Below are 72,089 nucleotides of genomic sequence, written 5' to 3' on the forward strand. Positions count from 1 at the left end.
TATCACGTTCACGTATTTTTTTTTAATGGATTCTATATGGGAAGAAAAATGATCACATTTAGATAAGGGGCATCTAAAAAACAAGGGGTAGTTATATTTTTGGGCATGTAATTTGTAATTTTTATTTTATTTTTAATCATGTTAACAGTTAATTTACATTTTTTACTATGGTAAATTAAATATGTTTTTCAAATTTTGTCCTTTAAATTATATATATATATATATATATATATATATATATATATATATATATATATATTTCATTTTTGGCTTTTTTTATCGACAGAAACGATGTAATCCGGTCAAAAAACGAAAAAAAAAATATAAGTTAAATGATCATAAATGAAAATTCAGCATGATAGGATCAAAAATGAAAAAAAAAAAAAAAACTTACCTGACTAAAAATAAAAATTCATCACGAACATAACATAAAATGTAAAAATGTAAATTATAAGACCAAAAATATAATTTTTCTCAAAAAACGATTGCGAAACTCAAAATGATTTACGCAAACCTATCATATATATATATATCAGTCAAGATAAGTGTATATGACTAACTTTATTTCAACAAGAAAATCAATGTGAAGATTAACACGAGGATAAATTCCAACAGCACCCCTACTTCCCAAATTTATATCACAGTGTATTATAGTATTTACATTCAGAATATGTGCTTAATGATACTTTATTTATATGGATGGAATTTAAGTATTGACATTAAATTTGTTCATAAACGCACCTAAGAAGCAACTGGAATGGCTAATACCATCAGAGGGAATTTTTTGTATTTCACGATCCCATTGACTTCACTCATATCCAAGTCCTCACCTCTTTCTCCACTCGGCGATATCATGTCAAATTTATGCACCAATTTCGCCAATGCAAGTTCATATATAGACAAGGCGAAGGAACGACCAGGACATCCTCTTCGACCAACTCCAAATGGCAGCAACTCGAAATCTAACCCTTTGTAGTCGATGTTCGTGTGGAAGAACCTCTCCGGACGAAACTCTTCGGGATGTTCCCACAACGATGGGTCTCGTCCTATGGCCCAATAGTTTATAACAGCTTGTGTACCAGCTGCAATGTCATAGCCCATTATTGTGGTGTCTTTGGTCGACTCACGGGGCACGAGTAATGGCGCTGGACCATGTAGTCTTAGACTTTCTTTGATCACTAATTTTAGATATTGCATTTTTGACAAATCTTTCTCTGTTATCTCTTCTTTAATTCCTGCGACGGTTCTAACTTCATTCTTAAGTATTTTCAGAGTTTTGGGATTTCTCAGGAGCTCTGCTATCGTCCATTCTAAAGCAGTATATGTCGTATCGGTTCCAGCAGCAAACATATCCTGTCAGAAGTGAGAAATTATAGATTGAGAAAATGGATCGAGCCCAAACCAAAAATCTGAAATATGAGTTAAGAAATCGATCGTACCAAAATGATAGCTTTGATTGAAGCATCCTCAATAGGACTAGTATCTTTGTTTTCCCTCTGAAATTGAAGCAAAATATCCACAAAGTCCAACTGATCTTTATTTCCACCAAAAACTCTGTTTTCACTTTCTTGATCCCTGTGCTCTTTGATTACTCCATCCAAGAATTCATCGAACTGTGCAGTCACTTTGTCCAACTTAGCATGTAGACCGCTGATGTGATCAATCCAAGAAAGCCAAGGAATGTAATCACCAATACAAAGAGTACCCAACAACTTCCCCACCTCCTCCAGTGACTTCTTGAAATTATATCCTTCTCCCTCTTTATCATACTTCTTCCCGAACGCAGCCCTACAAATCACACCATTTGTGAGCGATGCCAACAGATCACTCAAGTTTACTGGGCACGACGAACATCCTAGTCGCCTAATGGTGTCGATCATAATCGATGTTTCCTCTTCCCTTACACGTTTAAAGGATTGAACCCTTTTATTAGAAAGAAGCTGAAGCACGCATATGCTTCTCATCTGCCTCCAGTACTCCCCATAAGGAGAAAAAGCCACGTCCTTGCTCCCGTATGCTATCTTATTCGTTATGCTTGATTTCGGCCTGTTTGAGAAGGCTAAGTCATTGTTCTTTAATATCTCGTGAGCTGCATCAAATGAAGAGGCGACGAGCACCGGAACTTTGCCGAAATGGAGCAGCATGAGTGGACCATAGCGCTGGGACAAAGAACATAAGGAGCGATAGGGGAACGCATCGAGCTGGTGTAGGTTGCCAATTATTGGAATCTTTCTCGGAGATGGTGGCAAATTTTTTCTAGGTTTCAAAGCTTTGTTGCACCGCCATTTGTAGACATAGATGAGGGAGAGAATGAATAGAAAAAGAGAAATGAATAAACCTGAGAGAGATGCCATTTTCTATCGTTCAAGTTTGTTAGTTGCACATCAAATATACAAAGAATTACCATCTTTTTATTTGTCAGCATTCTGAACTTCAAACTTCACTGTTCGAAAAAATCGATTAAAAAAATGTTTTCATTTTGTTGGGTTTAAAAACTTTAACAATCTTGATTTCGATGAAAACAAATTTTTTAATTATATTTATAATATATTTACTCAAGTGTAAAGTTACTAACTCAAGATGGAAGCTGAAACTCAAATTTAACTAAACTGAAACTATGGTAAGTTATAGTTTCTCGATGATATATCACATCTCGGTGATGTAAATGAACAACCTCAAAACGAATGAATATAAAATGCAATTTGGGACAAGTTGTATTTCACGTCAGTTCGACTAAATAAGAAGTTATCCAGGAAAACATCAGTTTGGCTGATCAGCAAAGATCAATTGGACATGGGTAGTTACAGTATTTGGTCAGTTTGATTAGCTCAATTATTCAAATGAAATGATTCAATATGCGTTACGAAACTAAGACGGTGATCTATAAATTATCTTAACAAATCAAAGTCTGCATCGAAGTTTAATATGTTGATAAATTACAATGAAACTACTAGTTCTGCATAGGCTGATATCAGTTTGGTTCGGTCTAGGTGACAAGCCAAACTGAATTATCGGTTTAGCTGACGAGCTAACTGGAAGCGGACCTCAAAACCAGTTAGGCTCGGGAAAAATGGTCAGCAAGGCGGAAATGATTGTTTCAAAGTCATAAACTTTCCAAACAGTCATATAAGTGTGTCTAACGCATATATCATTCTTGGGAACCTATAAATACAATATCTTGAATAAAAAATACAAGTTTTGAAGGGTTTTAAAGTATAGGAAACCTACATGAAAAAAATAGCTAGAATAAGAGCAAACAAAAATGTGATTATACATTTGATTTATACATATATCGTAAAAATCTTCACCCACAATTACTCACACATATATATGAGTGTTGAGTTTCAAAGTTTTATATGAGCGTGTCTTCACAGAAAGACATTAAATTTAGTTTTGGCATAAGAGACGTTAAACATTATGCGAATTGTGAGGTTACGGCTTACAATCGAGAGTGTACTAGAAGTTTCAATTAAGTAAGAGATAAATATTAAGTTGAAATGGGTTCTTACAAGGAGTTGTATAAATCAAAGTCTTCTAGTGAATCATTTCCAAAGAGAATAAATGGTGACGTAGAAGTTATTAATCTCTGAATATAAATTTTGTCTATTTATTTATCGCATTTACTTATTATTGCTAATATTTTTAAGATGCATTATTGAATCATTTTATATGTATATCAAATACCAAATATTGCATACCAAATGTTTGATAAAAAAATTCAACAAAAATATTTTTACACATTCAACTTGTATATATTTTAAATATTTTTCCAAAATATTTATTCGGTTTATACGAAGGATTATTTTGAGTGTCTTTCACTTGGTTTGAAAATCAAACTTGATTTAATTAATCTGTTTTCAATATTTCAAAAATCGAGCTATTGTAGCTTAATGATTGTCCATCAATCGATCATATCAAGTGGTATAAGAGCCGATTGTTTTTTAAAGAGTATTTAAAACTGATTTTGAACTTTAAAATTCGAAATTTCATATATTTATAACATATACATATATATTTGAATTTTCGGACAGCTTGTAACAATCATGTTAATGGGGCAATCATTACAGTTTTAAGGGATATATTGATTTTAAATTTTGAGGGGAGGAAAAATTTTGTTTAAATTGTTTTGAAAATAAGCGTTTTTGATTCATACAGAAAGATGGAAAAATATGTTAGTTAAAATCATTGTATATCTATGTTTTGTTATCATAAAAAAATGAGAAGATTGTTGGGTTTACAAATTCTAATATCTTAATTTTGATAATAACAAACTTTTTATTGTATTTCTTACATATTTACTCAAGTGTGAAGTTGCTAACTCAAAATGCAAGATGAAACTCGAATTTAAATAAACAAAAAATCTGACGAGCTGCAATTTTTTTATAATATCGCATAGATCGGTTACGCAAATGACCACCTGTCAAAACAACTAACAGAAAATGAAATTTGGGAGAAGTTTTATTTCACATCATTGAAGCATTTTATGCATATCCCAAATACTAAAATATTATATACTAAATGTTTGATAAAATGATTCAACCAAAAATATTTTTACATATTTAACTTGCATGAATTTTAAACGTTTTACCATAATATTTATTCGGTTTCCACAAAAGATTATTTAGAGTGTCTTCCATTTGGATTGAAAACCAAACTCGATTTAATTCCTCGGTGTTCAATATTTCAAGCACCGAATTATTATAGCTCAATGACTATCTCTCGGTCGATCCTATGACATTTATTTAGAACATGGGAATGAAAAATCAAACGTGATTGTGATTCCACTTACTTGGCACACATTGTTGATAATAATAATAACAAGAAAGCATTTAAATAATTCTTACACAGCGTAAAATTTCATTTTTCTCTATAATTTTTTTATTCTGATCTCAAATTATTGTATGTCATGTTTGGATTGATGAATTTGATTTAGAGAAGGATATTTGATTTGGAGGAATGCTTTCAAATGACGTGTATTTTGTATTTGAAATTCATCATAATAAATTACAAATTAATGCTTAACTTGATTCAGAGTTGATTTGAATTTCACTTGAATATGTCCGTCTAAACAAGTAAGTAATTTCAAATTCATTAATCCAAATGCAATCTTATGGATCCAATTAAGTAATATGTAAAATCTTAAATTTTATGTTTTGAACTAACTAATAATTAAAATAAATACTTGGTTAAGTAAAAGCAAATCCTAAATTAAAGAGAAGCAAAATGTATTGCAAGTAGTTTAAAAACCATTTTCTATAATAACCTAAGGCATGTTTTTATCTTCTAAGATATAATATTTCACTTGAAACTAACTTGAATGCTTAATATCATTTGAATATCATTTAGTTTTTTTAAAAAAATAAATAAATTTACGTTCTGATTTAATTAGAGTACTTTTTCTATGGTTTTGTCTGAATATAAAAATATATATTTTTATCTAAAAAAATATTTTTAGGGAACAGTACAAATATACACAAGTATTATAATTTAGAGTTTTCGAAGCCTGCAAAGCTGGAGTAATAAAGGTGAAAAGCTTGAGTTTGAAATTTAAATTATAATTTAAATTATTATTCGGTTTAAAAAAAGAAATTTAAATTATTATTGTATTTTAAAAAAAGAAAATAAATCAGAAGTCAACTTGAGTGATCATTCCGGGCCGAGTTTGGCTATTTGTATTTTCACAATATATAATATCATATCATGGATGTCATGGGCTGTTTTAAATTATATAATGTAATTTTCAGACTGTTTGCTTTCGAATTTTAATAATATGTATATTGTGGTAAAGTCGTCAGGAATTATCAACTAATTTCATATTTTATTAAAAGTCGAAAGTAAACGGTGTGAAAATTACCATACAACTATTCGTACATAAGCGATTGCCAATTTAAATATATAATCAACTCTACAACTATACATACATCAATAATCGGAAATAATATAATGTCTCATGTTTTTCTTAAAATTCATAAATTCTGATGATATCAAAATTTTATCTCAAGTTCGATATGGAGAGCGTTTCTTAAATCTTCGTAGTTGAGTGGATCGAGTTGGTGCTCTAGGCTCGACACAGACAAAAATAGTGTTAGGGGTACCGAGAGTTCTCCGACACGACCCTTCCAATGCTTAAATCAGTCTGGAGAACAAACTTAAGAGTGAGATATATTAATGATAAGTTAGCAAAAGAATGTGATTGAATAAAATCGAAGCCAATACCCTGTATTTATAGATGCATGAATAGTTAGTTACTTTATAGGAGTAGGATTCTTGCTAGGATACCCGAGATAGGAAACTTAACCATGACGGCTAGAACTCTTGTCTTATCTTAATGAGATTTGATCGAATCCTGTATCTATCAGGACCTCTTATTTATTGACGAAAATTTCTTCACATTCCCTAACAACGTTAGAGCCCGAGCTTCCCGGTCACTTGAGTGGGCTCAAACTTCTGGTAAAAAGTTCGGACATTTAATAAACAGAGTTGAGGGGTCCGACCTTGTTAGAAATCCACGAGCTCGGACTCTTGAGCTTGGACACCTCACTATATGGTTGGGCTTGATAACCAGGCCCTTGATCAATAATGAGGCCAGGGCTTTACAGGGATAGGGATAATTTTGAGATGAGCTTGGATCTGTCAAGATGTGTCAATTTTACGGGACATCAATAGTACATCCCCGCCTATAATCTAAAAAAAGTATGAAATTTAGACTTAAAAAATCTTGTCGGACTACGAGCCCTTCTCTCTGTGTTATTCGTTTTTGGTTTGTGTTTATTTGATCTCACATGGCATATCAAATGGTGCAGATGTCGGCCAAAGTGAAACATAAATGGACAGCCTAGATCCTCTGACAAGTCGGCTGTCGAGACGACCATATATCTGCCTTAAAAAATCCGAACCCTCGATTTCATGTTGATCGGATTGCTGACATGAAACTCCCCCAATTATAAATAGAAAACTTTCCTCCCCTTATTTTCACTTTTATTTTCTCCAAGTCGTTAATCTATCGAAATTTTGAGAGCTTTCCTGAACAACATTTTGTATGCCCGACCACTTACCATCCGACCATTTCAGTAAGTTTGTTCATTTCGATTAAGTTTCGGTGTAGGGATGTCTTCTCTTGATGAGTCTACCATACAAGAATTGATAGACTGTCTAGATTAATCCATGTCTCAAATAGATGAGCCTAGACCCTCCAAACCCTTAGACGAAGGTAGAGAGGAGAGGGGGGAGGAGCGTTCCGACCCCTATATCCCTGAAACCAGAGCTGAAAAATCAAAGAGACTGAGGAAAATAAAGGCCAGTGAAGTTGAGCTAAGAGAAGAGGACCAACCCTCGTATGAGGTCTTGGCTTCTCACTTAGATCCTGACCTAGAGCCAGCTATTAAAGAGGGGTCGAGCAGGACCTGTAAATATAAAGTACGCATCTCTGGTCGGATGGATAGAGCCCTTCAAACCCCCGAGGGATTCCATACTTTTTATGTAGAACATGTAGAAATGAGCCTTAGATTTCCAGTGCCCAAACTCATCCAAACCACCTGTGATTATTTTCAAATATTTTTGAACCAGCTATGCCCTAATTCCATTAGTTCACTCCTAGCTTTAGATGTTTTATTTAGGTTTTTCAAGGTTCCCACAGAGATCGGGAACTATAAAATTTTATTCAAAATAAGGAGAACCGCTCTGCGCCGTTTTTACTTGTCCATCCACTCGATTAATTTTTTTTGAAAGGAAGACAACTCCTATAAGAGATGACACAACATTTACCTTTTTGTTAAGTCCACCAAGCCATGGCGCTGTAACATGGACTAGGTCATGAACTTTATCCGTCCGAGAGTTTTAAGGACATCAGTTTACACCAGAGGGCTAAACTTTCATACCCCACCAACACAGCTAATATCAACAGCATTACACTTTTTACGGATGTCAGGGATGATGACTTGGACAAAAGACAAGCCAACAAACATTTTTAAGAACTCCAGACTTTGAATTCAGAGTCTATAAATATAGAAGGAGTTCTGTTTAGTAAAGTTCTACGACTTTTAAAAAAATTCAAGCTTTCAAGTACTTGAACTAAAATCATTTAGTTGAGCAAACTTTACAAAGAATTATACCTAGTAATTAAGGATCATTAAATGCTAGGATATTGCAGTACTATAACTCTTTGTATTTGACAACAGTTCGTCTACTATTATTCATTCAGTTGAGGTGCACTAGAAGTTTCAGTTTGGATTTGTTTAAGATCAAACTGAACTAGGATTTTGCAAATTGCTTGTACTACTCAAAGTCTTCTAGTGTGAGTCTTCCCAAAAATAAGAAAGAGTGATGTACGAACTTGAGTTCTCCTAATATCCAGAAACAAACTTGTGTATTTCTCACTTTCAGTTTACCATTCAGTTTACATGGCTAAGCCATTATTTGATTTGTTCTAATATGTCATTTTGGCTTTCTTCCGCACATATTTGTTAGTCAACTTACATTGACAATCGAGAATACACAATTTAGTTGTCAACCCGATTAGATTAATTTTAAAAAGAGAATTTGTGTCAAATGTTTATTTAATTTCTCTTCTAAATAATTCAATCGATCCTATCAACATACAAGCTCTTTCTTTCTCTTTATATCACTTCACATCACTTCTATTCTTTTTTCATTCTCTCTTCTCATCTATTTTTATCACTCTCTCTAATTTTCAAAATATATCTATATATATTTTCTTTTTTTCTTTTTCAGATCTTTAAATTTTTGGCTGACTGTTTTATTTAATATATTTTTTTATTTTAATATCATAGAAAATTCTGAATTATAGAATTAATTTTGTGATTTTTAATTTATATCTTATACTAATGAATGTAATATTCAATCATAATAAAAGATGATCCAAAAAAATAACGTCACTTAATTTTTAATAATTGAATAGCCTTGCAACAAGCATGATAAAAAAGTAAAATAAAAATTAAGGTTTTAAGTTAATTTATAAAGAAATTTTATGATATAATCGATAAAATTATTTGTTTCCTTTGTTGTTTAAAAATTACATTTTATTTCTTTATTTTATGAATTCTAATGTGAAATTCTACAAGGTTTAAAATTATAATTAAGCATTTTTTAATAAAATTATTACATTATAAATAATAAAATATAAAATTTTTTGCTCATAGAATTAAAAGTAATAGTAATTTTTTAAATAAATAAAATTTAAAAAAATTATGAACTTTTTGATTATAAATTAATTTTTAAAATTCTTTTTATTATTTTCAATTAATCTGTAAACTATAATATTTTATTAACAAAATATATATCTACATAATGATAAATAATATTATTTTTTATTTTTTTAATTCAAAATTTTAATGGTTATCTCAATTCTTTGTTGAAAATTAAATACAGTGGTCAATTTCTTTTATATTTTTGCTCCTCTTTTCTTTGCGTAAAAAAATCATCTTTATTTTTTTTTTGAAAAAAACTCTCTTTGTTATATTTCTTCACTCGGGTGATTAAGTTTTTCAAATTGGGTCAATTATATATTGTGTCGTTTTTTTACTGAATGTGATTTTTCTTGTCTGTTTGTGTGTTGCAGTTAAGTTTTTTTTAATTGATTTGATTTTTGTCTTTGGGATTCTATAATTTTTTTATTTGGTCTTTGAATGATTTTTACTCAATTCGATCATAATTATTATTTTTTGTTCGTATTTAAATTATATTTGTATTTGTTTTGTTAGATTTGAATTTTGTGACAAAATTCAATTATTTATGTGTCTTTATTTTGATGCTTTTTATTTTGTTTGTATTATACATTATTCACCCTGATTCGTGAGATAATTATTAAAGAATTAATTCATTGATTTTTTTTTGTTAATATATGTTATTTGTTCCTAATTTAATAAATTTACATATCATATTTGATATTTATGATAATTATATGTATTTAATTATCAGCTCGTACATTAATTCGCTTAAGATCTCCAATTTTCCAGAGACGACCCAGCATTCATTGACATTATGTTCCTCCACAGCAAGTGGTAATCAACTCTGATTGGACATGGAGATTATCCATTGTTTGAGCCTACAGCGACAGATAATGTAGATTTTCACATGCAGTTCATCTCTTCCTTCTTTCGATATTTTCAATTCTTTGTTGCGTGTATCTATCTCTCACACACATGTAATTTTTATATTTCTCATTTTATTTTATACGTGTTTGAATTAGATCTAATTTTAAATTGAAATAAGAGAATAGAGAATAGATTTGTGGCCTAAAAAGCAGTTTTTCCAAGTTAAAATTATTGAGATCTTATTTGAGAATCGTAGTGAGTCCAGGGATATTGAATAATTTAACGATCATTTGCATTGAGAAAAATCATATTTAAGGATATTTCATATGATGATATAATTGATGACTTTGTTTTAAAAAATATTATATTGCATTTGAAGTAATATTTGTTGTTAAATAAATTTAAACTAGTTTTTCGATCACATAGTATTTTTTTTTAATTATATTATTGAATTAAATTATTTATTATAGATATATATATTTTTGACTATTTAAATTAACGTGAGAGACCAATATTTTTTGGTTTTGCCTCATTTTTCTCAAGACCAGACCTGATAAATAATGACTATTGGAGATCGATATTGAATTTAGAGGGGGAGTGTGAATAAACTCGTTTCTTTGTTGGTCGTTTTTGCAGAGGGTGTTAGAATTCTGTTAGAGATTATAGCTTATCTTGTTTGAATAAATATTCAGCAGATCACAATAATAAGTGCGGAAACGAACTGATGATATGAGGGTGAAAGCAATAAAACGATAAGCAGTAGACATTGGTTGTTTCTGGAAGTTCAAAGATGAAATCTTCTACGTCTCCCCTTCTTCTTTGTTCAGAAGGTATCACTAAAAGACTTTGGCTATTACTGTCACGCCCCAGGACGGGGGTTGGTTGACACCGACGTTGCTCTCAAATATTCATTCGAAAACAACAAGCCTCAGAAGTACGAAATTCAGAAACCAGTCTTTCATTCATAAATACTGAATATTTCAATGTCTGATACAAGCTCGAATAAGTAATGTTTTACAGCGGAAATGTGAAACAAACCAGACATCACAATGTCTTAAAAACGCAGCGGAAAACAACATAAATAAAACTGAGAATTAACAATCTTCTTCACCAGCCCCAGAACTGGATCTGCTCCTCTTCTTCTAGCCTTTCTTCATCATTCTTATCTGAGATGTTTTGGTGGGTGAGTGATATGGTCGTCACTCAGTAAGCGGGGGCGGGAATAACTCCCAGTTTTCGAAATCATTTTCATACAGAACAATAATACGAAAATATACAGAAATTCTTATTTTCATAACAGAAATCAGTGTTCATTGTTCAGAAATCAGTAATCGGTATTCAGTAATCGGAAATCAGAAGTTTAACAAATAAGCACTGAGCACATTCGTTAATTTCATGGCTAAACTGATATCAGTCACTTATATGTTCTCTCCTCTAAGGGGTGAGGCCAGTAATCAGTAATCAGTAATGTTCATAATATATATTCCTACCATTAGTTCACTAAGTTTCAGTGCTTCAAAATCAGATATCAGAAATCAAGAGTACTTTGCTTTAAATCAGAAATCATCAAACGAGTTTCAAGATATTTATACATAAGCCCACTTACCGTAATTTGCAATAAGGTTTCGGTAGAAATCTGGAATATGCTCGTTCTTGCTACTGGTTTCTACTGCTCGAAAATAAGCACCCTTCCTTAGCTCGAAATTCAAATGGTAATCTCAGATTTGTGTAACACCAATTCAGAGATTTGAGAGTGTTATATATAGGCAAAAATTCTGACTGTCAGCTTCCCATTTAATGGCCATAATCTGCCATTAACAACCTTTATTCCGTGATAAATGCTTCAGTTACAAGTCTAAGCTGAATCAGTAACTGTCTGCTGGAATATCGTTCTTCTGCTGCTGGATTCTGGTCTGCTGCTGGATTCGGGTCTGCTGGATTTGGTCTGCTGGGAAATACCATCTTCTGAAATATGAGTTGCTGCTGGAATTGTTAGCTTCTGCTGAAATTGGCCAGCTGCTGCTACTGCTGAAATTCAGGTTCTCACATCCCTCCCTCCTTATAAGAAGTTTCGTCCTCGAAACTTGGCTAAACATGATTCTCAAAGAGATAAGGATATTGTGCTCGCATCTTTTCTTCCAACTCCCAAGTGGATTCTCTTTCGGTGTGGTTGGACCATTGTACTTTGACGTATGTAATAGTTCGTCGTCTCAGTACTTGGTCTTTGAAATCCACAATTCGAATCGGAATTTCTTCATACTTCAGTTCTTCATTTAAGTTGCTCTCAACCAGAAGTGGTCCAGCTTCCAGAATGTGACTTGGATCAGAAATATATCTCCTCAGCTGCGAAACGTGGAATACATTGTGAATTCTTGACATTTCGGGTGGAAGTGCTAATCTATAAGCAAGTGCTCCCACTTTCTCAAGATTTCAAATGGTCCGACGTATCTAGGATTCAGTTTCCCAGACTTATTGAATCGGATTACACCCTTCATGGGTGACACTTTTACATATGACTTTTCTCCAACTTAAAATTCCACGGGTCGTCTTTTTTGATCAGCCCAGCTTTTTTGTCGATCTTGTGCAGCTTTTAATCTTCCTTGATCAAAGCGACTTTATCCACTGTTTCTTGGATCATTTCGGGTCCAACAATGGCTTTTTCCCCTACCTCATCCCAATACAGTGGTGATCGACATTTTCGTCCATACAAAGCTTCGTATGTTGCCATTCCAATACTACTGTGGTAACTATTATAGTATGCGAATTCGATCAAGGGCAGATGTTCGCTCTAATTACCACTGAAGTCTAGAGCACAAGCTCTCAGCATATCCTCAAGAGTTTGAATTGTTCTCTCTGTTTGGCCATCGGTCTGAGGATGATAGGCCGTACTAAGAGTAACCTTTGTCCCCATAGCTTGTTGAAAGCTCTTCCAAAATCGAGATGTAAACCTAAGGTCTCTGTCTGATAGTATGCTAGGCGGTACTCCATGTAATCGCACGATCTCATTCATGTACAAGGTGGCTAGCTTGTCCAAATTATAATTCATGCGGACAGGTAAGAAATGCGCCGATTTCGTAAGTCTATCTACGATTACCCAGATGTCGTCATGACTTTGTCTCGACTTGGGTAAACCTACTACAAAATCCATAGAAATATGTTCCCATTTCCATTCGGGGATTTTTAATGGTTGAAGGAGTCCACCAGGTCTCTGATGTTCTGCTTTGACTTGTTGGCACACGCGACACTTGGAAACAAATGTCGCAATATCCTTTTTCATTCCATTCCACCAGAAATTTTTCTTCATGTCTCTGTACATCTTGGTACTGCCAGGATGTACTGAAAATTTTGACTTATGTGCTTCAGACATTACTTCTTGTCGAAGGTCATCAATGTCTGGTACGCACAATCATCCTTGCATCCACAATATTCTTTTGTTATCCGTCTCGAATTCTGGTGATTTCCCTTCTTTAGCTTGCTCTTTCAGCTTCACTAAAGCTAAATCTCTATCTTGACTCATTTTGATGGCCTCTCGAAGGCATGTTTGTGCTGAGAGTGACGCTAGGATTACTTTGTTCATATCCTTCCGACTCAAAGCATCGACTACCTTGTTTGCTTTGCCTAGGTGGTAGCTTATCGTCAAGTCGTAGTCCTTCAAGAGTTCAATCCATCGCCTCTGCCTCATGTTTAACTCTTTCTGAGTGAACACGTGCTTGAGGCTTTGGTGATCGGTGAAAATCTCACATTTAACACCATATAAATAGTGTCTCCAAATCTTTAGTGCGAACACCACTGCAGTTAGTTCAAGGTCATGTGTTGGGTAATTTTGTTCATACGGCTTCAATTGTCTTGACGCGTATGCAATCACCCTTCCCTCTTGCATGAGTACACATCCTAAACCTCCTTTAGATGCATCAGTGTAGATGGTAAAGTCTTTGCCTTCAGTTGGCAATACTAATACTGGCGTGGATGTAAGCTTCTTCTTCAAAGTCTCGAAGCTTCTCTCACAATCTTCACTCCATTGAAATCTAGAGTTCTTCTGTGTGAGTTTGGTGAGAGGTATTGCTATTGAAGAGAAACCTTCAACAAATTTTCGGTAATAGCCTTCTAGTCCCAAGAAACTTCGAATTTCGGTCGCATTCTTTGGTCTGGGCCAATATGAGATTGCCTCAACTTTCTTTGGATCCACAGAGACTCCCGCTGCTGATATTATGTGTCCCAAGAATGCGACACTCTCTAGCCAGAATTCGTATTTCTTGAACTTGGCTTATAGTTCCTTTTCTCTCAGCTTCTGGAGGGTGAGACGAAGATGTTCTTTGTGGTCTTCTTCACTTGATGAATATACTAGAATATCGTCGATGAATACTACAACAAACTTGTCTAGAAATGGCTTGAACACTCTGTTCATGAGATCCATGAATACTGCCGGAGCGTTTGTTAACCCGAACGGCATCACTGCGAACTCATAGTGCCCATACCTTGTTCTGAAGGATGTCTTCGGAATATCGTCCGTCTTCACCTTGAGTTGGTGGTAGCCTGACCTTAAGTCGAGCTTGGAAAAGACTGAGGCTCCTTTGAGTTGCTCAAACAAGTCATCTATCCTTGGAAGCGGATACTTGTTTTTGATTGTGATCTTGTTCAGTTCTCTGTAATCAATACACATCCTCATGCTTCCGTCCTTCTTCTTTACAAATAGGACAGGAGCTCCCCACGGAGATGCCCTTGGTCGGATTTGCTTCTTGTCCAACAACTCTTGGAGTTGCTCTTTGAGTTCTTTCAGCTCTGCTGGAGCCATTCGGTATGGTGCTTTTGAGATTGGCGTAGCATTGGGCACTAAGTTAATCTCAAATTCAACTTCGCGATCAGGAAGTTCGCCCGGGAGTTCTTCAGGAAAGACATCCGGGAATTCTTACACTACCGGAATCTCTTCTAGTGTAGGTGCAATTTCTTGTTTTACCTCGCTTAACATGGCTAGGTAAACTTCTTCTCCACTTTTCATGGCTGTCCAAGTTTGAGAAGCAGAAAGGAGAGTCTTTCGTTCTTTGGTCTTGCCATGAAATAAAAGTTTCCCTTGGTGTGGAGTTTGGATGGTTACCGTCTTTCCGTGACAGTCCACTAAAGCATGATTCTTGGCTAACCAATCCATTCCAAGAATTACGTCGAATTCCACCATGTTTAGTTGAATAAGGTTTGCCTTGAAATTCTGATCTTCTATGAGAACAATAATATCCCGATATAGAGTGCGAGTTTCTAAAATTTGATTTGCAGGAGTGGCTACTCTATATGGTTCTTCTAAGTTATCAGGTTTCGCTCCTAATTTCTTGGCAAATCTCTTAGACATGAATGAATGCGTAGCACCACAATCAAATAACACATAAGCATGTATATTATTGATTAGAATGGTACCGGCTACGATATCATTGGAGTTGTCAGCCTCTTCTTGAGTTATAGCATAGACTCGAGCATTTAACTTGTTCTCCTTAGGCTTATTTGGAGTTGTTCTTCCCGCTGGTCCATTCCTTGGATCCGAAAAAGGGCATTGAGCAATGCGGTGGCCCATCTTTCCACAACGAAAACAAGCTCCAGAATTCTTGCGGCATTCACCAATGTGAGTGAATCCACAATTTTGGCACTTGACTCCCTCTTTGCTTGATGGGGAAAAAGTGGTTCCTTTGGCTGGATCACTGGTGAATTGGTTGCTTGGGAACCTAGGCCTCTTGAATTGTTGGCCCTGTTGGTACTGACTTGACTGAGGACGTTTGAGTTTGTTCTCCCCTTCATGCCTCTTAATATCGTTCTCAGCCCTGATGGCTGCTCCCATCAATTCATCAAAACTGTTGGGCTCGATAATGGCAAGGGCAGATTGAATACGGCTGTTCAATCTCTTCTTGAAGCGATGCATCTTCAAAGCTTCGTCTCCCATGATGGTTGGGGAGTAAGTTCCCAATGAGTGAAACTTGGATGAGTACTCAACCACTGTCATATTTGGTTCTTGCACCAAGCTTTCGAATTCTGACACCTTCTGCACTCGAACTGCTGTCGGAAAGTACTGCCTCAGAAATGCCTCTCGGAACCTTTGCCAAGTGATAGGTCCCGCCTCTAACATAGCTGGTGAGACTCCTTCCCACCGTTTGGCAGCTTTATCGACAAGAAAAGGTGTAATCACCTCTACTCTGATCCTTTGGGGAACCTCAAGTAGTCGAAGATGATTTTCCACTTCTTTCATCCAATTATGTCCGACCTCTGGATCGGTGCTTCCATCAAAGTTAGGGACTCTTGCTCTTCGGAGAGCCTCATAGTGCTGCTTAGTCCCATTTTGAGCTGGAGGTGGTGGTGGTGGTGGCTGATTAGCATTAGGGTTCACTAACCCTTGTAGCGTAGTTGCCACAATTGTGGCTATAGCCATCAAGTCCACCTGACTGAGGCCAACTGCTGGTGGTGGTTGTTGTTGTTGTGCTTCCTCATTGTTGCGGTTATTGTTGCGGTTGCCGTAGCGAGGATTGTGATTGTTTCTAACTGGTCGTCCGTCCATTTCCTACAATTAAGAAAGTTCTAAGGTTGATGGCAGAATAGAGACTAAATAATTGAAACACGATGATAGAGTAATTGCTCAAAGCTTAAATATGAAACCAATGGATTGAAATAAATTTTATTGATTCCTCAAGAAGTACAATTACAACGAAACATCGAAATTGAGAACATGAATGCAAATGAAACACATGGTAATACAAAGGAGTACTACTGAATGTCTAATTTATCACTTCTCCTAATCTCAACTCCATAGGATCCTCTTCCATTTCTTCCTCTTCTGGTTCCTCTTCAAGTTCATCTTGGTTGGCTATTACTGCTTGTAGATGTTCAATATGGCCATGCAGAACTGCATTCTGGTCACTAAGAACTTCAACAGTACTCTGCAATTCATGAATATGTGCATCAGTCTGTTCACTATACTGATTATGTTGGTGCACGAGTTGGTGATTCTGATCCTTGAGTATTTGGATCTTGTCAACTAGTGTATCACGTAGCTCGATGAATTCTGCCACAGTTTCTTGGGATATTTCAAACTCCTCTTGAGTCTTCCAATTCCTCTCTTCTGCTTCATGCAGATAGTGAGCATATCGTTGAACATCACCCTCTAAGTGCTCTGCTCGACGCTCTAACTCATCTTTGTCCAACTTTAGGCAGTAGTTATTCTCCTTGAGTTTTTCTAGCTTCCTCTCTAAGCTCTTAATGTAGCTAATTTGGTCAGCCATATCCTACATCCAAAAACATAAGGGTAAAGGTTCAGGAAAGATCTCAAGAATATAGGTCGAGTTATAGACAAATACTGGAATGAATAGAATCAGTATGCCTATACAATTAACAGAAGAAATAGCCCAAAAATTTTCGGTCTCATAATTCCGTGAAAATTTTACTAAAAATCCTTGACATCAAGAACATGAATGGTGCCAAGTTTGGTGCAAAAAGACTAAGCCAATGAGAAATGAAAATTCCTCAAAGTTTCGAAAAGTTGGAAAATTTTACGGAAATGATGATATCACTATCTTAAAGAGGGATTTTGGGGTTCGTCGGTGGTGCTAGAACAATTGAATAGTTCTAGGTTAGGTTCTCCTCGTCGAGAGCTTTCCAACGCCTACTTTTAATAGTAAAAATTCCTCCTGGATCAAAAGTTATGGCCGTTTGAAGTTTGCGCGAAAAACACCTCAACTTCCATGCCATTTGCAAGGTCTACTGCATGCTTCTGCTGGAATTCCCTACCTACTGCAACTCTGATGCTACTGCAATCAGTCTGCTGCTTTTCAAGCATTGTCTGCTGCTTTCCCAGCCCTATTAGAATCAGTCTGCTGCCTTCAGCTCTACTGATTTCTATTTGCTGGTTCTGATCCCAGACTACTAGTTTTGATGCTACTGTTTTTCAGTCATCTACTGGTTTCGGTCTACTGATTTTGGTCTACTGATTTTTTTTTAAACATGCTACTGTATTCTGATTTGCTTCTCTACTGATTTTCCTAACTGTACGTAGTAGTCTATCATATCAATAGTCTATTACAGAAGCTTATTTCAGTAACTTTCAGAACTTATTTTCAGAAGTCTATAAGAACTTATTATTTCTAGTTCCTCCTCCCAGATTATGAAACCCGGTTCTGCTCTTATACCACTTCAATGTCACGCCCCGGGACGGGGGTTGGTTGACACCGGCGTTGCTCTCAAATATTCATTCGAAAACAACAAGCCTCAGAAGTACGAAATTCAGAAACCAGTCTTTTATTCATAAATACTGAATATTTCAATGTCTGATACAAACTCGAATAAGTAATGTTTTACAGCGGAAATGTGAAACAAACCAGACATCACAATGTCTTACAGACGCAGCGGAAAACAACATAAATAAAACTGAGAATTAACAATCTTATTCACCAGCCCCAGAACTGGATCTGCTCCTCTTCTTCTAGCCTTTCTTCATCATTCTTATCTGAGATGTTTTGGTGGGTGAGTGATATGGTCGTCACTCAGTAAGCGGGGGCGGGAATAACTCCCAGTCTTCCAAATCATTTTCACACAGAACAGTAATACGAAAATATACAGAAATTCTTATTTTCATAACAAAAATCAGTGTTCAGTGTTCAGAAATCAGTAATCGGTATTCAGTAATCGGAAATCAGAAGTTTAACAAATAAGCACTGAGCACATTCGTGAATTTCATGGCTAAACTGATATCAGTCCCCTATATGTTCTCTCCTCTAAGGGGTGAGGCCAGTAATCAGTAATCAGTAATGTTCAGAATATATATCCCTATCATTAGTTCACTAAGTTTCAGTGCTTCAAAATCAGATATCAGAAATCAAGAGTACTTTGCTTTAAATCAGAAATCATCAAACGAGTTTCAAGATATTTATACATAAGCCCACTTACCGTAATTTGCAATAAGGTTTCGGTAGAAATCTGGAATATGCTCGTTCTTGCTACTGCTTTCTACTGCTCGAAAATAAGCACCCTCCCTTAGCTCGAAATTCAAATGATAATCTCAGATTTGTGTAACACCAATTAAGAGATTTGAGAGTGTTATATATAGGCAAAAATTCTGACTGTTAGCTTCCAATTTAATGGCCATAATCTGCCATTAACAACCTTTATTCCGTGATAAATGCTTCAGTTACAAGTCTTAGCTGAATCAGTAACTGTCTGCTGGAATATCGTTCTTCTGCTGCTGGATTCTGGTCTGCTGCTGGATTCGGGTCTGCTGGATTTTGTCTGCTGGGAAATACCATCTTCTGAAATATAAGTTGTTGCTGGAATTGTTAGCTTCTGCTGAAACTGGCCAGCTGCTGCTACTGCTGAAATTTCAGGTTCTCACAATTATAGTACAAATTTGGTACACACCTACTTTAACAGGACTTACCATTAGCCTACTGAAACTCTTAGCTTTACAACACTGCAAAATGAATATAACAAAGTTCTGGAAAAGACTCTTTCCCATATTACAGAATCTTCTCAACAAGATGTAGTAAAGTGTATAGCTTGTGAAGAGATAACGAAACAACAGCACAATATGATCTCAGAAGATCAGATATCTACTATAAAGTGTGTGCTGCTTTTCTGTATGTTGAGCTTGAAGATAAGTAGTAGTTGATGATAGCTCAAACTAGCGTTGGAATAATTGTTGTGATGATAATGATGATAATCTTGTTTTCTATAAAGGATTGACCCTTATATATAGAAAGCTTTGAGTCCAACGTCTATAAGTAAAAACGGCTTCTGTGACTTCTGGAATCAGCTTTATCATCTAAAAGGGGTCCTGCAGAAAGCTTCAGAGTAATCAGTCTTGTTTTATACCAAAACTAGTAAGGAGCGTTAAATGTCTTTGTGCAACATTAATGGTGCAATTAATATTAGTACTAGGTAGTAATGGTAACATTTAAGACTGTAACGATCAAGCAAAAGACGTTAAGTTCTAACAAGTTATGCTTATGCTTTTCTAAGCTCTGATTCTGCTTCTATAAGCCGATTTCTGCTTCTGCTTTTATAAGCCGAGTTCTGCTTCTGTTAAAGCGATACGAGGGCTTCTGCTATTTATACCGTCTTCTGATTTAGCTATTACGGTCTTCTGGTTTTGATTCTCATCACCACAATTCAATTAAGTCTAACAATGACTATACAATATCAGTTGAACCTGAATGTCAAACTTTAGAAATTCGCTATATATGTGCTGCCCTGCAGTAAAATTTAGTTTGGTTTGGGTATTTTTTTTCACAATTTACCCTCAATTAAATCATGTCCAATTCTTTAATACTCCAACATTTGAATGGATAATTACGTTGAGAACTTTCATAAGTAGGAATGTCATTCATCCTAATTCTTTTCAATTATAGGATTGGTAAATTATGGTATTAATCATCTGAGTATTGAAGTGGTGCCAAAAGAAGATAATGTGTTAGCAGAAAATTATGATGTATCACCAAAAAATCCTGATGACAAGATGAAAATTGGCTGAAGTTTAAACAAAAATGTAAATCAAAGTACTGAGTTCATAAATTAATAGATAACATAACTAAAACTGAAAAAGATATAAATTTCAACTAAAAATATAATTTTTTCTTGTATTGCATTCCACTAATGTAGTAATTCAACCAAACAAATCAATGTTTACCTAGAATATATATATATATACACACACACACACGTATATATATGTGTGTGTATAAATTTTCATTTATCTTATTATTCATTGCTTGCTTTAAATGTGTTATTTTTCTCCTTATTCATGTTTTAAATATGATAATTATTCGTGTTTGGCATTTTTATGTCTACCTACATTATAATATATTATTTTTTAGCCCATGATTTTTATTTATTTATTTATCTGTTCATTAGCTAAATTACTATTTAGTCTTTTTTATGCCTATTTACATTATAATATGTTAATATTTATTCAATTATTTAGATTTTATTTATTTATCTTTTCATTGTGTAAATTAAATTAACTAAAGTTTAAAAATAGCTCATTATTGAATTTTGAATTTTCTTTGGTGTCTCATTAATTGTTTTTTCATGTCCTTAATAATTTTTTTTTTGTGACATTGGCTATAACTTATGCACTTAAAAAATTATTTTTTGCAATGGTTTATATTTAAAATTACTTTAATAAAATATTATCAAAAAATTTATTGTGATACACCTTTTTTATATAAAAAAATTGTAATTTTTAAATTTATTTACTTATGATTGTTGACTAGAATTTATGTTTTTAAATAAAAAAAATTTGCAACCAACATTTTTTTGTGATTTATATTTATAAATTACTTGAATAAAACACGGTAAAATATCATTGTAATTAGAGCCGTCAATTCGGGTTGGGTCCGTCGGTTTGACCCACACCACCAAACAATTTAAGTGGGTTAAGTGGGTTAAGTTAAAATTTTGTCAACTCATTTAAAGGTGGGAGCTCGCTCGAGTTTATATTAAATATCTATATATCTTATATTATCGATTTTCAATCTTGAATTCCTCATATAAATTAGAGAATATCATCATGATTTTAAAATTGTTATGATGCTATTTTGTCCACAAATTGTGGGTTGTTGAGATATTTTTATAGTCGCTGAAAATAGAGTGTCAAAGTTGACATTTGAATTATGTTTTTGGATTACTGACAATATGTTCGTCAACATATTATTTTTAAGTTATTTTTATCAGTATCGTGAGGGGTAAATACATTTATTGCAATATATAAATATTATCATCTCTTTAAATTAATATTCACTTTCATGTTTGGCATGTTACGAGTCTTAGCAAAATGATGAACAATAAATTCAAGAAAACGAAGACACAAAGTCTAAGATGAAATTAGAATTATGTGGTAGCTAGATATGTCAATGGGGCGGGTATTGGGGGGGGGGGGAGGATTTGGCTAAACCCAAGACCCTCCCCATGAAAAAAACTTTGACTTATTACCCGCCCCATCCAGGTTAAATATTCTTTGGACCCACCCCACCTCGAATACGAAACAGGGCCAGGTAGACCCGTGAGGCCCAATTTTTTTAAAATAAAAAGTAATCTTTCTTCTCACATTACTGAATTATGAAATAGATAAGCATATAAATACTACATTGTGGAAAATTAATTCATGTCTTCGACCACACTTAATAATAACAAACAAAATATTTTTACGACATAAAGAATTACATAAAAAAAGGCTTACTAACTCTCCAAAAAATCTTGAGATTCCCAAAAATTAGTCATAACATAATTTAAACAGATCAATAAAAAAATCAGCGAATAGGCAATATTTCAGACACATCGGGATCATTTTCCTCTTCATAGAGAATGGTGGGACAAGTTGGTAAACTACTTGAAATAATAACTACAAAATTAAATAGAGAAAGTACATTGAAAAAATAAAACTGTATTTTAAAATTGTAAAAAAAATGTAATTTAAAGAGAGAAAGTACAGTAAAAAAATTAAAATGAAAGTACAATAACAAAATAAAACTGTGATTTATTTACCTTTCACCTCACCCCACAACCATCTTCGCGAGCACATCAATGCCTCCAAAGTCGTTAGATTAAGTCTACTAAGATGAGGACCAAATATTCTTCCACTATTGCTAAAAGCATATTCAAATGCAACAGTTGACATAGGAATAACTAAGATCGTTACGGTTGAGGTGAGCCACTAAAAAATAAAAAACAATAAAACTAAAACCATATAATATTTATATCCACATATATGAGACGATTATTATAGGACCCATGAGCTGCCTCATATCTGGACGAGTCTGAAAAATTGGACCCGAGACCCGCCCCATGACCCATTTAGTATGCCCAAACCCACCCCATACACGCGGGTCCATTGTGGGTCTGGGTAAAACCCGGACCCATTGACATCCCTGGTGGTAGCGGGAATTAAAATATAAATCAATAAATTTTAAATTAATTTATTAATGTTAAGATGTATGACAAATCTTATATCATAATAAATAAAATTTCAACCTTATAAATGAAATAAATCAAACATATATAAAATACACAAAATTTAATTACAAATACAAGCAAGTAATTCTTTTTAATTATGTTTTATTCTACAAGAATTTTTGTCAAACTCAATTATTGTAAATTTAACATTTATTAAATCAGCAAACTAAAAGAGAGTGTTAATCAAACTAATTAAGTAACCACATATTTTTGAATTTCTTGATTAGTTCATTATTTTTAGAATTTATTTTATTTAGTATTTTAAATCATAAGACACATTTCTTAAAACTAAAGACACGAAAAAAATTTCAAAAAATGTTCATAAGGACTCAATCAATAACTCATACAGAAAAACAATTATCAACATACTATATTGAAAACATTTTAATTAATTCAACACATATGTTGAAAATTTTCTAATTAATTAAAAAAAATCCATTTGCAATAATCATAATTTATCTGTTGGAAAAACATTTCATGTTCGCAATTTTGCTTGCTTTTGTTGTTAACAAAACTTGTTATTTTTTTACTAATGAACTTATCTAAGCGTGCAGTTAGCTGTACGTTACTGAAGTTATCAAAGAATGCAAAATGAAAGTACCAACTGATTAATTGAACTGGACCAGTTTAACTGATGAATCGTAAACAAGTTCAACTGATTGTCTAGCTGATAGGTGTTTCAGCAGAAGACCTTCAGAAATCCGGTCAACTGATGAAGAGCCCAACTGACCAGTTCAACTGAATCAATGAAATCAGTTCAGCTGACGAGCCAACTGATTTCACCTCATCAGAACAAGACCAGTTCAGAACATCAGTTTGGAGCAAACTAGTTTGCAGTTGCCGACAAGCTTACATAAATGGAATCCAGCTGTGCACAAAGTTACAAAGAAATTGTCCATTCAAAGAACAATAATAGACGTTGCATCAGAACTTAAAGACAAAATGTTCCAGAGTCAAACAATTCAAGGAACAGATTGAAAATACAACGGATACATTATTGAATCTCACTGTACGATCAAGCTTCCCGCCTACAAATAGAAGATGAAGATCAGTGAGAAGTAAGCGGATGAACAAGAGAGAAAAGGGAGGGCACGCATATTACATATCATCTTACAAGGAAGCAACAAGCCCAGTCAAGGGAACACTCCAAAGTTATAGCAGCTTAGTTTAGAAGCTTATTTCCTTTAGTTTGTGAGATCACCTTCTCGCTGTATTCATTGTTCAGTTCTCACACACACGCACACTATCACTCACATATACAGAAAATTGAGTGTACTGATAAGTTGAGTGAGTCTTGCATAAAGACGTTAAACTTGTGTATGTAGTCTTCAACACATAGATGTTAAACAAGTGTTGGATGGAAGATGCTGCCTTCGGTCTAGATTAGGAGTTCAGTTAGGCAGTATAGTAAGACCTAAGTTGAGTGAATTTGTATAAAGTGTTGTATAAATCAAAGTCTTCTAGTGAATCCTACCCGAGGCGATACAAGAGGTGACGTAGGAGCAATTGAAGTCTCCGAACATATCTGGTGTACTTAACTATTTAACTATTGTTTTCAAACTGATTTGATCAGTTCTAATACTGTAATGTTCTATATTTTCTTAATTTTTCTCTTGATTTCAAATTTAATTCTATCATTTATTAGTTTTAAAATATATCTTCTTTTTTTTTCAAAACACATAATCTTAAATGTAATCAATTAACCAAATAATTATTATACTTTGTAGACAACAATATATATTGATAAATTTGAAGATAGAAAAAATAACGTATTGACAATAATAATAAAAAAAATGTTACAATTAACACTATGATTATTTAATGTCAATATTAAATTTAACATCCTACATTTGAAAATGTGTTTATTGAGATAAAGATTATAATGATAAACAAATAATAATAATTTATTTATCATTGTAACATAATAATAACGTGATCGTTGTTCAAAATCAAAAACTTATGTACTTCTACTTTTTCATTGAATTGTATAAATAATTTTCTCAATATTTTTACTTGGATAAACATGTTAAATCTATTAAAACTAAATAGTATAATTTAATGATGAGTAGGAATGCATTTTAAAAAGAATAATCAATTGTTTGCAAAATTTTAGTAAACGCTTCGGTCGTGAAGAAAGTATTGTCTCAATTTAGTTTTGAATTGGTGTCTTACATGTTACTCGATTTTTAAATTTAAAATAACTTAACATTTTCATAAACCAAAATAAATTAACATTTAAAATCTCAAGTGCATAAAAATCTCTAAAGCATCAATTAACAACATTCAACTTCAACATTTAATATGATCAAACTAACTTCAAAATAAAACATAAAAATCTTTAATTAAATCATTAAAAAAATCCTTTAAGACTTTAACTATCAAGCTAATGCAGTAAAATAAAGTCCATAAGGAGTGTACTGTCGGACTCAATTCACTCAAGCGTCAGCGCCTCCCTCAATATCATCATCACCAGCAGCATTCGAACTTAGTGAGACTGATGACTCAGCACGTTCTAACCATGAGTAGAAAATAATACATATGCAAGCACATGCATTAAAATCATACTTTTTATTTAAAATAAACTTGTAAGCATAAATAAATCATAAATCGTCAAATCGTAAAACTTACAATCGTTTATCATTTTGGGTGAAGTTTGATACTTGAAAGCGACTAGATTTTATCCTCTGGTCGACTGATCAGTCTTAGCTCACCATTACACATGGGAATGGGCACTATGCACCGACGTAAAATGGAAATACGTGTTGGCTCTCTCTGGGGCCTTCTCCCGTAATCAGGCTCCCTCTTGGGCCTTCTCCCTCACAATATTCTCAAAAATCATTTATCATATCCTTTATGAATAAGTCAATTCACATCCTTCAAAATATTTTTCTTTTTCTTTTTAATCATAAAATATTGTGTCATTTCAACATTTAAAAAATAGAATTTTTAACAGTAAAAGTTTCACAGCTTTATCATAAGTCATAAAATCTCATATTTTCATCATAAACGTTTTAAAATATCATTTAGCATGCGTTATGATCCCTCGTGATGTTGCCAGCCCTTTTTATACTAACCAAGTGTAAAATGACAGTTTTTCCCCTAGACCTAAAATTTCTCGATTTTGACATTTTTCTCATTTTTATTGACTCGAGACTATCCCAAAGAATTATTTAGATTTAAATTTTACATCTACTATTTTTATTTAACGTATACTCGAGGATTTCGATTTATTCCTTAATTACTAATTCGTAAAGCGTTTAATTCTCGAATTAATTCAAACTTGAATATTTTCTTTCCAAACTTTTCATACCTAAACGACCCTTGTGAACCATGAACCGACCCCCCATGGACCATGGTTTGAACCCTTTTCCCAATAAACTCGAAAATTCAAACCCTAGCTCGCCACCATCGAGCCACGACCCAAATCTATCGAGCCACCACATAGCCACCCTTGACCATATCTGGCCCTAGCCCTCATGGACCCTCGTTGCACCCTCTTGGACCAGCACACCAGCCCTCAGCTTACAAGACCGGCCGCGCACGGCTCCTATTCTTTCTTAGGGTCGCGACCTTTTCCTATTACGCCACCATGAGCCACGACTGCACCAGCCCTAGCCTTGACTCTGAACCACCATCCCTAGACCCTACTGGACCAGCCCCAACCCAGCAGCGAACCACCCTAGCTGTAGCTCACCAATCGTGCATGGGGAAAAGTCCTAATTCATGAGGACTCTCCTCTAGCTGTTGTACTCGAGTCCTAGCCATGATAGGACTCTTCCCAACCTTGACCACGTCCAGACCAGCCCCTAGCCCTACCTTGGCCGAGCCACGCGTAGCCAAGCCACCTACCCGTGCCATCTTCCAAACGTGTAGCTTCGAAAACCCTAGGAATCCTCCTCCTAGCCAAGCTAGACTCTAGCCATCGTCTCCACTTAAATCATCCACGTTACACTCATTAAACATCCTACGTTTGCAACAAGTCCCTTGGCAATCAAAAAGTTTTTCAAACAAGCGTAAAATCGCAAAACGTTGAAAATATTTATCCTTTTGTTAAACGAATCATGCTTCAATATTTTTCATGTAAAAATAATTTAAACAAGCATAATATAGATTGAATGATGCGTCAAAAAATTTAGAAACAGGCCTTTGTGTTTTAGAACGCTCAAATATACGATCATTGGAGTTGGGTACGAAGAAGAACGAACGGGCGACGAAGACTCCTTGTTTTCTTCTCCTCAAAATTTTGAATTTTTGTTGCGTGAAGTATGTGAAGTGGACGGCTGAATGGAGCCTCAAAAACCTAGGATTTTTTATTTATATATTTTAATTTGCATGTTAATTAGCTTAGGTTTTCGGTCTTTGAGTTTAGGAGCAATTGGGCATACTAATCCTAGGTAAATTAAGCTCAATAACACATATTTAATTGAAAAATAAAAGTTTATAAAAATTAGTTTTCAAAAATAATACTTTTGATATTTTAAAAGTCACTCGTTTGCCCAAAACTGGATTTCCAGATAAAATTGAGCTCATCCCATAAAATAATTTGAACTCTATCATTTTTAGAAAAATTAATCACATTAATAAGCCTTGAAAATATTTATTGAAAAATATTTATTTTATCTTGGTCGTCCCCGATCTCTTTTCCCCACCTATTATCGAATATTCGGGTAAAATCTACATTTTTCATAAAATCATGCGATTAGACCCTTAATCATGTAGTATGCATCATGTAAGCATTTAAAATCAATTAAATAAAAAAATTAAGTAATTTTAATCATTTGCACGCATGTGATTTATGTGGGTTGACATTTGGACGTTACAAATCCTCCACCTTAAATAGATTATGTCCTCGAAATTAAGACATACCGGAAAGTTCGGGATAACAACTCCTCATTTCTGGATCAGTCTCCCAAATGGCTTCTTCCTCTGCATGATTTAGCCATTTTACCTTAACCATCTTTATCACTTTGTTCCGCTGCCTTCTCTCTTGTCTACCCAAGATTTGAGTAGGCATCTCCTCATATGATAGATTGGGTGTAAGTTACAGTGGCTCAAAGTTCAGTACATGTGAAGGGTTTGATATGTACTTGCAGAGCATCGATATGTGGACTAAGTTTGCCTTTTTTGACAAATCTCATAACACCCTTCATAGGTGATATATTTATAAACACGTGATCACCTACCGCAAACTCGAGATCTCATCTTCTTTTGTCCGCGTAGCTCTTCTGTCGACTCTGAGCAGTTTTCATTATATCTCGGATCAAAGCGGCCATTTTTGCGGTGTGCTGAACTAGCTCTGGTCCCATCGTAGCCCTTTCTCCTACCTCGACTCAATGGATAGGCGATCTACATTTCCTTCCGTAGAGTGCCTCGTATGGAGCCATTCCTACAGATGACTAATAATTATTATTGTAGGTGAAATCCACTATAGGTAACTTTGGTTCCCAATTCCCTTTAAAATCGATCACACAGGCTCGGAGTAGATTCTCAAAACTTTGTATGACTCTCTCAGACTGACCGTATGTCTGAGGATGAAATGTGATACTAAATAATAACTTAGTCCCCAATGTTGCATGTAGACTCTTCCAATACGATGAAGTGAAACGTGTGTCTCTGTCTGACACTATAGACACTGGAATCTCATGCAGTCTAACTATCTCTTGAATATATAGCTCTGCATACTGAGTCATGGAAAAAAATCATCTTCACTGGTAGAAAATTTGTTGATTTAATAAGACGGTCCACTATTACCCAAGTGACATTGAGTACTTTCACTATCTTTGGCAATCCTACCACGAAATCTATAGAAATGTTCCCCCACTTCCACTCGAGAATGGGGAGTGGTCGAAGCATTCCCTCCAGTATTTGATGCTATGATTTCAATTGTTGACATTTCAAGTAGTAGGATACAAAACGCATAATGTCTCGTTTCATTCCCGGCCACCAATATAAAAGTTGCAAGTCCTTGAACACCTTGGTACTTTCGAGATGAACGGAATAAGGGGTACTGTGAGCTTCCGCAATAATGTCGACTCTAAGTGAATCACCACTAGGAACCCATGGTCGAGCTCGATACTTAACAATTTCATCCTCGACTGAATATAGCATGCTGCCCTTTGATTCATCTCGATGTCTCTATTTTTTCAAATGCTCATCATTCGACTATCCGTGTTGGAACATTTCATGTTCGCATTCTTGATTTTGATGTTAAGAAAACTTGTTATTTTGTTTCTAATGTATTTATCTTAGTACGCAAAAACTGAAACTGATCAGGCTTCGAACTGATCAGTCAACAAGCCAAAACTGGAGTTCAGATCAGTTACTCAATTACACAATATATACAAATTATATCAGTGTTTCTTAACGAAGAATTATTTCGAGTGTTTTCCACTTGGTTTTTAAATAAAACTCGATTTAATTCATCGGTGTATACATTCTTAGAACACGAGCTATTGTTGCTCTTGAAAAATATTTTGTTTGAAGCACCCCAAGGTGCTCTGCAAACGATCCTTCAATTGGTATCAGAGCTAGCTATTCTTAGAAGGACATTTGAAAACTGATATTTTAAAATATGTTTCAAAATTTTATTTAAAATTTATTTCAAAATCCTCTTAAATATTTTATGTGTTTGTTATGAGGAGAGAGAAGGTTCCTAGCTCAGCAACTAACATTGTAGTCATTTCTCTCGATTCATTAACTTTGTTGTTTTAAGTAGCTTGCAGGGTTTAGAATTCAGCTGACAGCAGTTCAACTAAACTGCTCAATGGACAAAATTTCAGTTGCAAGTCTACCAGTCCAACTGATCAACAGACGAAACCCAACTACCAGCTGAAATTGATGAGTTAAGTAGAGCTTAATCATTAGAAGTGTTGCCGCTTCATTGCCATATCAGATCAAATATAGATGATCAATGCGGTTCAGCACCAGTTGAGTCCAGTTTGAGTCAGGTCGACGAGTTAGCCAGCACAGAGATCAAGTCCAAGGCAAATTAGTTGATCTTCTGGCAAAAGAAACTCAAAATCTTTGCAGCATTCAAAGCATTCAGAGCAACCAGTTGTTAGTATATTCAGCTCTATTATGTGTAAACTAACTGATGTTTGATGTTATTTAAAGTCTGCTAGTGGAGTAGTAATTTCCCTTACATTTGTCGATATGCGCAGAAGTATAATACAAGGGACGCTTATTTGATTAAATAAACATCTTGTTCATCCAGTTAGCCTTTACATAACTGAACAGCTATCTTAAGATTTGTTGCCTAAAGTGCTTGACTGATACTTAAACTTCATTAATCGCGTAAATGATTATATTTTTGAAGAGGAGTTTTTCATTCAGTTTCTGAGGGGGAGTTTTGTTTAGAATTATCCATCGAACTGAAAAACTGTTTTCAAATCGTTTTATTCAGTTGTTGAGGGGAAGCTTTTCTTTCTGATGTCCCTCGAACTGAAAGTTCTTTTATTCATTTTAATGTTTTTAAACATTTTTTATTATCACAAAGGGGGAGAATTATTAACTGTTTAAATTTATTTTAAATCGCTTTAACTATTCAAGTTTTGTGATCATAAAAAAGGGAGAGATTGTTGGAACATTTCATGTTCGCAATCTTGATTTAATGTTAACAAAACTTGTTATTTTGTTTCTAATGTATTTATCTTATTACGCAGAAACTGGAACTGATCAGGCTTCGAACTAATCAGTCATCAAGCCAAAACTGGAGCTGAGATCAGTTACTCAATTACACAAGATATATAAAATATGTCAGTGTTTTTAACGAAGGATTATTTCGAGTGTTTTTCGCTTAGTTTTAAAATCAAACTCGATTTAATTCATCGGTGTATACATTCTTAGAACACGAGCTATTGCAGCTCTTGTAGAATATTTTGTTTGAAGCATCCCAAGGTTCTCTGCAAACGATCCTTCAGTCCGGCTCGAATTCTATCTCACAAAGTGGAATACACTGTCAATGTAGCGATATTATGGACCTCTCCCCTAGCATAAACTTCGAGATCAAAGTGCTGAATTTCAACTTGTATATGTCTTTGTACTGATAAATGTGCCAAGACTGTCCCTTTTCTACTCAAAGCATCTGCAACTACATTAGCCTTGCCAGGACGGTAGCTAATGTCACAGTCTTAGTCCATAACAAACTCTAGTCACTTTCTTTGTCTCATGTTCAAGTCCTTTTGGGTGAACAAATATTTAAAACTTTTATGATCCGTAAAGATCTTACATTTCTCACCATACAAGTAATACCTCCAAATTCTTAATGCAAATACGACTGCTTCAAGCTCAAGATCATGCGTCGGATAATTATTTTCATGTACTTTCAATTTTCTAGACGCATACACTATGACTTGGTCATTTTGCATGAGAACGGCGGCCAATCCAAGTTTTGAAGCATCAGTAAATACCACATATTCCCCTTGCTCTATCAGCATAGCTAAAACTGACGTTGTAGTGAGTGCTTCCTTCCACTGATCGAAGCTATTTTGACACTCCGGTCCCTTTGCAAATTTCACATTCTTCTACGTCAAGGGTACTTCAATGAATGAAAAATTCTTGATGAACTTACGATAGTAGCCAGCTAAACCCAAGAAACTGCGGATCTTTGTCACACTTTTATGCACTCGCCACTGCTTGACTGACTCAACCTTAGATGGTCGACCTCTACTCCCTATTTTAACACGATGTGGCCTAAGAATGCCATCTTCTTTAGCAAAAACTCACACTTGTTGAACTTTGCATATAATTTCCGATCTCGTAACACTTGCAAGGTCGTCTTCAAGTACTACTCATGCTCCTCTCGGCTCTTAGAATAGATCAAGATGTCATCGATGAAAACAATAATAAACTGATCGAGGTACAAATATGTAATTCATTAGATCCATGAAGATTTCCAGAGCATTAGTCGATCCAAAAGGCATCACTAAAAACTCATAATGCCCATAACGCGTTCGGAAAGTCGTCTTGTGCACATCCGTCTCTTTTACTCTCAGCTGGTGATATCCACACCATTAATATATATTTGAAAATACTGAAGCTCCTTGCAATTGATCAAACAAATCTTCGATTCGAGGTAATGGATATTATTCTTTACTATCAATCTATTCAGTTCTCTGTAATCGATTCATAGTCTTATGCTCTCATCTTTTTTCTTCACAAATAGTATTGGCGCGCCCATGGAGAAAAACTAGGGCGAATAAATCCCTTGTCTAGTAGATCTTGAATTTGATCCTTTAATTTGTGCCGTCTATTTTTTTAAAAGTTGCTACAAAAAATTTTGACAAGCTTATTTTCCAAAAATATTGGAATTGTGCATGCATGCAGGACTACTGAAAAATATACCTTTTTTTTTTTAAATACTTGTAGTCAAGTGACAAATGAAATACTGCGTTTTAAAAAAAATATGCCAACGCGGCCCTCAACCATGGGTGAACAACATAAAAAAATTAAAATCCTGAAAATCATCAACATAACAAATAAACGTACTCAACTGATCATGTCTACTCAAAACTCATAAAACCGTGATGTGCGGAAAAATGTGGTCCACGGGTCGTGTGTACACATCCAGCCCTGCCTACTCAGAATTCGGCACCTCCAATCTCCTCATCGACATGCTCACATGCATCATTCATACCTAGTGAGTCTAAAGACTCAACACACTTGTATTGTGATAACAAATACATATACATATCATGCAGCAGTGAAAAATATTGTAATCAACATACATTTCATGATATTAAATAGTCGTATGCATAATCATGACATGTCAAAGAATAAAAGTTTTCATAACATATCTCATCATATCAACATATACGTGTTCTTTTTCTTAAATTGAATTATGTTCATTAGTTGTGACTTTCGTATCATCGTGTTAGTCGATGGATCCATCTACGTGTAACCGAGGTACCCGCCGGCGAGGACATCAGCGACAACATTACCTGTCTATTGAGCCATGGTCTTACATGTCATCGTATTAGTCACAACTAACCCTCATCCTTAAAAAACGTGTCGTCACATTCATCACTTAATAAAAGCATGCATATACGTTAATTTTCTTTAGAAGCAAGCATGCACCGTATTTTTCATAATTACATAAAAACCATATACATGATGCATATACATTTAAAAACATGATAAATTTGTGCTCAAGGCGCTGCCAGGCCTAAAAACTCAACTTGAGTGCAAAATGACCATTTTGCCCCTAAATGACCAATTTGTCCCTGGAAACCCAAAATGACCATTTTATCCCTGGACCTCAAAATTTCGATCCGAAGCTTACCAAACTCCTTAAAACATCCCAAAACATAAACAAAAGTATTTTTTAGACGTAAACTCGAGCCCGTTTCAAAACTTACTTGATTCGTTTTAAAACATGGATCGGGGTCCTGGTTTTAATCCGAATCAACCAGAAACTTAACCAAAATTTTCCCAAACCTTTACCAGACCTAAAACACATTCTAACAGCCCCTAAACTTCACATTCCAGCCCACTATGACTCTCGAAAACATGACCACAAGATGCTGGACCTCCCCTAGCCTCGGATGGACCCTCTTGGATTATGCCTCAGCATGGTTCAGCGCTTTCCTGGTCGAGCCCGCCCTAACCTACACAAAGACAACCCGAAACCCTAGCCACCCAATCATCATGTCACCTTAAACACAGCACGTTCACCCATAATCAACCAAAAATCGGCAGCCCCATTTGCATACAACAAAAACATGAGTATCATGCAAAAATAATTGAATTTCATGTTAAACTTTAAACAAAAATGCAACCACAAGGTAGGTCACTACATTTTCGAACAAATACATGATTTTCAGCATAATATTGGAGTGAATGATGAGAAAAAAGAGAATACAAGCGTGCCTTGATGATCGTATGCTAGAAAACTTGAAGATGCACGCGTAGGATGAACACCGGAAGAGCGGGGAATGGTTTTCTTGGAAGAACAAAGCTTGGCCGAGAGTTCCTGCTGAAAATGGCGTGAGTCAGGCTGCTGAAATGTGGAGTGGACGGATGCTAGGTGGTTAGGTAGGTTTAGGGTTACTTAGTGATGTAATTAAATAAAATACTTAAGCTATAATGAGCCCTTAATTATTATAATTAAATGGTTTAAAAGGGTTTATGAGCCTATTAATCCCTAAAACAAACTCATCAAGCCCGAAAACACTTCCAAAATATATTTCGTTTAGGTACGTTTTCGAAAATATTGCCAAGCCCTCAAAAAGTCCTCCGATTTGCCAAATTTTGCGTACCGGTTAAAAACATAGCCCGATGGGTAAAAATAACCAACCAAGACTCATTTTCAAAAATCATACTTAATAACACCTCATATTAAATAATTAATAATAATTCAATAAAACATGAATTAAAACAAAAATTCATGAAATAAAAATGCATTTAATGCATTAAAACAATTTAATAAAATACAAAAGAAATTTAATAACTTGCATGCATGTGGTTTAGATGGACCTTAAAATTTTCGGGACGTTACATAATTATTTCATTTGAGCATGTGCTAGGCGATATGGTGCCTTAGAGATCGGCACGATATCAGACATCAATTCAATAAAAAATTCCACCTCTCGCTGTGGTGGGATACCGGAAACATCGTCAGGGAACACGTCATGAAAGTCCTTGAATACCTCAACGTCCTCAATTGAACGACTCTCAGTGTCAAGTGCAAATATAATACTAGCAAGAAAGCCTTGGCAACCCTTTTGAATAAGCTTCTTCACACACATGCATTAATTAATATGCGGCATTTGATTGTTTTGTGCTGCCTCGAAGATAAATGTTTTCCCATTCGGTGGCCTAATAGTACTGACATCCGTCGAAAATCAATAGTAGCCTCATTCAGTGTGAGCCAATCGATCCCCAAAATTATATCGAACTCGGGCATGGGTAGTACTATAAGGTCCGCTCGTATAATATTCTTCTGCAATTTAAGTTCAACATTCTTAACCATTCTACAAGAGACCATTTGTTCGCCAGAAGACACTGTAACTCTAAATCCCAACTCCACATCCACTGGTAAGATTCCCAATTGTTTCACGAATGCGATGCTCCATAATCTAGCAAAGCGTAAGTAGGTACGCTAGCTAACAAAATTTGTCCTGATAACATTTGCATTATGTTGCGTGTTTTCTTGATTGCTCGCAAGCGCACGACGTCAAGTTATAGTAAAATGTACTTTTGAATAAAAGTGGCGATCCCATGAGGAGTGTGTATAAAAACGTATACAAGTGCTTGTAATTAAAATAATCTCGACTTTATCTAGAAAAATCAACAAAAAAGGTTGGCATACTTGGAATCTATGAATCACGAAATTAGTAACTAGTCACCGAATTTAGACGAATATCAAGAAGAGAAAATATCTAGAGAAATGATTTCACTAAGTGCCCACGATAATTAATGTAATGCACATGGGCTGTTCCCGATTGGGCTGTATGCACATGGGCTGTTCCCGATTGGGCTGTATCCCTCTCGGTTGTCCCATTACCCATTACTCATAGAACTTCTCCAGCCCAGGAACTGGAGCTTTTGCCTTCCCCAGGATTAGAACCCAAGACCTCCTGGACTTATATAGATCTTGGCAGCAATCCTGGTACAAGTTGAGCTAGTAGCTCAACTGGTACCAACACTTAGGAATCTAGGTACTTATCCTGGAGGTCCTGGGTTCAAGTGTTGGGGAAGGCGAAAGGAACCACTTTCCAGGAGTGGGATATTCTGTAAGTGGCGGTGCATCCCATGCTGGACCATCCTAACGACCCATGACCAGTAGTGGTGCGTGGGTATGGGCCGAGGCCTTTGTTGGTTCAGCCTAATGGCCCATGACAGTTACAAAAAAAAGGCGCCTTTTTTTGTAATGCACATGGGCTGTTCCCGGTTGGACTGATGCAACACGGTTATCCCATTACCCATTACTCATAGAACTTCTCCAGCCCAGGCACTGGAGTTTTTGCCTTCCCCAGGATTAGAACCCAAGATCTCCTGGACTTATATAGATCTTGGCATCAATCCTGGTACCAGTTGATCTAGTAGCTCAACTGGTACCAGGATTGATGCCAAGATCTATATAAGTCCAGGAGGTCTTGGGTTCTAATCTTGGGGAAGGCAAAAACTCCAGTGCCTGGGCTGGAGAAGTTCTATGAGTAATGGGTAATGGGATAACCGTGTTGCATCAGTCCAACCGGGAACAGCCCATGTGCATTACAAAAAAAAACACCAAAGAGTAAGCCCTTCAATTCTCAGTGATGTTATTTTTTCATGTGAGGCCCGGGGCCGAAGAGGGCTGGGGGTGATCACCGGTGCCATCAGTTGCACGGACAATGAGCGGTTCCTGGCAGGCTTCTAGGTGGAGGGAACATGAATGAACCGACTCACACGAGAATGAGAGGGATTCCGAGACTGTTCAATGTAATGGACTGTACAGTTGAAGAGGGCTTAAAAGATTTGATTTGTACTACTCATATCACGAAGGTGCATCTTCTTTTCGGTAGCTCATCACATAAGAACTCCAAAGTTAAGCGTGCTTGACTTGGGGCAATTTTGGGATGGGTGACCCCCTGGGAAGTTTCTTAGGGTGCGTGTGAGTGAGGACATAAGCACGCCGGAAAGACTCGTCTTGATACAGTGAGGAAAGTCGTCGAATCTGGGGCGTTACAATTAACTTCAGTTGAACTTATATTCACGAATTCCAATTATTTAATAGCCAAGAACACTTACTTATTTTATTCCCCCTTTCCTGAGTGACGAATAAACTGTATCAATCAAACTTTGATTCGAATATTCTTAATTAAAATCTAAGTTTCATGGATAGATGCAAACAATGTTCTTACCTAAGCTTCGCTAAAGTTATACGTCGCTAAAGTTATACTTCTTCCGAACGCTATAAACATTCAACGATGTGTTTCTAATGATCTATAATCCTAGTCCCTCTCCCGAGTTATAGAATTAATCAGACAATACACAATTTATGGCCAGTAAATTGCAGTAGAATAAACACAAAGAATCACAATTAAACGAGAAGGAATTTAATCATATAAAAACTTAGTCAAATTATCATATCCACAAAGCTACATCATCCTCTAGAATAGAAAATTAGTTCATGACGAAATCGAAATAAAAACAACGCAGGTTCAAAGTTTTAGACATCGAAATGCGAGAAAATATAAACACGAAAGAACAGATAACAAATCCGAAGTGTCATCTCTGTCCCCAGATTCGTCGTTCTTCGTATTTGTAATCGATCTTCGCGTGCCTGGTTTTCGTCTCGTGTTAGCTCCGACTCTTCTCTCTGTCTTTTCTTCAAAAACTGCGTCCTTTTTCTGAACCCTCGATTTCTTCTTATATCCTCGTCTGGGCCGTGAGTCGAAGCCCATTTAATCTTGATTCGCCGCCATTAGCGCCGCAGTGCTGAGTAAGTGGCGCCTAGGCACCCGTCAATTATGAAGGTTAGCGCCACGGCGCTTGTTCCTTAGCGCCTAAGCGCTTGACTCTCGACTTTTAGGCGTCGCGGCGCTGTGTGGGCAGCGCCTCGGTGCTTATAATTCAGCAATGATGCACCGCGGCGCTTCTTGGGCAGCGCCTAGACGCTCGTCTTTCGCACAAATGAGCGATGTGGCGCTTGTTTTGGTGTTGCGGCTCTCGTCTATCGCAGTTTCATGCTCAAAAACATCTATAATTGCTCTGAAACATCAACTAGTTGTTTATCCCCTGCACGACACAAAAACAAAAAAAAACCATGCGTAATTCTGTTCGAAACCAGCATAGATCAAAAGGATTAACATATAAATTAAGTGCAATTCTTGCACGTATCAAACCCCCCAAACTTAAACTTTTGCTAGTCCCGAGCAAAATTAAGAAAAAAAATAGAAATGCAGACTCAAGCAAGAATTAACGCTGACCACTATAGTCATGGATATGAATAGTGACGGTGGCCTCAGATTGATCCATTTTTATGTAATTCATAATCAATCAAGAGTAACGTGTGTGTGTGATATGTCAATGTTCATTTACCCAATCAAATGCTCAAATAAATTTACAACACCCACTAGCTTTATAAACTCGAGGGATTTTCAAATCAGTTCAAATCACACTTTATAAATATACAAATTCACTTACACAGATCCCACAGGACTTCATTGGTAATTGTTTGGTTCAATAGATATTCAATGCAGGAATACCAAACGATGATGTGACACACTGAGATGCTGACATGCAAATTATTAAAATTCATACTTACTAACCATGTTTCTCAGGTATCCACAGGCTTGACTTGAACAGCTTTTCTCCACTAGTATATTGGATAAATGTGACAAGGTTAATAGGTCTTGTAGGCTTTTAACGTTAAGCTATGGCTCATGGCTACAATAAAAAGTATGGAAATCAAAATTTGAGAGAAATAATCGAATTTTCATCATCTTCACTCTTATTTAATTCACCATCACTTCATTGTTTTCTTCCCAATCATATCCTCGATTTCCCATACTTTTGATTCATTCCTTTGATTTTTTGTCACTTTTTCAACTCTTTTTTTTTCAAAGAGTACTTGAATCATTACAACACCAATGAACTTATTTCTCTCAAGATTAGGTAGGACAATAAGTGTATAAACTTCATTAGGTAATTGTTGTGGGATGTAAAATAGCTAAAAGTGGGGGCTATTTTGTGTCATTGACACACACCACTTGATTATTTAGTAGGCTCAAAATGGGACAATGGGGATATTTCATTTTCGTTTGGTAGGCTCGAAGGCTCAAAACGGCTCCAAAAATAATCATTCATGTGTCACATATTATCCGTATTTCGTCTCAAACAAGTTCTAGACTTCCGTCAATCCATTAGTCAACTCATACAAACCAATCACATGCAATTTTCAATCAAAATGATAAATGAAATAGGTGCACGAAGAAAAGACAAGCATCTCAATCTACTCGAGGCTCAATGGACTAACAATTGAAAATGAATAAAGAAGGACGGCCCAAGGACATTGAGAAAAATTGCTTAGATCATCTCTGTGTTTGCAAAAGTGTCAGTCAATGTCATGCGAGAATTACTTAAAATCAGACTTCTCTCGTTTAATTAGCATCACAGACATGCAAATTGTCTCTAAGCATCGATAATATCAATAAACATGACAGTGCATGAAAATATGACTCCCAAGTTATCATGAACACACATATGTTTTAGAACCACAACTTCATTATCATCATCGGCCACAAAATAGCTTATCCATGACTAATTCTAACGATTTTAACAAAAAAAAAAAGAAATGAAAAAAAATTATATTAAATTAAAACAATGTGCAAGAAATAACTAATCATGCATTATTAATCCTCACAACGAAATAATAATTCAAACTTAAATCAACCAACAAGCAAAACAAACTAGCAACCCCCCAAACTTAGGTACGTGCATTGTCCCCAATGTACAGTAATAAATCAAGAAAAATAGGGGATTACGTACCTCATACAACAAGCATCAGGACTCGCTGTCTTCGCCTGAAAGCTCAGGCTCATCCTCCTCATCATCAGGTCCGTGTCCAAATGTGGGCAGTTGTGAGAATGACTCACCAAATGGACAAGTAGCAGGGTAATGTTGTGCAAGCACTTGATGTTAATTATACACGTACTCCTGGTGCTCGCGCGTCATCCTCAATAATCTATCCAGCTTACGGTCTACCTCATCAACATGGGGGCTGTTTGTCTGAGCCCGTGAATGTTGTGGAAGATTTATGATGAGAGGCGATTTTCATTGGTGATGAATGAGAAGAGTTGTGGCGCTTGCTTCTTAGATTTCTGAAAAATGAAGTCTCGGTCCTCTTTTTTAAAAAAAAAAAACACGAACTAGCGTCACGGCGCTAAACTCTCGTCCCCTCAGCGCCGAGGCGCTGAGTGTCTAGTGCTGCGGCGCTTGATCCTTGCATTTTAGCGCTGCAGCGCTTCTTTATTAGCGCCTAGGCGCTTACTTCACGGCATCGTAGCGCTGCGGCGCTTATAGTATAGCGCCTAGGCGCTATTATTGCGTAAATTCTGTCCAAATTGAGTCCTTGCCACACCTCGTTTCAACTTGTACCTACATAAAAACACATAAATCAGTGTCTAATCTTCACATGCCAATTTAAATAAAATAAGACAACATAAAAACAATTATACTATTGAAAATAAAATAACTAAAGCAGAATAAAAACTGGTTGGGTTGCCTCCCAACAAGCGCTTGGTTTATTGTCATCAGCCCGACTATCACTAATCCTGTTCATGGTGGGTCGTATGATTTCTTGGATGCCCTTATTGCCACCAGTTGTTCTTCAACTTCCATGGTCATATTTCCTCGTTTCACGTCAATGATGGCTCCAACAGCAGCCAATAATGGTCGTCCTAGAATGACGTGAACGTTATGAATATTCTCCATATCGAGTACCACAAATTCTGCTAGAACTTTCAATTTGTCAATCTTATGTTCAACATCTTCCACAATGCCCAATGGCACCTTCATCGATTTATCTGCCAACTGCAAGTTTAATTCTGTGGGTTTTATCCTGGTCAGTCCAAGTTTCTCATAGAGAGAACTTGGCATTATATTCACGCTTGCTCTCGAATCACATATAGCTTTTTTTCACTAATTGACCACCTATTTCACATGGTACAACAAATTCCCCGGGGTCCTGCAGCTTCTGAGGAGGATTTCCTTGCCTTTCCTTATCATCTCCTGCAATAAATGTCACCTCATCCTACTCTGCAGATTGAATGTTAGAGTGTATGTTCTTGAGATTTTCAAGACCTTTTTTCTTTGAAACTCAGCCTTCAATTATAAAAATCTTTGGAGATAAGGAATATCAATACATTGATCAAAATCATAACTCTTACCTGTCTTACCTCGATTCCCTTTGCTTGGAGTCCGCTTATCTTCCCAGCTGGATTTATGATCAACTTTTTTCTCTTCTACTTCTAGCATTCCAACCTCCTCATGTTTTATGAAAACAACATTCACCTCTCTCATACTCGGGTCTAAAGTCTTTGGTACTGTGCTTGACGGTTGAAACATGAGTTGTTTTGTTATCTGCCCAACTTGCGACTCCAGGATTTTCAAAGAAGCACCAATATTTGCCATGTGGCTCTCTAGGTTATCAAGCCTAAACTAAGTCCTAGCCATTCTCTTGCTAGATTCAGCAACAAAAGTCCCAACTAAATCCTCAAATGATGGCTTCCCTTCCCCATTTGATGTATTGAACTCCGGTGGAGGATTCAATACATTCTTATTATTTTCATATGAAAAATTCTCATGATTTCTCAATCCAGAGTGATAGGTATTAGGGGGAGGGTTACCTCGATATCCTCCAAATCCACCAAAATTTCGGTTGTTGATATACTGAGCTTCTCAGGTAGAGGTGGTTCTTCAACAACAGTCGATGGATCCTAAGTTTCTGAAGTGCTCACCTTATTCATCGCTGCTATTTGTGTGGTCAATGCAGATACCTGTGTTGTGAGTGATGTAATAGGGTACAGAGGCATACACTCATGTTGTCCTCTTTACCCCGGATCTCTCAGATGGCCACTGGTAATTGTTTATAGTCATCTGCTCAAGCAAGTCATAAGCTTTCTCAGGAGATTTGGCAAAGATCGTGCCACTAGCTGCTGCATCCAATGTTCCTCTTGTTTGCCCATTCAGACCGTTGTAGAATAATTCGATTTGCGCCCAGTCTTCAAAACCATGGTTCAGGCACTTTCTCAACAGCTCCTTGTATCTTTCCCATGCCTCGTACAATTGCTCAAAATTAGTCTGCCTGAAAGTGCTAATCTCAATATTCAACTGTGCTGACTTAGCAGGGGAAAGTATTTTTCAAGAAATTTCGTAGCCAGCTCCTGCCATGTCGTGATACTTCGCAAGAGAAGCAATTGGAGCCATCCTCTTGCTTGATCCCTGAGAGAAAACGGAAGCAAACGTAGTGTAATAATATCATCAGGAACATTATTAATTTTTACCGTATCTGTTATCTCCAAGAAAGTCCTCAAATGAATGTGAGGATCAGCAGTGGCAGTTCCTGCGAATTGGTTCTGTTGAACCATATTTATCAGTGCAGGTTCAGTTCGAAATTATTGGCGTTGATGGTCCCTCTTGCAATACCAGAGTAATGATTGTTGATCATTGGTCGTAAATGATCTCTGATAGGTATGGCCTATGGCGGGTTTTGTCTGTCATTCTCTCTGTGTTCAGCCATTGCTTGGATCTCTTCTCTTCTTGCTTTTCTTAATCTTCTCGCAGTTCTTTCGATCTCCGGATCAAAAATCAGGAAGTCTGAGTTTTGCGATCTTTGCATACACTGTCAAGCAGAAAAAATGAACAACACAATAATTATAAAAATAAAATAATATAAAATAAAATAAAATAAAGCTCTAAATTAAATTTATACTAATTGGTAACAAAAATGATATAAATTCAAAATTTTGACACTCCCCGGCAACGGCGACAAAAACTTGTTGCGTGTTTTCTTGATTGCTCGCAAGCGCACGACGTCAAGTTATAGTAAAATGTACTTTTGAATAAAAGTGTCGATACCACGATGAGTGAATAAAAACGTATATCAGTGCTTGTAATTAAAATATTCTCGACTTTATCTAGAAAAATCAACTAAAAAGGTTGGCATACTTGGAATCTATGAATTACGAAATTAGTAACTAGTCACCGAATTTAGACGAATATCAAGAAGAGAAAATATCTAGAGAAATGATTTCACTAAGTGCCCACGATAATTAAATTCATTGGAACTTATATTCATGAATTCCAATTATTTAATAGCCAAGAACACTTACTTATTTTATTCCCCCTTTCCCGAGTGACGAATAAACTGTATCAATCAAACTTTGATTCTAATATTTCTAATTAAAATCTAAGTTTCATGGATAGATGCAAACAATGTTTTTACCTAAGCTTCGCTAAAAGTATACGTCTTCCGAACGCTATAAACATTCAACGATGTGTTTCTAATGATCTATAATCCTAATCCTTCTCCCGAGTTATAGAATTAATCAGACAACACACAATTTATGGTCAGTAAATTGCAGTAGAATAAACACAAAGAAACACAATTAAACGAGAAGGAATTCAATCATATAAAAACTAAGTCAAATTATCGTATCCATAAAGCTACATCATCCTCTAGAATAGAAAATTAGTTCATGACGAAATCGAAATAAAAACAACGCATGTTCAAAGTTTTAGACATCGAAATGCGAGAAAATATAAACACGAAAGAACAGATAACAAATCCGAATTGTCGTCTCTTTCCCCAGATTCTCCAAAAACGGCGTCCCTTTTCTGAACCCTCGATTTCTTCTTATATCCCCGTCTAGGCCGCGAGTCGAAGCCCATTAAATCTTGTTTCGCCTCCATTAGGCTGCGGCGCTGAGTAAGTGGCGCCTAGGCGCCCGTCAATTATGAAGGTTAGCGCCGCGACGCTTGTTCCTTAGCGCCTAAGCGCTTGACTCTCGACTTTTAAGCAATGCGGCGCTATGTGGGCAGCGCCTAGACGCTCGTCTTTCATACAAATGAGCGTTGTGGCGCTTGTTTTGGCGTTGCGGCTCTCGTCTATCGCAGTTTCACGCTCAAAAACATCTATAATTGCTCTAAAATATCAACTAGTTGTTTATCCCCTGCACAACACAAAAACCACGCGTAATTTTGTTCGAAACCAGCATAGATCAAAAGGATTAATATATAAATTAAGTGCAATTCTTGCACTTATCACATTATACTCGATTAAGGCCATAAAATTTAGGAATTTCGTATCATCTAGGCCCTGATAGTTTCCATATTAGCATCTCAGCCCCTTAAATTTCTAAAATTAGCAAATGACCCCTTAAAATTTTTTAATTTTGCAATTAAGTCCTAGGAAATTTCGAATTTGTCTGAATTTTTCCTCAACGTTTTTCGAAAAAATATTATTTTTCAAAAACTAATTCTCTTCTCGTCTCTTAGAATAGATCAAGATGTCATCAATGAAAACAATAATAAACTGATCAATGTACGGCTGAAATAAGTGATTCATGAGATCCATGAAGATTGCCTGAGCATTAGTCTATCCAAAAGGCATCACTAAAAAATATAATGCACATAACGCGTTCGGAAAGCCGTCTTGTTCACATCCGACTCTTTTACTCTCGGCTGGTGATATCCAGACCGTAAACATATCTTTGAAAATACCGAAACTCCTTGCAATTGATCAAACAAATCTTTGATTCGAGATAATGGATACTTATTCTTTACTGCCACTCTATTCAATTCTCTGTAATTGATGCACAGTCTCATGCTCGCATATTTTTTCTTCACAAATAGTACTGGCACGCTCCACGGAGAAAAATTAGGGCGAATAAATCCCTTGTCTAGTAAATCTTGAATTTGATCATTTAATTCTTTCATTTCATTAGGTGCTAGGGGATATGGTGCCTTAGAGATCGGCACGATATCAAACATCAATTCAATAGAAAATTCCATCTCTCGATCGGGTGGGATACCAGAAACATCGTCAGGGAACACATCCGGAAAGTCCTTGACTACCTCCACGTCCTCAATAGATCGACTCTCAGTGACGGTGCAGATATAATACTAGCGAGAAAGCCTTGGCAACCCTTTTGAATAACCTTCTTCACACGCATGCATGAATTAATATACGATATTTGATTGTTTTGCGCCACTTCGAAATGCTTTCCCATTCGATGGCCTAATAGATACTGACCTCCGCAAAAAATCAATAGTAGCCACATTCAGTGTGAGCCAATTGATCTCCAAAATAATGTCGAACTCGGGCATGGGTAGTACTATAAAGTCCGCTCGTATAATATTCTTTTGCAATTTAAGTTCCACATCCTTAATCATGCTAGTAGAGACTATTTGTTCGTTAGAAAGCACTGTAACTATGAATCTCGACTCCACCTCCACTGGTAAGATTCCCAATTGTTTCCCGAAGGATTCAGATATGAAAGAATGCGTAGCTCCAGAATCTAGCAAAGCGTAAGTAGCTACGCCAGCTAACAAAATTCGTCTTGATAAAATTTTCATTATATTTGATTAAGGCCATAAAATTTAGGAATTCCCTATAATCTAGGCCCGGATAATTTCCCATATTAGCATTTCAACCCCTTAAATTTCGAAAATTACCAAATGACCCCTTAATATTTTCGAATTTTGCAATTAAGTCCTAGAAAATTTCGAATTCATCTAAATTTTTCCACAACATTTTTTCGAAAAATTAGGCCCAATAACACCTATTTAATTGAAAAATAAAATTTTGTAAAAATTAATTTTGAAAAATAATACTTTTGATACTTTAAAAGTCTCTCGTTTGCCCAAAACCGGCTTCTCAGATAAAACTGAACTCATCTCATAAAATTATTTGAACTCTACTATTTTTAGAAAAATTTAATCATATTAATAAGCCTTGAAAATATTTATTGAAAAATATTTATTTTATCTTGGTCATCTCCAGTCTCCTTTCCCCAGCCAATTATCGAATATTCGAGTAAATGTCGGTTATTCTCAGTTTACATAAAAGAGAATAATAACCAACAACATTGTAAACAAAAAAATTCATATCACTTATTGCCCAAAAAATTGTAATAATTGAATATTATAATAAAATATATGCATTTGTTTAGAAAATATGGCAAAAAAACAAAAGAAAATGATATGATAAAAAAATGAGAAAAAATTGATCGACTAGTACGAATCTTTTTAAAAAATTAAATAAATATGTTTTTTTTCCTAAATTAGTTAAACTTCTGTAATTAATATGAATTGTCGAAATTTACAATATTATTATCATTATTATCAAGAGGATTTCGCAAAGTTAATTAGATTTTCGTGGTATCACATGATCTCAGTCGAATGTTAGCAGATCCAAATTGGAGATCCCGTGCGGTGAAATCTCACATTTTTGTCATTTATTCAAAATACATGGAAATCAAATACTTACCAAACAAAAACTGAGGTAGAAGAACTATGAAGCTGGTGGAGTACTGGCTGTTATCATGAGAGGAAATTTCCTGTGGACTGCGATTCCATTCACTTCACTCATATCTAAATTCTCCCCATTTTCTCCATTTGGCAATGCTATGTCAAAGTTATGCACCAATTTCGCCAACGTAAGTTCGTAGACCGCCGTGGCAAATGTAACACCAGGACACCCTCTTCGACCAGCACCAAATGGTATCAACTCGAAATCTAGCCCTTTGTAGTCGGCGTTGGTGTCCAAGAACCTCTCGGGACGAAATTCTTCGGGATGTTCCCACAACGATGGGTCTCGTCCTATCGCCCAAGAATTGATGATAACTTGCGTGCCAGATGCAATGTCATATCCCATTATTTTGGTGTCTTTGGTCGACTCTCTGGGGACTAGTAATGGAATTGGAGCATGCAGTCTTAGACTCTCTTTCATCACCAATTTTAGAAATTGCATTTTTCCTAAGTCACTTTCTGTGATCTCACCTTTTGTTGAACCTATGGCTCTGACTTCATCTTGTAGCTTTTTCATGCTTCCGGGATGTCGTAAAAGCTCTATCACCGCCCACTCTATGGCAGTACTTGTTGTATCGGTTCCGGCAGCAAACATGTCCTATCATAAATGAGAATCAATATGCATGTCAAATTAAGGTAATGTTTGCTACCTCTAAAAAGGGTTATTGTCGTTTTTTCTTTGATTATCAAATTTTAATTCATCTCGTCCTCAAAAAGTATCGGAATTGGTGGAATAAGTAAGCCTTTGGTCAGTAGTTTGATTCCAACTATCAACTCCTTATTGGTCGAGTAGGTATCACAGTCTTTATCCAGTACGGTTTACCTGACTAACGTAGTTTGCAGACTAGTGTGTTACCTTGGAGTTTACCCAATGTGTACCGAATGGTAGCAGCCGCGAGTTCACATATGATTGAAAAAAATGTTCGTTCTTCTCACTAACACATATTCAATAATAATACGCATGTGAAATTAAGAATAAGACCCTTTGATCAATCGCACTTTCCTGACCATAAAAGGTACTCTTTCGCTTACTTTCAATTCAATTTGATTCATATCACAATATAGTAGTGTTAATGATTTGTGAACCACAGCCATTAACCTTCAATGTGCAAGCAAAAAAAATATAATTTTACCAAGATAATTTTCACACAAACGATTTATCTCGTGTACGTTATTTTTCCTTTGAGACTCGCCAACTAAAAATTAAGAATTCATACCAAAATGATGGCTTTGATGGAATTGTCCTCGATATGACCATTATCTTTGGTTTCCCTCTGAAATTCAAGCAATATATCCACAAAATCCAACTCCTTAAAATCCTCCCCAACAACTATCTTCTCATTTATAAATTCTTGATCCCTATGCTCTTTCACCACTCCCTCCAAGAATTCGTCGAACTCTATAGCCACTTTATCCAACTTTGCGTGCAGACCATTCACGCGATCAATCCAAGAAAGCCATGGAATGTAGTCACCAATACAAGAACTTCCCATTAGCTGCACAAACTCCTTCAATAACTTTCTGAGCTTATCCCCTTCTGCATACTTCCTCCCCAAGGCAGCCCTACAAACCACGCTATTTGTAAGGGATGCCAACAGCTTACTCAAGTTTATGACACGAGATGATGAACGTCCCAGTCGCTTGATGTTCTCGATCATTAGCGACGTCTCCTCCTCCCTCACACGACGAAAGGACTGAACTCTTTTGTTACTCAGAAGATGGAGCACGCATATGCTTCTGATCTGCCTCCAGTACTCGCCATAAGGAGCAAACGCCACGTCCGTGGACCCGTAAAGTAGCTTATCAGGTATGCTAGACTTGGGCCTGTTTGAAAATATCAAGTCTTGGTTTTTCATTATCTCGCGAGCTGCGTCGGCGGAGGAGGCGACAAGCACCGGTACTTTTCCGAAATGAAGCAGAATGAGGGGACCGTAGCGCCTGGACAAAGGCTGGAGAGAGCGATGGGGGAGTGCACCGATCTGGTGGAAGTTGCCGATCAATGGAAGCTTTCTTGGAGATGGTGGCAGTTTTTTCCCGGGTTTTGAAGCTTCGTTGCATCGCCATTTGTAGACGAAGACGAGGAAGATCGCGAAAAGAGTGAGAGAGACGATTAATTGTGAAAGAGAAGCCATTTTCTTGTAAGCTCCAGAGAATGGCGCTTGTATAAATCAACATACGACGTGCTTGAATCTCTGACAATTAATCATGTGGCACCGACAAATAATTATGTGGCACGGGACCATAGAATGATATAGATATCAAATTTTTTAAAAATAACAATAATTTTTGGCTATTTAAATTGTTTGATTCAATGTTCTCCAAACCGGACCGGACCGGCCGGTCGGACCGGTTCAACCGCGAACCGGCCCCCAGACCGGTCCGAAGATAAGTAAAAACCCGGAGATAAGTAAAAACCCGGATTAGCGACGGTTTTTAAAAACCCGTCGCAATTAGCGACGGTTGTTAGTAGCGCGGTTGTTAAAACCCGTCGCTACTAGCGACGGTCCTTTAAAGACCGTCGCTACTTGCGACTGTTATTAAAAAACCGTCGCAAGTTGTGGTGTAATTTAAATTTTTGAATTTGAAAAGTGACGTTTATTTGGATATTTGTTGTAATTTTCATCTTAAAAATTAAATCAAAACTATAAAACATAAATAATCAATATTTTACTATTTTATTTATTTATAAAATAAATAAAATATTAATTTTATTGATCCGGTTCGACCGTCCGGTCGAACCGGTTGAACCGGTTGAACCGTTTTTTAAGGCTTGACCGGTTCGATTAACGGTCCGGTTATAAAAACACTGGTTTGATTAATTATATTTCTGATAGAGATTTTTTTGCATACGTGGCTAATCGTCAAGTGTCACGTGAATGTTGCATGTCAGCGAGTAATATCCAGATCGTGTATTATTTTCACGTTTAAATTTTTGAATTAAAATTTGAATCTAAAATATATTATCATCTCTTATTTATCATTATCTCTTATCATTTAGCTTTATCTTGTATTTTATTTCTTAAATTTTGAAATTATTTACCCAAAATTTCAAAATACACATATACATAATTTTATATATCCAATAGCTCTTTATTTAAATTCTTATATCTTGACCTATTTATATCTATATACCAAAATCGAAAATTAGGTATATTTATCACTTGAAATTTGAATTCTATGGATATTTTGTACACAAAAATTTAATTATCTTATACCAACTTTAGATAATGTGGATAATTTTTAAATACAATTTTTGATAACTTAGTACAAAAATTTGAGTACATAAATAATACACTGAATTTGAGATTTACAAATTTTCCAACTGACAATCACATTCATTTAATATCAACATTCATTACTAAGTTTCATTGTCAATGTATTTATCTTTGTTTTTATTTTATATTAAATAAATAATTTTAGATTTTTTAAAAAAAAATTACAAATTAATATTATAAGAAAATAAATAATATTATTATTTTAAAATTAATGTAATTTCAATTTTTATTACAATATTATTTAAAAAATATGAAAGAGCCATTGGGGCTCTTTGCAGTTATTATTTAAAATTATAAATTATGATATTTTAAAATAACATATAAAATATTTGTTAATTATTTTACAAGTTTTGTTTTAAGAGTGGATATCATGTGAGACCGTCTCACGGGTCCTAATCTGTGATACGGGTCAACCCTACCCAAATTCACAATAAAAAGTAATACTCTTAGCATAAAAAATAATAATTTTTCATAGATGACCCAAATAAGATATATGTCTCACAAATACGACCCGTGAGACTCTCTTACATAAGTTTTTGCCTTTGTTTTAAAGTATAACATAGGAAAAAAAACATTTGCATAAAATTAAAAACAACATAAATTAAACATTTTGAAATTTTTAATAGATTAACTTCACATATTGCTGTTTTAGATTGTTTTTAAAAAAATATTTACTTGGCTCTTTTCAAAAAATTAATTAAAAAAATTGATAAGAATTTAGATAAATGTAGCATAATTTAACTAATAAATTGTAGTACAAACATTTTTTGTTTTTATTATTTTTTTAATCTTAATTTTTTAAATAAATAAAAAAAGTTTGGTGGGAAAGTTGGGTCCAACTTGACGCTCCCGAAATAGAGTAGTGTCGATGTTACTTGTGAGGCAGTGCCCCATAAGATATGGGCCGTTGATTTTAAAGAAATTTATGAACCCCGCATATGAATTGGTGGACTCCGTATATGTATGGTTAAAACTGAGCCTTTGATCTTTTCATAGGGGCAGTGCCACATGAAATAGGGTGAAATTATTCCCCGAAAATAGTGTGTCAAACGTGTCAAACGTTTTAATATTTAGAGTGACATCCCAAATTAATAATTCATGCTCTCATATTGGTGCATGAACATCAATTTTTGTTATTATTCACCAAATAATATACCAACGTGGATGCTCTTATTTGTAGGGAGATGAGGTTGGAAATAAATGGTTTCGTAATCGAATCAATCTACTTTGAAATAACGGTTCAACTGGATAGTCGGGCCATAACATTGTTATATATTATATAAAATAATAATATAATATAGTAAATAATAGATTAAATTTTAAAAATCTTAAATTTGTATATAAATAAAAAAATATTTAACAAAATTTAAAATTTAAATAACATACATATAATGAAAATATTAATATAATTACATATAAATGATAAAAAAAATGACAAATCAAGTTCTAATACTACTAAAATTGTAACGTCCCGAAAATTTAAAAGTCCACGTGAACCACATGCATGTAAATTATTAAATTTCTTTGGTATTTTATTAAATTATTTTAAAGCATAAAATGCATGTTTATTTTATTAAATTGTGTCAAATTATTTTTATACATTATTATTACATAATAGTATTTATTTCATGAAATTTTAAAGGTTCATGCATTATAGATTTTTAAATTTCATTTCGCGCTCAAACGAGGAACGGAGACCGGAGAATTTCCAGAAAAAATTATTTTATTACACGGTTAATTTTTATTAATTAATATAAGATGTTTTAAAGGTATTTTTCAAGAATTGGGATTTATTGAGTATTTTTACCCGCAAGATTTTTATTGTTAACGGTACGCGAATTTTGTCGAATCGGAGGACTTTTTGAGGGTTCGACTAATATTTTCACAAACTTTCCAATACGAAATATTTTTCGGAAGTGTGTTTGGATTTAATGGGCCTATTTTTAAGATTATTGGGCTTGAAACCTTTTTTATTTTAATTGAGGGTCATTAGCACATATTTTAATTAACCTAAACTACACTTAAACTAAACCTAAACTACCCCACCTCATAATAGCCGACACCCTCACTCCCACCAGCCTTTATTCTTGAAAAACAACAACCGACACTCTACCTCAGCTATTATTTCTCTCGGCTTCTTCCCCCAGCAGCTGAAGTATCGGTTTTGGCTTGTTCTTGCATCCAAGGCTCTCCGGCGCTCCTATCTTCATTCTTCTCGAGTTCTTACATCTTAAGGCACGCCATGTACTTTTATTGCTGCATCATACACGTTATATACATGCTGTATTATGTTTATTTGTTTGTGGAATTCACGATCCAAAGCATATCATGGAGATCCCTCGGTTTTTGTTCAAACACATACATCTTTTGTTCGCTACTCATGTTTTCTCTGAAATGTTGCAAGGGGACTGCTGTAACGTGTGATAAGAGGCTGTGCGAAGGGGTAAGTTTCTGTCATTTAAGCTGGAGTCGCGTTATGCTCTTGGTGGTGAGGGAGCCGATGGTTTTGTGGTTTGAGTTGTGAGTACGTCCGTGAGTTTGGGGGCTTAGGGCATGGTTGGGTCGGTCCAAGGGGAGGTCCGTGAGCTGGTCTTGGTCCTAGGATGGATTAGTTCAAGGCTGGTCCAGCCCGGAGTCGAGCTAGGAAGGAAATAATCGAGCCTTGTTGGGTTAGTGTTGGAAGCAAGTGTGCTGGAAATTTCCAGCAACATTTGAGTTTGTTTCCATGGGTCATAAGTGGTCTGGAACGGAGGATTTAGTTGCTGGTCAAGTGGGTTTAAGCCAAGATTTAAGTTTGGGAAATTTTGGTTAAGTTTCGAGTCGATTCGGATTAAAACTGGGACTCCGGTCCAAGTTTTAAAACAATTTGATTAAGTTATGAAATGAGCTCGAGTTACGTCTAGGAATGCTTTTAAATATGTTCTGGGACATTTTAAGGAGTTTGGTAAGCTTCGGATCAAAATAATGAGTTTTGGATTTATCCGAGATTTAGTCGCCGCACGAAACATTAATTAAAGAATTAATTGAAACACTTAGATTCAAGCTTAATAGATTTATAAAAATTATATTTAAGCTCAAATAATTATTAGAAGTCTAAGTTTTTAATTTGGGAATTTTATACTAAGGTTTGGTTTAATTCGGGATTAAAACGCATTAATAGGTTATATTTAAAGATTAATTTAAAAGTCACAGATTTAAGCCAAATAAAAATATGAGAAAGTTCATGTAGGCTTAAATAATTATTTGGGACATGTTAGAGTCAATGGAATTAAGAAAATGTCAAAGAAGTGAAATTTTACGTCTAGGGGAAAAATGATAATTTTTGGTTTCTAGGGGTAAAATGGTCATTTTGCACCCGGGGTGAGATTTTGGTCCTGATAGCGTCCTGAGCACATTTTATCATGATTTAAATGCTTATGCATCACGTTCATGATTTTTATGTAATTACGATATTTACGTTGCATGCTTGGTTTAAAGTAAAAATTACGTATATGCATGATTTTATTAAGTGGTGAATATGATGACACGTTTTGAAGGAAGTGATTTAGTTGTGACTAATACGATTACATGATGATATGATTGGGGATATCGTGAGGGAAAAGGCCCCAGAGGGAGCCCGTTTACGGGAGAAGGCCCAAGAGGGAGCCCTGACGATCGTATTTCCATTGACATGATATGATGACATGATAGGCTCGGGCTCAGTTGACGGGTGAGAGTGTCGCTGATGTCCCCCGCCGCCGGGCACCACAGTTACACGTAGATGGATCCATCGACTGACATGTTGACATGATGATACGAAAGTCACAGCTAATTAACTGAATTCAATTAAAAAGAAAACGTATACGTATATGATGACATGAGATGACATGATTTTAATACGATATGATTTTACACGACACGTAAACGTATATGATGATATGAGATGACATGATTTTACACGATATGATTTTTACACGACACGTTTACGTATATGATGACATGCTATGATTATTACCATGAGGACACGTTTACATATATGATTTTACTGCAGACACGAATGCTTTTAAGTTCATGAAAGATATATTGAGTATGTTATTTTTCACTGTTGTGTGCTACGTATATATATACTTGTTATTAACGGTGCAGGTGTGTTGAGTCTTCAGACTCACTAGGCGTGTGTGATGCAGGTGTGTTGAGTCTTTAGACTCACTAGGCGTGTGTGATGCAGGTGAGCTTAATGATGAGGAGACTGGAGGTGCCGAACTCTGAGTAGGCAGACCTGGTAAGGTGACACGACCTGAGGACCACACGTTTTTCGCATTACGATTTATGAGATTGAGAGGAGATGAATATTTTCATACGTTGATGATTTTAAGAATTTTTATATGTTTATGTTTACGTATGATTAAAGCTGAGGTTGATTATTTTTAAACGACGCTATTTTTATGGTCGAATATTTAAGATCATTTTTAAATGTTATTTCGAAAATGTGAGCTTTAATTTTTAAGAAAAAAAAATATTCCGCATTTTTAAAACGAATAGACGTTACAAAAATAATATTTTTAACAAAGTTCAAAATCTAAATAATTATATATATAATCAAAATTAAAATTTAATATTTTAAATATTAGAAACATTTGAATTTTAAAGAAAATTCCTCAAAAAAATTGTAAAAAAAATAGTGAATTGGTTTGACATATTCTTGATCGTTTTTTGACTGATTTGACCGCTAGAACATTTTTTTAAATATGATCTGACCGGACCAGTGACCAATTTCTGACCGAACGAGACGGTCCGCTCAAGTTTTAAAAAAAATGCTGAGAAGCTTGAATTGACTCATTGAGTTCCCAATTTTAAATTAATTAAGGAAAAGTTTTAATAAAATATCTTGTAAAGTTTTTAATAAAACATATAATGATAATATAAAATAAAATAATTTAAAATTTTAGTTTAAAATTAAGATTTTCTTTATCTATATATATAAAAATATTAACAGTAAAAAATAATATGATGAATTTTAAAAGCACATAAAATTATAACATATGAGCTTTTTTAAAATATATGAAAACTAAAAATAAGGATAATAATATTTTCCAAAATTAAAATTTAATAAAAAAATTTAAAATACATGAAATTGAGGAATACAAATTTAATTGTAACGGAATAATTTTATTTGTTACAAATTTTTCACAAATTAAAATATCTATCATAAATTAGAAGCGAAAACTAATATTTGTTGAAGATTTGTGAGCAAAAAAAAAATTGTTATTACAAATTGGTAACAGAATTATACATCGTTACAAATTAGGCATGAAATATACTTCCGTGAAGACACTGTGACGACAGAAAGATTATTCCGTGCAAATTCGCAACAGAGTGCTTAATCTGTCGCAGATTAGCAACGGATGGAAATTTCTGTTACGAAAATTTGATAACTTAGTCTTGTAAGCATGTCACTTTTGGTTTTGGTACATTATTTTTGTCACTTACGATTTGTGTATGATATCTTTTCATTATTTAGACATTGTTTAACCAATTTCCATCACGGTTGATGAATTGACATATTTCATTGGTGATATGTAAACTCTAAATTGTGGGTTTTGTCACAACACACATAATGTAAAATTTAAAATGAGGAAAAAAATCACAATTGAGGTTTCTTGTACAAGCGATTGTTGGTATCAGGTGCGACATCTTAAGATATAAATATTAAAATAAAAAATAAAGTTGGCCACCGAATTTTATGTGGAAAACCCCTAAAAATTATCAGGTAAAAACCACAGGTTTGATGAAAAGAATTTCACTATAATATTTTATTGTGCACAACTACTCACTGTATTTTCAAAATAAAACACACACTCTATTAATACGGAAGAACAAACACCTCGCAAATATTATAGAGCTAAGCACCCAAATGCTACGAGATAAGAGAAAAGAACTAAGAATAGAATGCTCGGGGTGCCTTGATAGTTAGGGAAAACACCTATTTATAGGTGAATTCTCATGTCTAAATGCAAAAATTCATCATGTATTTCGGCCAAAATTGCAACCAAATTTGACAAACATTTTGCCAAATTTTTTTGATTAAATGGCAGCCACTCACCATTCAATGCATTAATTTTGCCGACAGTGATAATCCAGGTCAAAGGTTCCATGGCAGTCAAAATTGGAGGGTCATTATCTTGTTTTTCAATTTTTTGATTTCAGCTTTCTTGTACTTTGATTTTTATAACCTTGTACTAATTGTTTGATGAAAATTGTTGCTTTCTATGGCCGAGTGGTATGTGTGATTTTTTTCGCTTGAGAATATCCATCAATGTGTCTTAGGTCGATAACTTTAATTTAAAATTTGAAATGTAAATTGGTTGAGCTCGAAGTTCACAAGAAAGAAATTAGATTTTGGGTTATTTGATAATTTCGAAGATGAAGATCAGACGCAGCTAGTATTTGCATTTCTTACAAAATAACTTCCATTATCTCAGAAAATTAAGGATTTTTTAGAGAAAAATAAAGACTAATTTATCCTTCCATGTAAATGTTGATGGATATGGAAAGGAATATATATGTTTACTTTCTCATGTCAGTTCAGCAACTACGGTGGAAATCGAGTAAAAAATGACCAACTGCTAAATAATGGAAAGATATCGGACGTAAATAAAAAATGGCAAAGATATCGGGCCAAAAACCAAGAATAAAAACTTATAGAAATACAGATAAAATAATAATAATAATAATAAAAATAATAATAACGATTGAGAGAGAAATTACATAGGATTGTGAAGCACCCTGATGAGTTAATGGTGGGCCTTGCAGAAGAAAAAAAGGTTTTAAAATATATATTTGGAACTTACACAAACATAAATCAGGCCTAATTTGATTATGGCATTTTAGCGGGCCTTTTTAAAAAGAAAAATGCCTTCTCATGACTATAAGAATCAACTTTATAGACGGACACTACAAATTAAACTATACTTGCCATCAATTAAGCATGTGAGTGGTCATGAGTTTGATTCTCTATATCGATATTTTTTCGGACGAGTCTGTTGCACATTACTTATTTAGTATGGTTTACCTGACTAACATGGTTTACAACCTATTGTGTAAGCACGAGACTTATCTAGTACGCACCGAAAAATAGTGGTGGACAGCTGTCACGTCACGGGACGGGGGTGGTTGACACCGGCGTTGCTCTCCAATTTACATTCGAAAACAACAAGTCTCAGAAGTACAAAATTCAGAAACCAGACTTTTTATTCATAATACGAAATAATTCATTGTCTGATACAAATTCGAATCATTAATGTTTTACAGCGGAAATGTAAAACAGACAAAACATTGCTTCTACAGATGCAGCGGAAAAAAATAATTTGAAACTGAGAATAATAGTCTTCTTCTTCACCATCCCCAAAACAGATTCTGCTCCTTTTCTTCTAACATTTCTTCATCGTTCTTATCTGAGATGTTATGGTGGATGAGTGATATGGTTGTCACTCAGTAAGCGGGGGCGTGAATAACTCCCAGTTTTCGAAATCATTTTCATACAGAACATTAATACGAAAATATACAGAAATTCTTATATTCAAAACGGAAATCAATGTTCAGTATTCAAAATCAGTAATCAGTATTCAGTAATCGGATATCAGAAGTTTATCAAATAAGATAAGCACTGAGCACGTTCGTGAATTTCATGGCTAAACTGATATCAGTCCCCTATATGTTCTCTCCTCTAAGGGGTGAGGCTAGTAATCAATAATCAGAAATCAGTAATCAGTAATATTCAGAATATATATTCCTACCATTAGTTCACTAAGTTTCAGTGCTTCACAATCAGATATCAGAAATCAAGAGTACTTTGCTTTAAATCAGAAATCATCAAACGGGGTTCAAGATATTTATACATAAGCCCACTTACAGTAATTTGCTAAAAGTGTTTCGGTTGAAGTCTGAATCTGCTTGTTCTTGCTACTGGTTTCTGTTGCTCGAAAATCAGCACTCTCTTAGCTCAAATATTTCAAGTGATAACTCAAGATTTGTGTAACACCAATTCAGAGGTTGAGGGTGCTATTTATAGGCCAAAATCTGACTGTTAGCCTCCCAAATAAATGACCATAATCTGTCATTAACAGCCTTTATTCCATGTTAAATGCTTCAGTTACAACTCATAAGCTGAATCAGTAACTGTCTGCTGGAATTCGCTCTGATGCTGCTGGATTTTGTCTGCTGGATTCTGTCTGCTGGAAAATATCATCTTCTGAAATATGAGTTGCTACTGGAATTATTAGCTTCTGCTGAAATTGGTCAGCTACTGCTACTGCTGGAATTTCAGGTTCTCACAACAGCTTCACGCATCATTAAAAAATTAATCATGTGAGGTTGAGAATTTGTTATCAGAATTCTTTCAATCCATGGCATTTCTCAAGGCAAAAAAGTATACACAGAATTGCTTTGAGGAAGAAAAAAAAATACAAAAGGAAAAAAAAAAGGACTTAATTCATTTGTTCCAATTTTAAAATTAAAAATTTTAACATATAATATAAGATGGATAAGTTTGAGTAATCGGCCAAAGCCAAACTTGGGCACCAATGAACTAGAAAACTTTCCCAAACGAGAATAAACAAAGATTACAAACACGAGGCATTGTTCCATGTTTACTCAGCTGCAATATCAATTACGTTCAAGAAACAAAAATGTGAATGCATAGGAAGCTACAAAGAAGGCTGCAAGAAATCTCTATTGTAACTACATAAATTCCCTCCAACAAGAGTTACAATATTACAAGACATAGGAGGTTGAAACTTCGTGTACTATTGCATTATTGCTGATATCGGTTTTGTTTTTTCGTCGTAGTCTTGGATAACAGCCTCATCTGTTGCAGTGTGCTTCGTTTGGAACTGGAAAAATGTCTAGTAACATACAAAAGGTCGTAATAATTCAAGAAGCGTCAAGGGAACTTAGTATCGTAAGACAAGTTCTGCGCGGATTGAAACTTAAGTGTGGTGACAAAGTCAAGCATCTTGAAATAATTCAGGCTTTTGGAGACAACTCCATATTATATTGCATTCTAAATTCTGTGGATCATTACTGTGTAAAGATTTCGTACTTCTGGTGAAGAAAGATTTCATTCTTGGATTCATATTTTAGCACTCAATGTAACTGTTGGTCCCACGCGCGGAATTTGAGATAATAAAACCCGAAAATAAAGAAAAAAATTGGACACCGAGATTTACGTGGAAAACCCCTAAAAATTATTAGGGTAAAAACCACGGGCAAGACGAAAAGAATTCCACTATAATATTTTGTGGTGTACAACTCACTCAAAGTGTTTCCAAAGAGAACACACACTCTCTTAATACAGGAGAACAAAACACCTCACAAATATTATAGAACTAAGCACTCAAATGCTTATAAGATGAGAGAAAACTCGAAGAAGGGATGATTTCAGAATGAAGGGGGGGCTCTATTTATAGAGCCCCCTGACCGTGTGAACACGCGTTAAAAATGCATATTCCATCAATTCTGCGAAACTTCTACAAAATAGGCAACACACATTTATTACATGTTTTCCTTTCCTGTGCTGCCTTTCTTGACTTTTCCAACATTTCTCCCACTTGGAGATTTGATTGAGAATCAAACACATCTCCACACATCCTTTCAATCTTGTCATTACCTGCTGCTTACGTCTCTGCTAGGTCACTTGAGAATCTACACCACTCAAACTTATCAGTGTTCACTGGCTTGGTCAGAAAATCAGCTATGTTGTCCTTCGTATGGATCTTCTGCATATCCACGCTTCCTTCTTCTACTACTTCTCGCACAAAGTGAAATTGTACTCCAATGTGTTTCGTCCTGGAATGAAAGACTGGATTCCTTGCGATGTGCAAGGCACTCTGACTGTCACAAAACAAAAGAACATTCTCTTGTTTGTGTCCGATCTCCTCCAATAACCTTTTAATCCATATTGCCTCACATCCTTTCAATCTTGCCATTACCTGTTGCTTACGTCTCTGCTAGGCCACTTGAGAATCTACACCACTCAAACTTATCAGTGTTCACTGGCTTGGTCAGAAAATCAGCTATGTTGTCCTTCGTATGGATCTTCTGCATATCCACGCTTCCTTCTTCTACTACTTCTCGCACAAAGTGAAATTGTATTCCAATGTGTTTCGTCATGGAATGAAAGGCTGGATTCCTTGCGATGTGCAAAGCACTCTGACTGTCACAAAACAAAATAACATTCTCTTGTTTGTGTCCGATCTCCTCTAATAACCTTTTAATCCACAATTGGGGTTTCTTGTACAAGCGATTGTTGGTATCAGGTGCGACATCTTAAGATATAAATATGAAAATAAAAATAAAATTGGACACCGAATTTTATGTGGAAAACCCCTAAAAATTATCAGGTAAAAACCACAGGTTTAATGAAAAGAATTTCACTATAATATTTTATTGTGTACAACTACTCACTGTATTTTCAAAATAAAACACACACTCTCTTAATACGGAAGAACAAACACCTCACAAATATTATAGAGCTAATGTAGTATCCCGATGCCTAATTTGAGTTAATTATTGGATTAATTATATTTCGGTGGGATCGGGAGGACCGAACCGGGTTCGGATCGTCCGAATAGGGTTCGGATCGTCCGAAGAGGGATCGGGTCGTCCGAAGACAGGTGGCTGGACACGTGGAAGACATGCAGAGTTCGGATCGTCCGATCAGGGTTCGGATCGTCCGAAGACAGGTGTCTGGACACGTGGAAGACATGCAGGGTTCGGATCGTCCGATAAGGGTTCGGAAGGTCCGAAGGGTACAGGGTTCGGATCGTCCGAAGTGGATCGGATCGTCCGAAGAGGATCGAATCGTCCGATCGTTGTCTATAAATAGAGGCGCGAGGCTTCACTATTTCTTTCGCCAATTCCGAGTGTTCCAGAGCGTTTTAATCGTTTCTGATGGGTTTCTAGTCTTTTTCCGAGGTTTAGGCACTAGCGGGGAGCTACTGGTTTTGTAGCGGAGCTGTGCTCTAGTTGGGAGCTAGCGGCATCAGTGGGCTGACTACGGACGCAGACTTGATTCTAGGACTGATTGCTAGGATCTACTGATTTGAGGTACGAAAGTACTATCCGAGATAGCAGGATTGAGTATGCTTTACTATGTGTTGCATGTTTATATGTTGCATTATTATCTGTCATATGATGCATGGTTTATTATGCGGCATTTGCATAATCATGTTGAGCCTGACTATTTTTGAGATAGCCTGTTGAGAGGGTGCTCAGCCCTCGTTTGTTGTGGATGGTTGGACCCCGTTGGCCGACGGTGGTCAGGTCACCGGTATATCCACAGGTTTATTTTGGTATGGGAGCCACCTCCTGGTGCGACGGCGCAGAGTGCTACATACCTTGACGTCATTTACCTGAGCAGTATTTCGATATACCCAGATCCTGGTATCCAGTACATTTTGCATACATGCATGTCATAGTCTTGTATACTCATGCTTTCGGTGCTGAGCGTTTTATGCTCACGTCCTCGGTTTATCTCTGTTTTGGACACCCTATTCGATGGGGCAGGTCTCAGGTTGGACGGTCCAGGAGGGAGTGGACAGGGAGCTGGCAGAGGTTGACATATAGTTGTTGGTATTTATTCTTGGATTTAGTTCGATCTAGTTGTTTAAGTATTTTGTACTTACAGATTCGATTGGGTTATATTACTGTTTTTCCGCTGTTTACCTGATTCAGTTTTAAATGTTAATTTTGCATGCTTAAGTTCTGATTAGTAGGTGATTTTGGAACGGGTCACTACAGCTAAGCACCCAAATGCTACGAGATGAGAGAAAAGAACTAAGAATAGAATGCTCGGGGTGCCTTGATAGTTAGGGAAAACACCTATTTATAGGTGAATTCTCATGTCTAAATGCAAAAATTCATCATGTATTTCGGCCAAAATTGCAACCAAATTTGACAAACATCTTGCCGACTTTTTTTGACTAAATGACAGCCACTCATCATTCAATACATTAATTTTGCCAACAGTGATAATCCAGGTCAAAGGTTCCATGGCTGTCAAAATTGGAGGGTCATTATCTTGTTTTTCAATTTTTTGATATCAGCTTTCTTGTACTTTGATTTTTATAGCCTTGTACTAATTTTTTGATGAAAATTGTTACTTTCTATGGCAGAGTGGTATGTGTGATTTTTTTCGCTTGAGAAGATCCACCAATGTGTCTTAGGTCGATAACTTTAATTTAAATTTTGAAATGTAAATTTGTTGAGCTCGAAGTTTACAAGAAAGAAATTAGATTTTGGGTTATTTGATAATTTCGAAGATGAAGATCAGATGCAGCTAGTATTCGCGTTTCTTACAAAATAACTTGAGTGTTGCTACAGGTACACCCAATTTATCTTACTTCGATATGTACACCCAATATATCATGATATTTGTATTCACTGATATTTTGACCAAAAGAATTCTTCTTTTTTTTATTTCACCGGGCGGGCCATTTTGCTTCTTCGAGAACATGGCCATTTTTCTTCTTGTAGAACAAACCCTTCTTCGACCCATCATCTTCACATTTCTGCCACCACTCCAATGACAGCACCCGACTCCAGCGACAACGCAATATTCCATTGACTAATAGTTGGTTGCCCATTTTCACTTTAAATATTCTCCCAAAAATGATTAACCTAGGTATTATTCTATCATATTTGAGTGATTTTTATTTGTAAAATTATTTGCTGCTTTGAGATGATGCATTCTTTATAATGAAACTTATTGTCTGTAGAGAATTTTCCATAGAATTTGCTATGGGTAATTGATGAAACCTCATAGGAACAAAGAAAAGTTAATTTTCAGTAATGGGTTTTGAAATTTTGTACAAATTCATGTTATTCTCTTCTTTGTGGACGTCGACTAAGATTTCGTATATGTTTGAATGTATTTTTATTTTTGTCCCAGAAAGTCTTAGTCAAGACTGCAATATTGAAAAGTCAAATTCAAATAGTGCAGTTGGTGAATATGAACATACGATTGAAAATGAAATGGTAATTAAGGATTGTGCTACTGTGAATGATGGGGTGTTCGAAGAAGATAACGGCGTTGTCCCTGAGGTTGAGATGAAATTTAAGAGTGTTGATGAAATATATGAAATATACAAAAAGTATGCATATCGTGTAGGTTTTCCAATCAGAAGGAGGACTTCTAGAAAAGGAAAAAATGGGGTTAGCCGAAATGTGGCATTCACTTGTGGCAGAGAAGGAAACCGATCAAGAGGTGCAACTACTTCTCTAAAGCCTAGCGCCACGAGTCAAACAAGATGCAAAGCTAGGTTGAATGCAACTGTAGATGCTTTTGGTGTTTGGAGACTAACAATCGTAGATCTAAAACATAATCATGAAATAAGCCCCTTAAAGTCTAGGATGTATCGATGCAATCGACAACTAACTGAAAATGTTAAAAGGAAGCTAGAGCTTAATGATATTGCTGGAATTCCACTCCATAAAAGTTACAACTCAGTTGTTGTTGAAGCTGAGGGATATGAAAACATGACTTTCATTGAAAAGGATTGTCGGAACTTCATTGATAAGGTTAGGAGACTAAGGTTGGGTAAAGGAGATGCAACTGCTATGCATGTATACTTTGCAAAAAAACTAATCAGAGTCCCGATTTCTACTTCTCTATTGATTATGAATGTATACTTTGCAAAAAAATGTGTATTGGGCTGATAACAGATGTAGATTAGCGTACAAGGAATTCGGTGATGTTGTCACATTTGATACAACTTACTTGACAAACAAGTACAATATGCCATTTGCTCCTTTTGTCGGTGTTAATCATCATGGACAATTGACTCTTCTTGGATGTGGTTTGATTGCGGGTGAGGATACTGACACTTTTGTATGGTTATTTAAGACATGGCTTGACTGGATGGAGAATCAACCTCCCAAAGGTATTATCACTGATCAGGACAGGGCCATGCAAAATGCTATAGAGATTATACTCCCCAACACAAGACATAGATGGTGTTTATGGCATATACTTAGAAAGTTACCTGAAAATTTTAGATATCACAAAGAAAAAGAATCTATTTTTAAGGACATACACAATTCTATATATGAATCATTAAATCCCGAGGAATTTGTTCAGTCCTGAGTTGCAATGGTAGACAAATACACTTTGCACGAAAATTATTGGTTGTCTGGACTTTTTAAAGAAAGATCTCGGTGGGTCCCATGTTTTTTAAACACAAGTTTCTGGGCTGGAATGTCTTCAACGCAACGTAGTGAGAGCATGAATGCTTTTTCCGATGGTTATGTGCATTCTAAAACCGGCTTGAAATAATTTTTTGAAAAATATGAGCGGGCTTTGCGTAGCAAAGTAGAGAAAGAGTTTCAGGCAGATTTTCGTTCATATTCCCAGATGATTCCTTGTGTCAGTGCATATGATATAGAGAAGCAATTTCAAGCTTCATATAATATGGACAAGTTTAGAGAATTCCAGGAAGAGATCAGTCGTCTGATGTATTGTAAAGTGATTTATGGTGGGGAAGAGCTTGAGAGGACAAAATTTAAGGTACGTGAGGATGTCGAGGTCAAAGGAAAAACAATAAAACAAAGAATTGTAGATGTACAGTTTGAAATAGAACAAAATGAGATAGTCTGCAGTTGCCATTTATTTGAGTCCAGAGGAATACTTTGAAGACATGCTGTGTTGGTTTTGTTATTCAATGACGGGAGATCACTACCACAAAATTATATCCTGAGGAGATGGAAGCGTGATGCGAATCGGTTGTACACGCGGGTGAAAGTAAATTATGATGGTTGGATTACTACTCCGGGGCATGAAAAATATGATGAATTGCATCGAGAATTTTCAGGACTAGCAGGTTTGGCTGCAGATGATGAGGCAAGATTTCAGGAGGTGAAAAGATGGATTTCAGTCAAAAAGGCTGAGTTCACTTCGAGAATGAAATTAGGTCATGAAAGTGAAGATTTTGTTCAACCATCTAATCCAGTGAGATCTGCCAGTGTTGGAGAAGTTGGAACCACCTTTCTACTCAAACTCTAGACCTGAAGTGTACGAAGAGAAAGGGAGCCCCTCGTATTGTTCGAAAAAAAGGACCATTGGAAAGTAGAACAAAGAAAACCAAGGTATTATTTAATAATTCTTTTACTTATGTTATTATTCTTGAAAGGAATTATCTTAACATTCATTATTTTGCTAGGTTCAAATTAAATCGAAGAAAGACAGATGTACAAATGTAGTAGCGAAAAAGAAGTTAACAATTTTACAACTGTTACAAAAACATTCCAATGTGGAGTCGACTTTGGATCAAGATTTGGGTTGGATCATGTAACAGCCCGATTACCTTTGTATTTTGACCAACTAGATAATGATGGAAACTATTGGTTCGACAAATTGGAGCATTAATAAGAGCATAATGCTTTATTCCATGGAGTTTTTGGATGATTATGAAGAACAATCTATTGGAACTTTTTTACTTGAATTTTATAATTTGGTATATGTCCATCCATTTCTTGGAGGATTAAACATATGTTACTTTTTATATTTGGTATGTTTTTGTTTAATTTTTGGGATGTTGAAACATATGCACTTTTTTTTTGGTAAATTAGACATTATCCAAAGCTTCTAAATTGACGTCAATTGATAATGTGTGTTATGTTTCCAAAATAGTAGATAAAATAAATTGACATAAATTAACATTTTATTATGCATGAGTGCATGTTTTGTATAACATTTGTATCAATTATATTGTCATATTTCACTTGAAAGATTAATTAGCATTTTTATCTCCTGGAAAAGAGATGAATTGGCCATTATGTGAAAAACATATAATAGAATGAATAATGAAAATGGGAAGAATTTTGTAATATGTTGATTTTTTTTCAACTTGGAAGTAAAATTATAATGGTGTGGTAAAAAAATTTCAATTGAAAGAAGTTAGCTTTTCCATTGCACAATGCCTTCCAAAATTGAACTGTAATTGTTTAGTTTTTATAGGACAATTTGGTCATTTTAGAGATGGTTGTAAAAAGTGTTGTACAACTAATTGATGTACCTTTAGCATTCTCCAATTAACTTTCATTATCTCAGAAAATTGAGGATTTTTTAGCGGAAGAAAAAGACTAATTTATCCTTTCATGTAAATGTCGATGGATGTGGAAAGAAATATATATGTTCACTTTCTCATGTCAGTTCAGCAACTACGGTGGAAATCGAGTAAAAATTGACCAACTGCTAAATAATGGAAAGATATCGGACGTAAATAAAAATAGCAAAGATATCGGGCCAGCCAAAAACCAAGAATAAAAACTTATAGGACCAATCTTCCGTAGTTATTCTATTGTAAAAGATATTTACGACATATTTATTGTTTTTTTATCTATTTAGTAACGGAATCTTATTCTCTGTCGTTATTTCTGTTAATAATCAGCATAACTACATAAACGTAGAGAAAAAAATATATAGAATACAGATAAAATAATAATATTAATAATATTAATAATAATAATAATAATAATAATAATAATAATAAAACAACAACGATTGAGACAGAAATTACATAGGATTGTGAAGCACCCTAATGAGTTAATGGTGGGACTTGGAGAAGAAAAAAAGGTTTTAAAATGATATATTTGGAACTTTCACAAACATAAATAAGGCCTCATTTGGTTATGGCATTTTAGCGGGCCTTTTTAAAAAAAAATGCCTTCTCATTACTATAAGAATCAACTTTATAGACGGACACTTCAAATTAAACTATACTTGCCATCAATTAAGCAATGTGAGTGGTCATGAGTTCGATTCTCTGTATCAATAATTTTTCGGACGAGTCTGTTGTACATGACTTATTTAGTATGGTTTACCTGACTAACATAGTTTACAACCTATTGTGTAAGCTCGTGATTTATCTAGTACGCACCGAAACATAACAGTGGACAGCTTCACGCATCATTAAAAAATTAATCATGCGAGGTTTAGAATTTTTTATCAGATTTCTTTCAATCCATGGCATTTCTCAAGGCAAAAAAGCATACACAAAATTGCTTTGAGGAAGAAAAAATATACAAAAGAAAAAAAAAAGGACTTAATTCATTTGTTCCAATTTTAAAATTAAAAATTTAACATATAATTATAAGATGGATAAGTTTGAGTAATCGGCCAAAGCCAAACTTGGGCACCATTAAAAAAGACAATGAACTAGAAAACTTTCCCAAACGAGAATAAACAAAGATTACAAACACGAGTCATTGTTCCATGTTTACTCAGCTGCAATATCAATTACGTTCAAGAAACAAAGATGTGAATGCATAGGAAGCTACAAAGAAGGCTGCAAGAAATCTCTATTGTAACTACATAAATTCCCTCCAACAAGAGTTACAATATTACAGGACTTTGGAGGTTGGAACTTCGTGTACTATTGCATTATTGCTGATATCGGTTTTGTTTTTTTCGTCGTAGTCTTGGATAACAGCCTCATCTGTTGCAGTGTGCTTCGTTTGGAACTTGAAAAATGTCTAGTAACATACAAAAGGTTGTAATAATTCAAGAAGCGTCAAGGGAACTTAGTATCGTAAGACAAGTTCTGCGCGGATTGGAACTTAAGTGTGGTGACAAAGTCAAGCTTCTTTGAATAATTCAAGCTTTTAGAGACAACTCCATATTGCATCCTATGTTCTGTGGATCATTACTGCGTAAAGATTTCGTACTTCTGGTGAAAAAGATTTCATCCTTGGATTCATAGTTTAGGACTCAATGTAATTAATATTATTCATATTCTTGAGCAGGAAAAAAAAAACCAGGTTGCATTCGAGTGCAACAATAAAAAAACACAAAGAGGGCATCGGAGAAGAAATTCAGAAGAAATTTGATCAGTATAGTAGCCGCGACGAGCATAAACAGATACTTAGAGTGGCCAAATCGTTACAGGTGATTGATGATCTAATTTATTTTTCTGGCCTGACTATTTGAAAAATAACAAAATATTTCTAAATGGCAACACTCCGACTAAATTCTTGAATCTGCCAACAATAGATAGAGTTCGAGATAAAAGTTGTGGCAGGCTTGCTGAAAGAGGTCGGGTAGAATATGTCAAGAGTGTTATTAGACTTTTGCCTTGATCAGTTTGATTAAACAACATACGATTGTCTGAACCTGTTACTTCCAGGAAACTTGAGAAAGAATGGAATTACTTTGAGAAAAACCAGTCTTGTGGACTTTCTAGAATGAAATCTGATGACACAATTGAAGTTATCAGACAGCCTCAAGACAACGAAGCTTGCGCGTTACCCCAGGCCTAATGCAGCAGTCATACTCAAATCCTGAATCCAGTAAGTGGTTAGGGTCTCAGATTTCATGCATATTTCGGTTATCCGTTTTGGTTCAAAGTTTAATGTACAAGGAAAAACTATCACCAGGGAACCTCTGTTCGTTGTGTATGAACCGCAACCCTTTGAATGGAATAAAGAAATGGTTCACTTACGCAGAACTGCAGCTCGTGGCTAATGGATTTTGCCCTGAAAATTTGTCGTATGACCCTGGAAGGAAAATCTACCTAGGATTGTTGAATGATGAGAGTAAAATTCTGATCTAGGACTAGGAGCACCCTTCAGCAACAATTAAAGATGCCGAGTTGAATACAGAGGTTCAGGCTCTCCAGGATTTCAGGCACGAAAACTTGACTTTGTTCCTAGGATTGTGTACAGAAGGGCCCCAGAGGTGGCTGGTTTACGAGTTTGTTTGCAATGGTTCTCTCCACGGACAACTATAGGTACATGGATGCACCCTTAAAAAGAGAACCTTTTTCTAGTTCATTGATTTTGGGAGCTTATTGGTACATGGTCTTTTGTGCAGAAAAGAGCAAGAGATTTACATGGGAAAGAAGACTAAATATAGCCTTTGGGGCACCAAAAGGTTTACAAGTTTTGAACAGATCAAGAATTTACGATAGCATGCATGCATGAGGCCTAGTAACATCCTCATTACTCATGATTATCAACCGTCGGTATTACAAATTCCTATATAAATATTATTATCACACAAAGATGCTAATGAGTAAATACGAGACCGAGTATCTACTGTTATATTAAAAGTTGTAGCTACTGATAACAACGTAATTTGAATCTTTTACGCCGAACCTATTGCACCCCAAGAGTTATGATTACTATCTATTTTAGGCCATTGATAATTTAATATATACATATAACAGATTTCCTACTACGGACTCGCTATGAACCAATACGAGGCCCTGGGCCAGTCTTCTGAGACGAAAGTGTTAAAATTAAAACTTTCGAATACCTTGTACCTGGCACCAGAATATCAAGAATGCCGAAATGTTGTTTTCTGAGTTTTATTGCTGGACGAGTATTCTGATTTAGCACATAATCAAAACTTAAAGAGTGAGTCTCATGTGAGACCGTCTCACGGATCTTAATCTGTGAGACGGGTCAGCTCTACCCATATTCACAATAAAAAGTAATACTCTTAGCATAAAAAGTAGAGTGGGTCTCATGTGAGACCGTCTCACGGATACTAATCTGTGAGAGGGGTCAACCCTACTCATATTTAAAATAAAAAGTAATACTCTTAGCATAAAAAATTATAGTTTTTTATGGATGACCCAATTAAAAGATCCGTCTCACAAATTCGACCCGTAAGACCGTCTCGCACAAGTTTTTGCCTAAAAAGTAATACTTTTTCACGGATGACTCAAATAAGATATCCATCTCACAAATACGACCTGTGAAACTGTCTCACACAAATTTTTGCCTAACTTAAAATGTTCTAACATAATAGTTGTCAAAATTATTTTTAACTATAAAAGTATTATTATAGAATAGTTTTTGAATGTATATTTATTCTTAAAACAAATTTTAAAATATTTTATAATTATTCTTTAAATAATTTATAGAAACATTATATAAGTACTTATCCAAACAAAATCATCATATTTTATCCCCACTATTTTACAGACATGTATGCTAATGTGATAGAAAAAATTTATAAAGCTACTCTTGTATGTTAAAATTTGATCAAATTTTGCACCTTTTATAATTCAACCATGTCCAATAATTATGTTTTAAATGATATTTCATACAATTCAACAACAAAATTTTCAATATTTACCTATTCATGAATTCTCGGATAACTTCATAATTCATAAAATATCGTTTGATACGAATGATGAGATTCGACATCTTTGAAACATTCTATTTGCCTCAAATTTTTAAGTGATAGGATTAATTTAAAAAAAAAACTATATATATAAATTATAATTATATTTTAATCTGTTATATTATCTCATCTGATGGGTGAACAAATTTTAATCTGTATATATGATCGTCTGCCCACTGAAATTTTTAAAAACCCAAATCAAATCATTATTTAGAGGTATGAAATTCTGACAAATAATTTCAATAGTTTATTAGCGGATATTCGATTGAATGGATATAACTTTTTAATCAAACATGATATTTTGAATGTTTTGATTTGTTTGTGTTATTATATTTCCCACAACTTTACGTGTGTTTGTGTGTGTGCATATATAAATATGTGTGTGTGTGATCCAAAGCAATTGCCTTTGGAATCTACGTAAATATTTCTAGAAAATTGAAAAAGTGAAGGAAATACATTAAAAAATAAATAAAGGTGATACGGAGATTTCTTTTTCTTGCATTTCTTTCATACTTTATCCTTTTCTTGATCGAAATGACTTCCTTGAGCCATCTTCAACCACAAAATCTATTTTGATGTAAATTTTACACTAAAATAGTGCGATTTCTGTACCAAATACAACATCCATCTCCAACCCATTTAATTCATATCTTGGACTAAAAAAAATATTCTCGAAATATTCTCTTTATTTTACATATATTAATTATTATTTTTTATTTAATATATTTTTAAGTATGAATAATGTTGATATTATATATATTATTTTATTAAATTTGCATTTGTATTTAAATTATGTGTTTCAAGTTATATTTGTATTTCAATTATATGTTTCAATTCAGTTATGAATTTTATTGTTATATTAATTTTTTGTATTTGTATTTAATTGTATTATTTATAAATCATTAAATCAAATTATTTCTTAATTATTAATAATCAACATAAATATTTTAAAAATCAATAATTAGTATTCTTTAATTTTTATTATTAAATATCTATTTATTAAAATAATAAAATATATTATACTATTATTTAAATAATCTTTATATTTTTTAATATAAATATTTATAAAAAAATATTAAAGAATACAACCCTTGCGCCATCCTCTACGCCAAATTTGGCGCAGAGGAAGGGCGCAGCCCTCATTGGATGGTAATTTTTTGCATCATTTTAGTAGATTTGGCGCAGAGGAAGGGCGCAGCCCTCATTGGATGGTAATTTTTTGCATCATTTTAGTAGATTGGAGATGGTCTGAAGCTTCAATCCTATTACCATGTAATTAGTATTCTTTTATCGTGAACTTCCTATTTATTATTCTATTTATATGAATCACACGAGTAAGTTAATTGCGTCGTTTTACTGAAAACTATAGTTGATAATAACGATACAATTCAAATTTTTTAATTCGTTGAGAAATTTAAATATCACGGTTTGATTGTTCTAGTAACAGCACTTGAACTGATGGATAATTTAAAAAAATTGAGTTACATATATGTCATCATTATATGTAATTTTTTTAGTAAAACGACAGGCTTTCCGTCTTTCACGTGATAAATAAAAATCCAAGTATCAACTTTAAATTAAATTTTTAGTCCAATAATATAATATTTTATAGTAAAATCTATATCACACGGCCCACGGATTACGCCAAACCCATGAGATACCACTTGTATAATCCAAATTCAAAATTTGGCACGTAAAGTAGGTTCGGATCCCAACATATTCTCGATGTTCCAAGATCGACTAATATAATAATAGAAAAAGAGAAACGATATGGACTTTTATCTTAAAGTTGAGCCAAAATGGTATGATAATATTTTATTAGAAATTTTATTTTATAAATTACAATATAATCATTGCTTATAATTCAGATTTCCATCAATTTTTCAAAATTATTCCAAATATATATATTTTTATATATTATAACTCATCATATAATTCCTAAATTATTACACACTCTGATATATCATTTAAATAATTGAATAACTCAAAAAAATTTACATGAAATATTAATATGGTGTTTCAAAAACCAAAAGTAAACACATCATTTTCTAGGAGAATTTTTTTTAAAAATACCACTGAATTTTAAGCCGATCTTTATGACCCCCCAAAGTTAATTGGATATTAATATTGATATTAATATGTTAACATTGATTTTCATTTTATTTTATTTTTAAAAACAACGTTTAACGTTGATTTTCTTCCATAATAAAATAATTTTGTATGTCTGATAAAGTGATTAAAACTCAAACTTTTTAAAAAATATATAAATTTTATATTTATTGTAATTGTAGAATAGAAAGTACATCACGCATGCACAAGAAAAAATGAATTATTTTTATTACCAATCTCGTCACGTCCAACTTTTTCGATAGGTTAAAGTTACTGGATCGATCGATCAAGTAGTGGATTTCATGTGAAATCGTCTCACGGATCATAATCTGTGAGACGGGTCAACCCTACCCATATTCATAATAAAAAGTAATACTTTTAGCATAAAAAGTAATACTTTTTCATGGGTGACCCAAATAAGAGATCCGTCTCACAAATATGACCCGTGAGACCGTTTCACACAAGTTTTTACCTTGATCAAGATATAAATCATAACTTTTTCGATAT

General features: G+C 34.9%; 2 protein-coding genes, 1 long non-coding RNA gene and 1 pseudogene across 3 annotated transcripts; 1 reads left to right on the forward strand and 3 right to left on the reverse strand.

Moving 5' to 3' along the window:
- Nucleotides 1-548: 548 nt before the first annotated feature.
- LOC140802963 (cytochrome P450 71A6-like) lies at nt 549-2,393 on the reverse strand. Its single transcript, XM_073158596.1, has 2 exons — nt 1,440-2,393; nt 549-1,353 (listed from the first exon to the last, which is right to left on the reverse strand). The coding sequence occupies exons 1-2, from the start codon at nt 2,352-2,354 to the stop codon at nt 742-744; spliced, it is 1,527 nt and encodes a 508-aa protein (XP_073014697.1). The 5' UTR covers nt 2,355-2,393; the 3' UTR covers nt 549-741.
- Nucleotides 2,394-37,041: 34,648 nt separating this feature from the next.
- On the reverse strand, nt 37,042-42,361 carry LOC140803631 (uncharacterized). The gene is made up of 2 exons (XR_012111911.1): nt 42,008-42,361; nt 37,042-40,100 (listed from the first exon to the last, which is right to left on the reverse strand). It is a non-coding gene; the product is annotated as an uncharacterized lncRNA (long non-coding RNA).
- Nucleotides 42,362-45,874: 3,513 nt separating this feature from the next.
- LOC140802962 (cytochrome P450 71A6-like) lies at nt 45,875-48,251 on the reverse strand. Its single transcript, XM_073158595.1, has 2 exons — nt 47,252-48,251; nt 45,875-46,632 (listed from the first exon to the last, which is right to left on the reverse strand). Exons 1-2 carry the CDS (start codon nt 48,164-48,166, stop codon nt 46,018-46,020), a joined length of 1,530 nt encoding a protein of 509 aa, XP_073014696.1. The 5' UTR covers nt 48,167-48,251; the 3' UTR covers nt 45,875-46,017.
- Nucleotides 48,252-62,969: 14,718 nt separating this feature from the next.
- Nucleotides 62,970-64,346, forward strand: LOC140803747 (protein FAR1-RELATED SEQUENCE 5-like; annotated as a pseudogene).
- Nucleotides 64,347-72,089: the final 7,743 nt, after the last annotated feature.

The sequence above is a fragment of the Primulina eburnea genome, chromosome 10 (assembly GCF_022965805.1).
Source record: "Primulina eburnea isolate SZY01 chromosome 10, ASM2296580v1, whole genome shotgun sequence".
NCBI lineage: Eukaryota > Viridiplantae > Streptophyta > Magnoliopsida > Lamiales > Gesneriaceae > Primulina > Primulina eburnea.

Bases quoted from the DNA above. Each gene is read 5' to 3' on its own strand.
- LOC140802962 (XM_073158595.1), bottom strand. From the start codon at position 48,166: ATGGCTTCTCTTTCACAATTAATCGTCTCTCTCACTCTTTTCGCGATC. The intron at 46,633-47,251 runs GTATGAATTCTT...CATTTATGATAG, and splicing joins CCATCAAAGCCATCATTTTG to GACATGTTTGCTGCCGGAAC.
- LOC140802963 (XM_073158596.1), bottom strand. From the start codon at position 2,354: ATGGCATCTCTCTCAGGTTTATTCATTTCTCTTTTTCTATTCATTCTC. The intron at 1,354-1,439 runs GTACGATCGATT...CACTTCTGACAG, and splicing joins CAATCAAAGCTATCATTTTG to GATATGTTTGCTGCTGGAAC.